General features: G+C 38.6%; 1 protein-coding gene and 1 non-coding gene across 2 annotated transcripts; both read right to left on the reverse strand.

The window, feature by feature from the left end:
* Window positions 1-1,068: 1,068 nt before the first annotated feature.
* Window positions 1,069-43,790, reverse strand: LOC128740653 (mucin-5AC-like). Its single transcript, XM_053836215.1, has 5 exons — window positions 43,775-43,790; window positions 35,389-35,462; window positions 4,718-5,187; window positions 1,723-4,423; window positions 1,069-1,659 (listed from the first exon to the last, which is right to left on the reverse strand). The coding sequence occupies exons 1-5, from the start codon at window positions 43,788-43,790 to the stop codon at window positions 1,069-1,071; spliced, it is 3,852 nt and encodes a 1,283-aa protein (XP_053692190.1).
* Trnaw-cca (transfer RNA tryptophan (anticodon CCA)) lies at window positions 24,304-24,375 on the reverse strand. Its single transcript has one exon. It is a non-coding gene; the product is annotated as a tRNA-Trp (tRNA).
* Window positions 43,791-72,089: the final 28,299 nt, after the last annotated feature.

The following is a 72,089-nucleotide window of genomic DNA, read 5'->3' on the forward strand; positions in this document are numbered from 1 at the left end:
TTTTGGCACAAAAGAATCAGCGCAGGGTAGATTGGCAAACGAGGGAGATGGGGAAAGAAAGGATCAAATGGGCAAAGGGGTGCGTTCCTCGTGCATTTAGAACGAAAGCATTTGTACAATAGGATTTATAGAAATTACCGGGAAGAAATCAGATTTAAAAGTGGCTGGGAGACAACATGCGGGGAACTGACAAAGGAATTTATTTCTTGCATTATGAGAATTTTCTCTACAATAACAGATGTACCAGTGACTGAGAGCCAAAGGGGCCCCGAGTAAGATCGGGCAATCAGCTAGTTATCTAATATGTTACTACTTACCTGCTTTTAAATCAGATAATTAATTAGCCTATTTTCAACTGAAGAAAAAAAAAAATACAAAAAGAAATCCAAAGATGGTGAATAAATCTTTTCTATAAGAAATCCACAAGTTAATAAATTATGTACAGATTTATTTCATTTTTAGTATCCTATCTCTAGTTAATTCGATCTCGACGATATCTGAATGTGTCGCTACGCATTATGTAGGTACAAATTCTATCAATTCGAAAAAAATCAAATTTACACTTCTACACTTCAGCAGCTCTGAAAGGCATCTGCTTCTCCTTACTCGATGTTCAGTGAGCCCCGTATCAGAACTGAACATGCAATTGGCTGAGAAAAAAAACTTTTTTTTTGCTTCGATACATTCACCCTTCACTAGCATGCATGCATCATCGTTCGACTTCTGGCTAAAAAAATTAGAAACGTTGAAATTGCCTAGCTAACCTAGTGAATTGTTTTGCTCCACAGGACAGACAGTAAATTGGTAATAAATTATTTTTAAAATAAAAGATTCTGATGCATAGAACATATGGAACTAAACGGTAGCCGTTCCGTATTTCAGCTTAAGTACTAGCCAGCTGTTGACACTCTAGATTGGACACAAGAGCTTGGGAATAAATTCTATCCTCGCATCCGTGGCACCAACCAATCAGTAGTGTCGATAATTGGCCGTTCGACGCAATCCGAATCAACTCAATCACACTCACGTCCATTCGTTTTACACGTTACTTCATCATTCAAGTACTTATCACGCACTCACTTTCTTAACTTGTGGGAAAAACGCCTCGATTGGCAGTATAGGATCTTCGGTGGCTAGGGTAAAATATCCGGGAACTCGCCTTGAAAGCAGTCCCTTGTTGACCGATTTGAAACCTTTCTCTTTGCTGGCTGACAGTGTAAGCTCAACGACGCGCTTGCTGTAATCGGACGAGGCACCGTTCAGATCCCAATCGCCCTCGGTGAAGGTGTTGGAGGAATCCTTCGGGGAGATTTTCATGATTGCCGTTTCCGGATGCCGGTAACCCTCGGTTGTGGTGGTTGTGCTGCTGGTGGTGGTACTGCTGCTGCTGCTGCTGCTGCTAGATGACGACGAGGACGGCGGAGAATTTTCCTCGAAACGGTTCTGCTGGACCACCGTGCCCAAGCTGCTCAGATCCTCGGTTTTGGTTTCATCGGAACTGACTAGCAGGCTGTTTCCGTCCTGGTCCACATCCTTAAGCACCGGTTCCGGTTCCTTCTTGCGGTTGAAATTCTGGATGCGCTGGCGAAGACTAATTTTGGCAGGCCGGCGGTTCGCAAGGGTGCTGGTGTTTAATGGGATCGAGGTTCGGTTGAGCGACTGAAAGGATTTATAAAACAAAAATAACGAATTAGGTATATTAAATAGTTCACGTAAACTTACCGATTGCGTCGTAGTGTCTTGCTGCCTTATCCGGCCCCGATTGACTATTCTGGGCGTTGAAGAAGATTGCGGTTGTTGCTGCTGCAGTTGTGGCGTTTCGGTGCTCGTCTTCTTCACCGTAAACCGGTTGAAGCTGGTTCTGGGTCCCGTCGGTCGGAACGATGTTCGCGTCGTCGTCATGGTAGTAGATTCGCTATTGTTGATTAGCGACTTTTCGGTCGTGCTAGAACTAGGCGAAAGAATTTCGTTAGAGTCGGCCGTTTTGTTCGGACGCGTGTTGAGCACGAAACGGTTCCTGGTGGGGAAGCGCAGCTTTGTAGCCGCTTGGGTCGTAAGTTCAATGTCGGACGAAATGGAAGAAGTTGCCACCGTTGAGGGAGCCGTTCGGTTCAGTTTGCTGCGATACTCTTTGATGCTGAACCGCGGACGATTGAGTTCCGTTCGAGTTCGGTTGACCTCGGCACTGCTTTCGTCCGAAGTGAAACTGGTGGAGGTCGACGAGATACCGGGACTGAATGAACCCGACGGTAGCCTTAGGCTGGGTTTGCTGTTCTGCAGCTTGAAATTGAGTCGAGTGTTCTCGATGTCACGCGTGATTTCATCCGACTTGAAGAAGTCATCGAGATCGTCACTGAATTTGCCTCTCGTTCGGGTGGGCTTTGGTTCCGCACTGGTGCCACCACCGGGTCTAAAGCGTGACCGAAAGCCATTACCACCGAATGAAAACTGATTGTTATCGTTGCTGAAGTTGAAGAATGAGCTCACCGCGGCGGTCGTCGTGATCGGCGGTACTTGCGTGGCCGAGACGTCCTGCTGCTGCAGTTGCTGGTCTCCAGACGGTCGATCTTGATCTTGCTCGTCACGGTTACCACCCGTGCTGAAACGATTCCGACTGAAGTTGGTTGGAAGTTTTTTTCGCTGCTTTCGTATGGAACTTTCTTCGGCGAGGAACGTTGTTGTGATGGGAGGCGATAGAGTTGTTTTGATTTCATTTTCCGACTCGGTGGTCGGTCTTAGTCGTAACCGGAAGCGGGTTTTGTTTGGATTTTCGGTAGAGTCCGAACTTTCGGCGGACACTTCAGTGCTTTGTTGCGGCTTTGGACGTCGCCGTCGACCTTTGCTTTTGAACATAGGAAACACGGTCGTGGTTCCCTGTTCTTGGGAATCCAAAAAGGATCCGATTGTGACGATTTCCGGTTGATGATCTTCCAAGCGGTTTTCCTCCGCTTCGGTGGTGTACTTGTATTTGTTGCGATTCCCCGGTGGGATGAGAGTCGGATCCGAGATGGCATCTTCGATGGTGAAGAAGCTGTGCGTAATTAGTGGTTCCTCGGTTGAAGCATCGGACACGGAACCAGGGGTGGTCGTGGAGACCCGTTTATTCGGAGGCAATCCCGTGTATCCCGGATGCATCAGTTTGTGCTGCTTGTATTCACTCTCCGGCGAGCGGAAAAGGTTTTTGAAAATATTCGGTTTTTCGGTAGTGATGAATTTGTCTCGGCCTATCCAGTTATCGCTATTCGGTGTCACCAGTACCGGTTGATTGTAGCCGTTGTGATCCCCTGCAAAGTTGATTGTGTGCGAATAGAAAGGTTGCCGCGGCGTGGTTGTTGATGGATAATGAGTAGTAGCCGGGGTGGTCGTTGGTACTGAACTGGGAGTCGATAATTGAGCATGGGATGATGAACTGGGCCTAGCATAAGATTCGTAACTGAATCGATTAGCATCCTGGAGAGGGGAATGTGGATTAATGTTATACTTGTTTAGTATTTCCATGGGGTCTTTGCTCGGATCAGCATGAGTCAGTACTGTTGGTAGGAAAGCCTGCTGGGTGCTAAGTGGTGGTGGAACTAAATTTTTAGTGTATTCATCGTGAATTTCGTTGAATACATTTTGATGCGGAATTTCTTTGAATTTTCCAATCTCGTGAGGTTGATGATCAATTGGAGGCTGCTGGTGACTCTGATAAGAGGTAAAACCGAACGAATCGCTTGCATGGTGGTCTTTATAAGAACCGAACTGAGTCGGATGAACTTGATGCGATTCGAACTGGAATTGAGACTGTTGGATTTTGTGTGGTTTCTCATAAACAATTGTCGGAGCAGGAGTTGCAGCTGGCGGAGCAGGATGCTGCGTTTTCAGACTGAACCCGTACTTATTCTGTTGCTGTTGTTGAACCTGCTGGAAGAACGGGGTAAGGACACTTGGCGGAATATGAGGAAATAGCGGGCTGGATGTGGTTGCCTGGATCTTGGGCAAATCTTTCTCCCCGGAAGAGACCAGCTTCTTCGGAAGATCGATGTCCAGGGGAATGTGATTGTAGAAGGGTTGAATTTTACTCTGCTGCTGCAGATAGTTCATCTTCTGAAGGTTTTTAATGTGCGAGAAAGTTTGCTGATAGCTACTTCCAACGCCAGCATGCAGTAAACCTTTGAGCTGAGCATCAAAGCTAGGATGGCTGGCGATTTGGCTAATAAATTTTGTCTTTGCTGTCTGCAGCGGGCTGGAAGCCTGTCCGAATTGGATGTACGTGCCGTACAGATTCGGAGAGACGTAATGTTCTAGACGATTCGAGGTGGCCGCTACCGGTTGCTTTTGCCGGTACGCAACTGCCATGTGCGTTTGCAGTTTGTTCATAACTGGATGTGGTTTTAGTGTGGATTTCTGAGGAGGTCCCGGAGGTGCGTTCAGGACAGGCTCTCTGAAATTAAACCGAATCACAATAATAAACATAATGATTATCAAAAAATCCACACAAAAAAACCCTAACACTCAACATTCCCTAATTAAAAAATTTTACTTTCGGCGCTTCCAAACGACTTGAAATTCCAAAGAGCATAACTCGTAGCTTGTTTAAAAATAACCTACATGGGCTATAAAATAAAACGGGAATGCTATAAAAGAAACCTCCCCTTCTGCTTGCCGCTGACAAACGAACGCGCCTTTGAACTGTACATATGTCGTACCCTGTCGTCTCCTTTGGTCACAGTTTTACCTGAATTGGGTATTGAATTTGCCCGATTTAACGCCAACCGGACCGAGATGAGACATCTGGGTGATGATCTTCGGCGTCGATTGATGCACGATGTTGAGTGTGGTGATTTGGTCCGATTTGCCGTACGGTTTGCCAGCATGGCGGGCCAATGTTTGTCCGGGCATTGCTGGGCTGACGTTCGTCAGCAGCAGCGGCGTGGTCATGTACTTGGGTCCCGGTGTATGACCGCCGTACGGTTTGTGCGGTGGCGGCTGAACATGCTGCTGCTGTTGCTGCTGCTGACTGCTGGCCGATGCAATCTGGAGCGTATTTTGATTCTGGTACTGAGTGATGGGCTGATTGAATTGCTTCAGGATTTGCGCATTATGCTGCGCGATATGAACTAGTTCGTCCTTGCTGGTAGTATCAAAACTCGCCACACTAATCAGCTGTTGCTGAGGCACGTGATATGGGATGGGTCTCCATGGAACCTATACGGAAGGAATGAAAAAAAAACGAAAATAGAATCAGAAAGGCACCCATCGTGACGTTAATTGGCGTTTTTTCTTCAACTCCACTCTACGCGATCGGACACAAATAAGATCATCCGCTGTGCTGCGGCAGTTAAATTCGATTGACCGTTAGGTCGGAAGAGATTGGCCTTGCAATGGAATTTTATGCGTTGCTTTTGGGTGTTATTGTCGGTAAATTGCTTTGTCGTTAGTCGATGCATGAATATGGCATTCAACGGGACATTGGCTGCGCCAAATTAGACCAGCAAATTGAAAGTAACACATCATAGCGGCCCGGCCGCACACTGCACAGTGGGGAATCGCTGGCCAGCAGCCAAAAAATGAAAGTTCATTTCGACTCTCCGTTGTATTTTTCCTGTGATTCTATACTATTGAAGTGTTCAAATCCAAAATTTTAGATCAATATGACAAACTTTGAATTTTCTATGAATCTTGAAAGTATGCTATCTCAGCATGTTTTAGCGTTTTTTTGAAAAATAACCCAATATTTCAAAACATGCTAGAGGTCTAATGGTAGCTCGGATTTCAACGGTGTCTAAGGAAAAGTTCTTCAAAAAATAGTGCTGAATAAAGCCCATTAATTGAGTATGCAGTAATTTTATCATAATACGCCACAATTTTAATTTTCATTAAAAAAGTGCCATATTTTCGCATAAAATACGCTTAAAAGTTTTGAAGCCAAGGTTCGCCACTATTGACACTACCGGTGAAAGTTAGCGTAAAATATGAGCTTTCAAATGGATATAGTCTCATTTAGCGCAGAGTAGCGCAGAGCACAGATGTTACGCTTGTAAGGCTACTATATCAGAATTCAACAATATAGTCAAAATGCAAACACTCAAAGTAATCGTAGGATATCTTAATTATGGGATATCTCCTTTACATGGTTGGATAAGCTGCTTCGAATGTATGGTCCATATTGCATATTGACTAGATTTTAGAGGTTGGAGGAAATCTGGAGGATACAGCGATAGTAAATAAGGAAATACAGCTCGAAGATCTTATGCCAATCTTGGTATTAGTTCTGAAATCACGGGTGTAGATATGAAATTAATTAAAAGGTTGAGAAATTTTCTTATGGCAAGTTCTTGAACACATTATTTCAGAAAAATTCGAAACTTATTGTTTGTATACCAAAAACCTTTATGTCAGGGTAAAGTCCTCATATAATACGTCCACTGCAATCCAAAGAATTTAAATTCGCGGTCATAAATGAATCTAGACAACTATATTGCTGATAGGACGAATGACAAAAGAAGCACAAAAATAAGTTTTTTTGTTTAATTATAGTCACTTTAACAACTCGGGTCATTCGTGACTTCTGCGGGATTGGGAATTGAACCCAGGTAACACCGGTATTGACCCTCACGAAAATAAGGTTATTGCCTTATGCTAAAAATAGTGATAAAAATACAAGACAATATTTTACATGCAAAAATGAGTGTGAAAATACAAATCGTGATAGAATTATTCGTCTTCTTATTTCTCCGGATAAAGCTTATAGCTTCTGCGAAACGGAAAAATGTAATTAGAAAAATCTTTCTGAGAACGCTATATTACTATTGAAGACGAAACGCGAAACGAATGATTCTGCAGAAGAAAAAGAAGAAGAAGAAGAAGAAAAAGATTAAGAAGAAGAAAAAGAAGATGGAGATTAAGAAGATTAAGAAAACTAATAAGGGGAAAAGTTTTGATTTTTGATTAATATTAACTTATATGGATTTTGTGATGATTATTAAAGCACATACTTGCTTTGTATTGTTTTATATAATTTTTTATCATATAAAAATTCATCTGCAATAGTTTTCAAAACGACGCTCATTTCTTATACGTCATTATACTTAAAAAATACTTGAAAAATAGTTGAAAATTCTCCCTAACACAAAAAATATACATTTTAATGCAAAATAAACCTGAAATTCGGGCTCAGCACCCCAAAATTACTTAAGAACCACATATTCTCCTTGATTTAAATAGATTTTTTTGTTTGGCCAGCATTTGTATGGAGTCGCCCCACTGTGCACTGTTCTCACATCCAGATGAGATGTGGTTTGATCCGATTATCCCGTTTGTAGGTTAAAACGCCTAAGGTAATCAGCTGGAACTAGGAAATGATCGTTGTGATCTTTACCGTGCAAGTAACTTATAGTCTTTTAACCCCTTTAGTGAATGAGAACATGTACCATAGCCACGATTGGGATAGATTTCCTTTGAAATGCTCGTTTGACATGATCGTTTTGCGCTGATGTGCCCAGACCTTTGTAGAAGCTGGTGCATCAAACCTTTGTAATACACATGTAAGACCCATTTTGCCTATTGTTTCGATCTTTCGAGTTTCAAAAAACTCATGAAAGTCTGTTGTTCAGCGAAGTCCGTTCATGAAAGTTACTCCATCTCAGAATAATTTTTTATAGACTTCAAATTAAGTACTTCCATTTAAAAAAAATATTATAAAAATATTTTTGATATCTTTATTTTAAACTTTCTGTTCACATTTCCAAAAATCTGGTTTATTTTTTCATGTTTAGACATCAATTTCCTACAACTCTTCCTCAGACATAATTTTTAAGCAATCGATAGTATTCGTGATACGATATCTCAAACAAAGTACTATGCCTTTTTTTCTTAAAATGAGTCTTGAATCAAAATGGTAGGGTTTATTTCTAATTCCCGTCGTAGTAAGTAAAGCCATTCTAATTTTCATTCTTTGTTGGATGGATTTAATGAATACTTCAAAAGTTCTTGTGCTGATTTGACTAAAACACACTTACCTTCCGATCCGTGAACTTTGAAATCACTGAAAAGCGATTATTAAAGCATATTATTAAAATTACGCAACTGATTTTATTTCTTAAACTCGTCGTACCGTTTTAAAATCCGTCCATCAAAATTTTTCATCGTTCGAACTAAAAATCGCAACAATGTTCACGAAGCTAACGCGCATGTATTTATGAAGGACGGCATGACAAATGTCAAAATTTCTGCAGGTCAGGCAAGTTTTCCTGGTTGTAGAATAACGACAATTCCTTGCATGAGGTATTTTCATTTATGAATGACGGAAATTAGATATTTTTGATCTTCATCAGGGGTTCTATAACGTGTATTTTTATTAGCTGTTGTTGTCTGAGTTATAATTTTTTTGTTACTTACAAAGTGTTGATCGTGAATTTTTCTTCCTGTTTTGGGCACGATACTTTTACAATTGACTTGATTTTAATTGTGCTGTTTTTCATTGGTCTGCATTCGTGATGTTAGCTTGTGATTGTGTCTGATCTTGTGTTTCTGTGTTAGTGTTTGCCTTTGTGGTTGTTTTTCTACTAGTTTGTTTTAGTGTGTTTAGTATTCCCGTGTAACATATGTTAATTCCGTCTGTGTCAGAGCGTTTGTTGATGTTGTTCGTAGTCATTATATGACATATGACAGTTTCATCCAATTCAGAAATGTTCGATGTTCGATGTACGATTTCACGTAGAATAGGACACCGCTTCTAGTTTTTGATAATAAAGAACAGAAGTTTGCGCTAGTGGTTCATTGTGCGGCATACGTGAGAGTATGCTTGAAACTATCAATGTTTCCCTGTTAAATACAACAGATGTCGTTACTTTGTAACGCATATTGTACATATTGGAAACAGTCCAATTTTGCGTGACAATAAATTTACTCAGCGCAGCAACAGTACTCTCTCATGCGTCTCAGTTTCTTTTGTGTTTATCGCTAATCGCAATATACCGTTTGACACCTGAGCCAATAAATAGTTGGTAATTGCGAAATTGATTTTTCCTTCGAATTGAAATGTAGCAAACATATGCAGCTCCCGGCTCTCGTACGGTATCAAAATCACTTTCCCGGGCTCAAGGAATAATGGTAGTATGATGCTATGGAGAGGTATAGAAGTCATGAGAATTAACTATAACAGAGTAACTGTACGAAAAATAAAATGTGACTTGTGATTGCTTTTTAGGTAGGTAAACATGGATAAGTGAGAAATTTTGATTATACTTCTAATAGAAAACCGCTATCTCTTGAAAAGCAATGGTTAATGTGGTGTCCTATTGCTCAGTAGAAAGACAGAATGGACCCACCTAGTAGGTATCTGTGAGACAAAAAGACGCCTTCACGTTTGTGGCTGTAACTAATTTAGCTTATGACCAAAACGACTAAAACTTTTTTTCAGACCACTAGAAGGATGTAGCTTTCAAATGGATTAAAGCGCTCGTTGATAACTATCACCGAAATTTTTTTAAATTTTTGGAAAAAAGTGTCTCACTGTCGACGTCTCTCCCCTATCCTAAGTTTTGTTGCATAATGAATTTAGGAATGCAATGAAATACATGAAAATGTATCACTTGCGTATAGGAAAGAGTGGCAACCGTCATTTATTTTCAATATCCATAAATAACCGTGCTACTCAACATGGTCTCGAACTATCGTAGTCAGGCACACATCTATGTTATAGTCAAGGGGGAGCCACAGGGGCCATAAACCCGTATCCCATTTACGGCTACCGTTCCACAGTGGGGCGACTCCATATAAATGCTGGCTAAGCAAAAGAATCTCTCTAAATTAACGACGAGCTATGGTTCTTAAGTAATTTTAGGGTACTGAGCCCGAATTTTACGTTATTTTTTCATTAGAACGTATATCTTTTGTGTTAGGGACTATTTTTTCAAGCATTTTTTGAGTGGAATTTTTCGAGCAGTCCAGTCGAGCAGTTTAATCAAGCAGTTAAGTCGAGCTGTCAAATCAAACAGTTAAGTCAAGCAGTTGCGTTGAACAATCAGGTTGAGTGGCTAAGTCGAGCAGTCTAGTAGAGCTGTTGAATCGAGCAATCGGGTTGAGCAGTTGAGTCGAGCAGTGGAATCAAGCAGTTGAATCGAGCAGTCGAGTAGAGCGTCGAATCGAAGTGGAGTCGAGCAGATGAATCGTGCTGTCCAGTCAAGCAGTCCAGTCGGGCAGTTCAATCGTGCAGTTAAGTCGATTAGTAAGTCAAGCAAATGTGTCAAGCAGTCGAATCGAGTAGTTAAGTCGAGTAGTCCACTCGAGCAGTTAAATCGAGCTATTCAGTCAAGTCGATCTCTCCAATCAAGCAGTTGAGTCGAGCAGTCGAATCGAACAGTTCAGTTGAGCAGTTCAGTTTAGCGGTCCAGTCGAGCAATCAAATCAAGCAGTCTAATCGACCAGTCCAGTCGAGCAGTCTAATCAACCAGTTGAGCAATCGAGCAGTCCAGTAGTCGACGAGGAAAACCAGGTCTCTGACAGGACGTCATAAGAGGCTTATCGGTAAATAAAAACAGGTCCCAGACAGGACGTCATGACTACTCGAAATAAGATTATCAATAATTTGTATTTTCACATTTTTGCATGTAATATGTTCTATTGTATTTTTCATCTCTTTATTACTTTTTTATTGTGCTTATTCTGTCATTATTTCTATCGGTTATATAGGGTACGGGAGGGTATTTTCAGCCCTTCAGCTCCAGCGATTGCTTCTATTTTTTAGCCTAGGCTCACTTCTAGTGGAAGAACAGTAAGTTTTGATATTCTTTTAACAAAAACAGTAGATTAGTTACATTTTTGAGAAAATAGTTGTAAAATGCTAAAGTTGTATATCGAAAAAGTATTTATTTAGCAAAAGAAAGAGAAAATTGGCTGAATTAAGAAGCAGGCCCAAAATTCCCTCCCGTAGCCAAGATGTATGAATTTTTGCATGAACATGAATTAAAATTCTGTGTATTGCACTTGACATATAGTGCCAGGAATACAGCCCGACGTAAAGTTTTGCAGTGTAGAAACAATAAGTTTTGAATTTTACTGAATTAAAGAGAAATGAGTCGTCATTGATTCTGTAATTTTCAAAAGTCAAAAGTTTGAAACAAAAATTCTGTTCATCAAAATATTTTTTTTGTTTAGATTATAGTCACTTTAACCAGATCTGGGTCATTCGTGACTTTCATCAAAATATATTCTTTTTGTTCAGACTAGCAGAAAGATTACAGTGAATACGTTTTTGAAAACGGAACCCTTGTTTTGGGCCCAATTGCTTCTTAAATTGGGCTTTCCAACGAAAAGTAAATGACTGCTCATTTCCCCTTAATGTGTTTTGAACAACAAATTCCTTTCAGAATATTTCTTAATCTGTACCCGTGAACTAATACTGACTATATTATCTGTTGCAAAAAATAACAAATTGAAAACGGACTATTGCCTGACGCAGTTGCACTTGAATAATAACTTTGTTTCGAGCCAGCGTTAAAGAGCCTAAAGATGAATAGTTGCTGAACATTTTTATTCGAGTGAAATGATTTTTTTTTTGTTATATTTCACGCAAAATAAGCGAACAGTAAATTTGTTGACATTTGGCAGTGTTTCAGACTAGTTGATGATAAAAATTTGAAGACATTTACCATTTTTTCTTGCTACTAGTTTTGCGACATGTTACTGGTATATAAGCACCAAAAAGAAATGTAAGAACAACGAAAACATCTTTTGTTCTACGTATCATATACTCTTCGGTACCGGGGAGAAAATGTCACCAGTCTTGGAGACACTTTTCTCTTCTGCTGTTGCGCACGTAAACTAAACATACAGCTTTCCCCCAAACATCACGATTTTAAATAAGAAGGTCCCTAATACACCTTATTCTCAATCAGTTCTCCATACTATTCCAACTACAACTGTAAGCAAAAGGCGGCAAATGCGTGTCATTTCTACACGGCATTTTGTATGAATGGTCAGCTGACGTACGAAAATGTTTGGTTATTACCATGTACGTATTCGGGCTAGTCTCGACACTTACAAGACTATGATAAAATTACTACACAGTTAATATAAAGGAGAGTGAAAATGAATTTACATTTTCTAGCTGATGGCCAGCGATGAGCTTTCGGTTGATCAATTGAAGGTTAAAATTTAATTTTTAGTAGAAGTCTTCTATATTTTCGATCGGAACATTACTGTATAATCATTAAATATATTTCTTGAACAAATGGTTTTCTGCATAATAGCTTGGTCTCCCTCCAGAGGTGAGTGAGCCTCTTTGGTTTAAAACTTCTCTAATAAAAAAATGGCTTGACACCACAACGCCCCCCAACCCCAAACAAAAACGATGGCTCTTCCCTGCTCTTTGGTTTAACTTGATATATGAGATATTAATAAAATTTGCTTTATATTCAAATATCCCAAATTAACTGATTGTAATAACATAACAGGTGACATAAAACTATTTATGGGAATGAAAACACCCTTATTGACATCTATTTGGAAAATCATTTAGTCATAGTTTCCAAGATCCCAACCATTTAGACAACGAATGAATTATACTAATTCTGGAATATTGCTGTATAGCACGAAACCCATATATTTATTGCCTTCCATGAAGAACACATTGAATCTGTCCAAAAATTATTAGATCGGTGTTAAGTTAGACCGAACCAAGTGATAAAACTCTGATTTCGAGAAAAAAGCATTCGAATTTTGCTGCTCTGTATGGTTTATACCAAAGTTTAAACCTATCAATCATTCGAAATCATCTTACAGCTCTGGCTGTTTGCATCATTTATGTAGTCTGATTAGTCTTTAACTCGTTTTTTTAAATTTTGCGTTTTGGTCCAGTATGATTTAACACCGACCATTTCTGCTGTGGGTGCCAAGAAAATTAATCTACATTTATACTTTAACCCCTATTGAGTATATCTAATTTGCTGCCAGCATTCCAGAAATATACAATATAAAACGTCGACTCCACTCAAGGGCGTAGAAGAGTGGTAATTAACCGTCAACTATAACATCTGAGGTTTTGTTGCATAAACATCGACACTAAAGAATGAGATCATCTCTATAAGTCTGGTTGCATAATACAATTTTATACTGAGAAAATGTACGGCAATAACATTCAAACAAATATTGTCTATTATTAAAGGTTGTAAAACATTTCGATCAAAGATTTAAAAATATTTCGTAAATATAGTCGAGTCTGGTGCACCAGTAATGCCCAAAAACCAGAACGATGATGGTCATCTAACTAACGCGCTGCGGTACCACACTATCCGTAAAAACATCTACAAACTATCATGGTCATTTTCGGTAGCGAACTTCTGCTCATAATAGTCCATTATGCAGATTGCAGGATTTTCACACGGAAACCACATTACCCGTGTCCAAGTAGCTTGATTGTTTTTATTTCGCATGACCAATGCCGGCCAACGTTCAACCAACCAGTCTCAATCTTCCCCCTGGCACATTATCATAGGCATTTTTCTAAGCGCCCCACCGCACGGAAAGTGAAATGATTTTCCTTCTCTAGTGTCTATCTTCTTTTCATCGCCTTTTTGTTTTGCTGCTTTTCTTCTGTTAGAGTTCACTTTCTTTCAAACTGCCCACCACACAATTATTGCTGCCGGGTAGACTCGTGAAACAACGTACACTACACGCCACTCCAGATCTCATGCAAAGTGTGCAATTTAAGAAAATTATTTTTATATTCCACGGTTGGCAGACTAGCAGCAGTTCGTGCGCCGCGCCGTCCAAAACTTAGTGCAGTCATTTGTAGGAAAATTTTCACCACCTTCTAAATTAGACCCACCCCTCTCGGTGGGGGTTTCTGTTGGGCACTTTTTATAGATGGTCGCCGAAACTTTTGTTATCACAAGGAAAAATGATTTCTGTTTATTGTGTTGAAATCTTGCCTTTGCTTTTGTTTTGAAACTGTACAGTGCTATTAAAACAATTGCTTAAATTATAAAATCTAGGGTTTATGAACGATGGAGCTATAAGCAAATTGATATAATTACCGGGCAGCATTGGTGTCATAGGATTGATTTTATGCCATAGCCCAATGTTGAATGCTTTCTTTAATCAAGCTTTTTATGAGAATGCTTTAATCAAGGTTTTTATGAGACAAGAAAAGGTGTATGAGATAATGGTTCATCGCCAAGTTGAAATTTTCATCTAATATGGTACGCTAGTACGATGACCTTGCTTTGGTGCGTAGTACGATCGAAAAATACTGCGCACTATTGCTTTTAAAATTTGGGGTGCACTTTTTGAGTGATCGTCCTGACGTTTCAGGATTTTTCATTTTCAAATCCTTCATAATATTCCCTTAACATTATTTTCATTTTGAAGAGGACTTTCATAAGGCCATTGCAAATTATTTTTGTAGTTTTTGTCAACCCCCCTTTTGGAAATTCTCTTGAAAAATCGGGGGGCAAAAAAATAATTTGTAGGATATACGCATGAAGAAGCTATCTTGTATGTTCGCCATTGCGTTTATGCTGTTAAGATCGACTGAGATACATATATTGTATTGCGGATTTTCGGCTTTCCAGTCAGTTTTATATTAAAAACGGCTTTTTTATACTGTCTGACGTTTCGGCCTTTGGTTTTGGCCTTTTTCAAAGGTAATATGGTTTGCCTACCTTATCTTAGCTATGAGAAAAAGAGAGGAAGATTGTGTCGCAATAAAATTATTGTAAATTGTTAGCGATCGTCAGTTGGTTTCATAGGGTAAAGAACCGGTTTTAAGCAGTCTAAGCGGGTCACTGATTGTTTTCGCTTATTACAAGCGATGGGTTGACTAAGTGGGGGATATCAGCATACCAATCTTCTTGCTATCTTTAGTTCTTCAAGCTGTTACCATTGGAAGACACTATTGTTCAGCTAAGCTTTTGATTTTTTGCTTTAAAAGTTGAAGCGGTGTAACTAATTTTGATCTGACCGAACATATTTTCATCCTCAAGGTGCTTTGTTAAGCAATCCTGAAATCTGAATTTTTTTACGTCCCCATAAAAAATCACTCGAACTATTCCCCCTTTTCAGTAAGTTCGCGTTCCTATCCGCGACCTACAAATCGGCATCTGATGCGTAATCGGCATAGCGTATCGGCATAGTTGCGTAAAATGCCATCTGTCTAAATTGTTTATCGGGGCATACACTCACCGCACCGTTCGGCAAACGTTATTCGTCGTCTGTTTTATTCTCTAGTGTTCTTATGGGAAACTGCGAGTTTGACGTCTCACTCGCTGTTCATAAGGATGGTGGGAGAACAAAAGAGGTAAACATAGCAGTACACACGGTCCGACTCAGAACAGTGTTGTCAAAGCAAATAACATTGAAACACATCGTTGCTTCAATAAATCACTGAGAAAATCTTCGAAAATTATTGAAACAGCTGTTTTTTCTGTTGTTTTTAATAAAGAAAAATTAATTATGAACATACATTTCACTTGAAAGTATTGAACCACGTTTTCACCATTGGAGGTTTCAGTTAATTTCAAACCAATAATTCTTATTTGCAGAACCGAAACAGTGTCTTGGCAACACGATAGTTCATCTGTTATGCTGCAGCTGCTGCTACTGGTGAACAGGTTCCGTCAATTCAGAATTTGTTTTCAGTTTTGTTATAAAATAATAAGACTTTCGCCTAGTGACAAAGCCTTAGATAATATAAAAAAAGATAGTGAATAATATGGTAAGAGACAATTGAGTGCTTGACTTTTAGAGTGGTTGTAATCAGTGCTGAAAAATGTGATGGGTTCGTTAGTAGCGAGCTGGCGATTGCCTTCAGCAGCTGAAAAATGTACGTTTTTGCACAATTTTTAATTCATCATATTTCTTATCGGAAACCCAGGAAATTGTGTTTGTGTGAATAAAATGTCTAGTTGAGTGAAGATGATCCTATCAAAAGATTTTGAAAATATGAATAAAAAAGTGCATTTTCGGCTCATTTATTCATAACTGATTAAAATAGGTGACACTGCTTAACTCGTTCCTTACCCTATTTCGAATTTGACATTTCATTCGAGTCAAAATGTGTTGCCATTCCCGTTCATGGGAAACTCGATAGCTGTTCCTTGTTCATCCTTTGTTAAAAGAATCCAATAGAATATACTGAGATCTCACTTATATTATTGATCAAAATCTGAATGAAACCTACCGTGAAACTTATTGCGGAAAACGGAGCCGAAAATGTATTGCAATTGCTACTAACAGAAACGAGACTGGCTTGGAGGGCCAACAAGTTATGAACGAAAGGTAAACGAGTTGTAAACAAACACTTTTCTGTTTTTTTGTGTGAGAAAAACGGATGAAATAATTTTTCTTTTGTTGACATTTCGAAATATGATTTCGTGTCAGTGAGAACAGGTTTTCAAATCTTTTTTGTCGTCGTCAGCAAATTAGCGATTAAAGATGTGCGATCATAACTGAAATATTTCAATTTAAAAAATCTTTCGAAAGGATTATTTTTTTAGCAATTTAAACAAGGAGGTTACAAGGAGTTACAATATACTAAAGTTCCTTTTGTATCCCAAAGTGATTTAGGTCACAAAGATAGTTCGAGACCATGTCGAGTAGCACCGCCATTTATGATTATTGAAAATAAATTACGGCTGCCACTCATTTGGACGCGCAGCGATAAATTTTCATATATTTTAGTGCATTCTCAAATTCATTATGCAACAAAACTTAGGATAAATATTAAAGCTGATATTTGCAACTATTCCACGGTATCCAGTGGAGCCGACATTCCTATACTATTGCAAGAATGCCGACAGCCACCTAGGTTTAGCAGAGGTGGAAATAATAATTTTTAGACCATTTACCATGCTTTTGCTACCCAGCAAACTGTAATATGACGTCTCGGAAAGAAAAGTTCACTTACATCAACTCTTGTAACTCAGTGATGCCAGATCTACGGATTTATCCGTAGTTCTACGGATTTAGGATTTTTCTACGGACCTACGGATCAAGTGCGCAAATCTACGGATTTCCTTAAACTTTGCGGAAAAGATTGAATGTATCATTTAGTGGCAAAAAGTACGAGTACGCTACATGCAATGAATAATATCCCGAAAAGCATAACTTTATTCTTTCTGAGAGAAAGAAGCGAATGGAGCACTTTTCTTTAATGAGAAGGGTAATAAAAATGAAAGATTTGCTATATTGCTGTAATGCTGTCAATAAAAACTAGCAGTTTTCGCTTTGACAACAGATATTTATAGTAATATTGATATTTTCCTGGTTGGAATACGGCAAAAAGGCTAAATATTTTCATTTCTATTTTTTCCCAGATTTTGGCAGTTCCGTAGTATGATTTCAGTAGTGTGATAGAACTTCAAAATCGAGCGAATAAGGTTGTTCTTTATAATCAAGTAGATGGAATCCTTTTTCTATATGCATTAATGTTCAATATGCTCTTTTTACGCGACTAATAAAACTCTTGGACATTTAATCCTTCAGAAAGCGATGAAAAGATAACAAATAAATAGAAAAGACAACGAAGAGATGACGCAAGATAGCAGAATGTTGACGAAAATGTGAATAGAAGTCAATTAAACTGTGATCAAGAGATGGCAAAAATACGAAAAAGGCAACAAAAAATGGGAAAGAGACATTTAAAAACTGTCAAACAGACGATAAAAAATGAAAAAAAGATGGCGAATATACATTATAAAAAAGACGCCAAAAGAACAACGAACAAACAAACAAAAAATACAAGACAATTTTGTTCCAATATATATATTGATTTTATGTGCAACGTAAGAACACTAAATAACGCGATTACTAGACACAACACTTATGGTTCTTACAAAAAACATAAATACCTTATCCGCTAACCGGTTTCGTGTATGATGCTACCCATCATCAGAGCGGTGGTCGACTGGATACAAAGTAGTAATCTGCTGTTTACAACAACAACAACAACAACAATTTTGTTGTTTTGGCAAAAAACAGGACGAATGATTTAAAGATGATAATGAAAACGAAGAAAAGGCGGCAAAATGTCATAAAACGAAACTACGATGGAAACCTTGCAAAAGAGCATGAAAAGACAATAAAAATATAACAAAGAAATGACAACGAGATGACGAATACGGCTAAAAGGCAGTACAGAGATTACAAAAAGACGACTAAATGTACGAGAAAGTACATATAATATGACTAACAGACAGAAAGATATGACGAAGAACTGAAGATAAATACGCGAAAAGTCGAAGGACGACAAAAATACGGTTAAAAGATGCCAAAGAACGTTACAAACAGCGACAAAAAAGCCATACAAAACGACGAAAAGACTGTAAACAGATGTAGCCCTTGGCTACAGGCATTGGAGATAGTTGTTGTTAAAAATAACGAAAAATGACCAACAAACGTTAAAAGACAACAAAAAAACGAAGGTTAGCATTCACATCTCTCACACCAAGGACTCGGGTTCAAATTCCAGTTCCACAGAAACCACGAATGACCCAAGCTGTTGAAGTGACTGTAATCACATTGAAACAAACAAACAAAAAACGACAGGAAGATGTCTGGAACGGCGGAAAATTTGACGGTGAAAAATTCAAGACAAAATACAAAACAACCAAACGACGAGAAATGGAAGAATTCAGAACAATAAAGGCAAAAGGCGAATGACGAAAGTCAAGATTATGCATTCTTGAATAATATAATAAATAATAATAAAGAATAATAAATTTGAAATGTATCATGAACTGATTCGATTCAAAAAAGCATTAATTTGTTTCAAGTGCAATCAAGAATACCTAAGCAATAAAAAATGTCACTTTTTAGCAAAACTGAGAAACACTTTACATGAAGAACAAATGAATCGTTTGTTTGAGAAACCCCACAAACGCCATTTTTACGAAAATTGACTTTTTAACAGTTTTTGATTCTTTGAGGATATCTACACCTTCCCTCAAAATTTCAGACAAAGTTAGTTCCACGAACCCCTTTTAATTGGGGTTGCAAATATCCGTTTGTTTGAGAAACCCCAAATATCCATGTTTCCGAAAATCACCTAGAGCGGCGCTGCGGAAGGTACAAAATTATCATTCAATATTTACGTGCAATGTTGTAAGCAGTATTCGCAACACAATTCAATAGTATAAAAATGTCTTCGGAATCGAAAAATTACGACTTGGACACAGTCAAAAAGAAGAAACCTAGTGTTCGGCGGATTACAGAATACAAGGCGAAAGTTATTAAAAGTAAAAGAACGGCGTATAACATCGAAAAGAAAAGGATGTTTTAGCTGAAAAAGTGTAGTGAGAGCTGATTGCAAATGTAGATAAGCTTGGATAAATAAAGCATTCTTGTAATCTAGATACAGTAAAAACTGTAGCAATCTCGTTCCGGAAATCGACAGACGAAACTATCCAAACGTTTCTCACAAAAGCAGTAATCCACCATTTACTATGCAATGTTAATAATAGCACAACATATCTTATTAATCTTCTATTTATCTTTTTTGTTAACTCGATGCTTTTCCTAATGTGAGTAATCCGTCAAGCACTCCTGAGTAACTGTAAAATCAATAGTTTATCCGTTCGAAATATTTAAGGTGTTGTTCACGTATCTTCATTTCTTTTTGGTATAACGTAATTTGAGAACAGACCCTTATTCTCAGGTTCTGCTCCATAATCATAGTACGGTTGTTATCCAAAATTTAAAATGTTTATTTTCTGGTTATAATATCTTTAATTACTAATAGCAAAGTATCGAGGTATTCTATTCGATGTGAATTCGTGTTACTCTGGTCCATTTATGCAATTCAAAAACCGCCGTTATTCCATTTACCTTTTATTTTTTAATAGGTAAATGCAAACTATGATAAAAATTTCGATTGAAAAAGTACAAAACTTTTTCTAAAACTTGTATTATTCTACTTCAAAATTTTAAATAAATAATGTTTAGCGCCCCTCCCCGATTTTTGTTCTTAGCGGTACGTACTAAATTAACATCCCCAGTGGTATATGGTAGCAAATAACATACTATGAACATGGATAGATCACAAGTTTGAATAAAAACGGTCTAAAACTACTTAAGTGTACCGTCAATTTCTCGTTTGTTTGAGAAACCCCAAATATCCATCAACTTTAAAGCCTTGTAACTTTCGCTAAAATCATTATTTTGATAAAAAGATAAGTCTACATAATGTATTTTAGATACTATCGTAGAATCACATACCAAAAACTATAAGGATTGGTTCAAAATTTTGAGAAAATCAGTTTTTTGTTGTTTTCCAACAATAGTGTCGAGTGGACTTGTGGGGTTTCTCAAACAAACGATTCAAATGTCGGTCAAACTTCCTTTTAAATCAAAAGTTCGATTTAAAATTTGATTAAGTTGAACCCTTTCCTCTGTGATTAAAACACAAATGGTAAAACTACGGATTTTTCTTCAGCGAAACCTGGCATCACTGTGTTGTAAACAGAGATGTCAATATTTTTTCTCAGAACTCAGGATACAAAGGAAATAAAAAACAGGATAATTCAGGATTTTTATTTCAATTTTTTTTAGGAAAGCAATATGTACAAATATTCATACTAAAAATTCTCTAACATTGCTGCTTATGCATTGACTATCTACCACAGTTCCAATTACACGAAATTTGGAATGAAAATGGACGTCCTTAACCTTTCGTTACTCGCGCCAACATCGCTTCATAGGTAAGGTAAAACAGAACGAAATTCACTCGAATACTAACGCCAAATTAGCATAAGCATAAAATACCGCCAGTGTTTTGCTACTCCGTTATTGACCAGGACCGATGAAAATTGCAAAATGATTGCTGGAAAAAGCATACTGATCAATACCGACGCCGGCCGCGTCCGAATGCGGGTCCAGGTGGGATGGGTAGGATTGTTAGTCCAATACTTGTTGCTACTAAAGACCAGGGAACCCTCTGCATCTTCACAAGCATTTCGGGAAAGGAATTGTTGTTAGTAGGGGAACTATATGGATAATGTAAGTATGTAAGCACGAGTTATATGAGATTAACCTGGATATTCGAAAAATTTCTTGTAAAGCCAGTAATTACGAAAATTAAGATATAAAAAATACCTTTTTGACACATTTAATATAATGTCAATGGTGCTTATATACAACCATAATTTAATTTATATCGAAAAATACTACCCAGCTAGAACCCACTCGTATAACAATGTACAAAAATTATCGTAAATAACTCCTAACAAATTCGAAATCGTAACTAAAGCTGGATAAAGTGGGACCAAGTTGATTTTCTATCGTATATAATCAAATCGTATAGTAGTACGGAACGACTCGCGCCTAATCGGATATTATCGTACATAAATACTTATATAGTCGTAACGCTCAAAATTATTCGTAATCACGTATCGCCTCCAAAATAGTTTATTAGCATGTATATCTGTACGTAATGCTGATTTTTATCTTTTTTATACATATGACAATTCTAGCTGGGTATGCACATGCGAGATTTATGACTCGAAACGTGATAACTTGAACTAACCTGAAAATAAAAATCAGGGATAATGAAACGAGCCAATATAGTCGGTATTAAATCAAACTGGACCAAGCCGTAAAAAAATAAGATAATGAAATGACAGCAAACGATTGAGAATTTCCTAAGCTAGATTTTACTCTAATCAGATTGTTGCAAATAGCCAGAGATATGAAATGATTTCGAACGGTTCCTAGCTATAAACTACACAGAGTATCAAACTTTGACTTCGTTTTTCTCGTAATCAGATTTTTGTGACTTGGTTCGGTCTGACTTAACACCGACCATACAGTCCCTAAGTTGATAAGCATTTCCTCTGACCAACGCTAATATGCAGAGATTATAGCGCCCTACACGCTTTCACTCGAATACTAACGCCAAATGGCGAAAAACTTATGAAACCTTGTCTACCGATTGAAAGATATTGGTCTGCAGATGAACCTGGCTGAAAACAGTGATTGAACTTTTTTTTCCGAAAACACTCTTTTTTGATATTTATTCATTTCAATATTTACTCTGGAAGTCGGTGAAAACATCACCAACGATGCGTTTAATTTTAAAGTTTCCGTGCGTTGATCATAGCCATGGTGTATCTAGATATCATGGATCATGGATCATAGCTATTGAAACATTTAGTCCACATTTTGGCTTACAGTTTCTTATCAAAACTATACATTTACCCCAGCCTTTTATGGTAACAGAAATTTTTCATTTTATCGTTAAAAATAGGTCTCTCTTATTTTTGGTGGCTCAGAAAATTAACTTAACTCCTTTGTTAGAATTAATCCGCAAAGCACACAGTATACGTAAATTTTAAACGCCGTTTGTATGCAAATGCTCACACGCCGATTCACAAACTCAGCATGAAATAGAAGCGTGAAATGTAGCAAAAGTGGCAGCTAATTTGCTTTTCTAGAGCAAACAATGACCAACCGGAACAAATAAAACAAACAAACAAACAGAGCACATTAACCACCATAAAACATCAAACGAGAATGAAAGTGTGACCGCACCCGGCCCGGCACCACCAGTCTGCCGCGTTCGTCGGCAATCAGCTTGCCTCCGGTTCATGGTAGGTACTGGCCGAAAATTGGACAATAATCACACCTTCCACCGTTCGTTCGTAGCATGGGTTATAATTTCGATATGGTAATAAGCATGAACCGAGATAATCAAATTTGACGCATCACCGACCGCACCGGTCTCTGAGTGAAATGTTGTATGTTCGCGCAGACAGGTAAACAAATAATAACCTGAAGACAGTGGAAATGGACTACGAGTACGCAAATGAAGTTTTCAACTCTTCAAGTGCTAATTTACTTAATTGCTAGTGCTGTATGCTATATGAACTTAATTTGCCTGATTTGTGAACACTGAATATTAATTTTTGAGATGCATACAGTTTGGTAAAAGCTAAATGCTTCGAACTACAAGTGTTGACAAGGGTTGCTGCTGTTAACTTTTCGGGAAAGCTATGCAAACAAACATGAATCAAAACGTTACATATTTTACGAGTTCAACTGTGCGTGAAACGTTAGCTGAGGTTTTCGCTTTCAGAAAATTCATTCGTTGCCGATGCAAAATATATGCAGTGGCGATATGCGATCGAGCATATTCAGCATACCCAGAGCTTATGAACATTTCGTTTGATTCGTACAAAATGGACAAATTTCTTCGCTCGTTTAACCAGCAGCAGCTACCTGTTACGAGCTACTTGAATGAGCTGTAATTGCTACTTTCTCCAAAGGGTACGAGATGCATCGTTTGCATCGGTCTGATGAAAGAGAAATTCTTGTACTTTACTGGTTGTTGTGTGTTAATCAGAGCGTGCACCGCCGCGGTGTCGTAAGATTGTGCAGTTGCAACGCTTTTCAAAGTTGTGAATGTAGGATAAAATAGAACAATGCATAAATAAAAAATCACCGACAAAGGCGTTTATGAATAAATTATATTTAATTCAATTTTGATCTCGTTTTAATTAAATACCAAGTGCCATTTTGAACCATGTTTATGCTCAGAAACTACATCAAAGATCCAATACACGTAAGCAAGAGAATTTCCCAAGTTTCATTTTTTGAATTTTGTTTGACTCGCTTTTCTATTAACGACTAAATTATGTCACGAATTAATTCTCAAGCATAAAATGAGCCATAATGTAGACAATATGGACGACCAATACAATCTAGTTTTAGTTTCGTATTGAAATCAATAAAATATATCGTCTCCTCTAATCTAACGTCGCAGACGAATTAATCGCTCTCTTTATCAAAGAAGCAAAACTCCACGCGTGCCGCTGCTGGAGACGGTGAGCACTTTGAATTAACTTTTCATGTGGTTATATTAATACGCTATTCTATTGTGTGATTCCCTCCTGCTGGCCGTGGTCTTAACAGACCACGTCCCACAAATGAAATTGATTGGATACTTTAAAAAGTAAACACAAAGCAGCCAACCAGTTTATTAGCCTAATGATTGTGGGTCTCTTAACGGCGAACGCATTCGCGCAAGCGTTGACCCCAGAAGGTACGATTCGAAGATCCGGAAATAATAAAACTGACTGTGGCACACCCGGCATCGATCGATAACGGAACGATAAGTCCAGCCAGACTGAACCTCTCACTGAATAAAATACCCCGCATTCAAGCGGAGTTGAAGCTTTTGCGACTGGGCGAGCCAGTGAATTGGGCGTGTGAAACGAAGTGCCAAAATAATTTATATCAACCACCCATCGTGAGTGGGGACTGGGGAAGCACACGAAAAAAGTTACGAGTTTTACGAGGTGAACACTCTAAAAAAAATGTCTCTCACATTGACCCCGACGTGATTTGAACACGCAACCTTCTGATCTGGAGTCAGACGCGCTACCGTTGCGCCACGGAGTCCGCTGTTGATGATTGGTCGTTAGACTGTAGCGACACGGCGGTTATCGTATACGGTTTAGTACTCTAACTTGCTGATAAATATAGCAACGGAAGCGTTCAGTTAGAAGCACATTGAATCGAAACAACTTTTCTCAATAAGTGAATGGCTTGCATCGTTGAGCATCGTAGTCGTTTGGGTGCTGCCGTTCTACCGGCATACAGTAATGGTAAGGCTCAAGTGTAAAATATTACGTACCGGTCTGTACCGGTGCGCACACTAAGGTTAACTATTTATTGATTCATAAGCACATTAGTTTTATATCTAAGCAAATGGAATTAATGGATTGAACTCAAAACACTGCCACTACAAATATTATGCTCAAACAAACTATTATTATTACTCATACCACAGTTCCATCTTTTGGTTTAGTTCAAATAGCAAACATCACAACAAGAGTACATATTGGCACTTTTGGTTGAACGAATTTTGAACAACTGTTGAGTACACTGAATATGAAACTTAAATTTGTATATGGGTCATTCTATCTCAAGTGACCCAGGAAATCGGAAAAATTGCAATCGATCATCAGTGATTTCAACCAAAGTTGGCATAATTGTTCATTCCGATCCCACAATCAATTTCCCAAAGTTTTTTGCCGATTGATCAATCCCCTGGCAGTGGCGCTAGACCCTTATTTACAAATTTAAAAAAGTCATTTTTCGGGTTCAAATATCTCGGAAACAGATATAAAAGGTAAAAACATGCCAATATACTTTTTCTATGGGTTTTTGGTCGCGCAATTGAATGTTGTTATCAGTTTTTAACTAATTTGTCAACATCATACATTTTTTTGCAATTTAAAACGAATAATGCGAATATCTCAAAACACCCGCAATTTTATTTTCAAATAAATATGCTTTAAATGTTTACCAGGAAACTCTACATAAGAATCTCTTAACTAGAAAAACAGTATTGGTAGTCTGGGAGATATATCATTTTGAATGCCTTGGGCATGCATAACTCTATCTGAATTGTTAGTGAAAGTATGTTCAAACACGTTTACTTAAAGCTTCCGGATATTTTCATGTCTAAAAGATGTATTTTAATGAAAAAGATGCATTTTTAACATAGAATCAACACAATCACAATCACAAAACAAAACTTGATCTTCTGAATAATTTTATTTTTTTAGCCCTCTAACGGGTAAGACCGTCTATAGACGGCCTTCGCTTTTGCAGCTCCAGAGTCACATACGAAATTTGGTTTGAATTGGCAATATGCAAAATGTGTTCAGAGCAGATTTCTTCACATTTTGATATCAATAACACAACATTTTGACTATGCATTCAAAAGTTATCCTCTTTCAAAAACAAAAATTCCGAAAAATTTCTAAAATAATTATTGCGTGAATGTTCCGTTTTTTACTTTTGAAGAAAAAACACAACTAGAACAAAATGATTGAACTTAAATTTTTTCTATGAGAAGATTTCATGCTTTATTTCAATTTTGTAATATATCTGCATTGAAAAAATATCTGGGTAGTGCGTTAGACATGAAAAACAGAAAAGAGAAATTGGACTTGTTCTAACCTGGCGCTGCTCCACATAATTATTTTTGCATGAATATCAGAACTTAAGGTTATTTTGAGTGTACTTTCATGATAAAACAGTCATTAATTTGATCGCATCATTTTTACGATGTTGCCTATTAGAGAGTAACAGTTTCGTACATTATTGTTTTATTATTTAATTTTGCTAGTTACAGATTTGTTTCATTAAATTGCATTGGTATATCGAGTAATATGGTATTTCATTCCCGAGATTATTTGAAACTTCGAAGTAATTTCGAAACTTGAAAATGGCTTTATTAACACTGCATTGCACTATGCGAAAAACTAGTTTAAAAACGGTCGAAATACGCGATTTACCCGAAAATTTTACATAAGATCACTTATATTTCATCAGCTGGAGATCAGTTTTTGAGCTAGTTTTTCCCATGAATGTACCCCATTAGGCATACGGACGTTAAGCATAATGGACGTTAGGCACAAATACGCTGGGCATTATGGACGTTAGGCATAATGGACGTTAGGCATAATGGACGATAGACATAACAGAAATTAGGCATAATGGACGCTAGGAAATGGATATGTGGAAAGCATAATGTATGGTAGGCATAACGGACGTTAGGCAATTTGACGTTAACTGAAGTTTTTGGAGCGTCTCAGTAGAATACGAAACCTGGAAATTAAATAAAAAGAAAACTTATCCACTAAAGTAGTACGAAAACAGACAAGTTTAAAGATGTATTGCACATAGGATGAGTCATGCTCGAAACATAACTAGATGAAATAAAAGTTTTTCATTGAAAGACATTATTTAGACATGAAGCTTTAAGCTTTAACAATTCAGATAGAATTACGCATGCCCCAGAAATTCAAAACGCCATATCTCCCAAGCTACCAATATTGCTAGTTTAGCGATTGTCATGTAAAATTTACTGGCAAACATTTAAAGCATATTTATTTGAAAACAAAATCGAAAATAAGTTAAATTTTTGTTTTAAATTGCAAAAAAATATATGATGTTCACAAACAAGATAAAAACTGATAACATCATTCGATTGCGCGGCTAAAAACCAATAGAAAAAGTATATTGCCATGTTTTTACATCTAACTGTTTCCGAGATATTTAAACTCAAAAAAACTTGTTTTTTTTAAATCTGTAAAAAAGGAAGTAGCACCACCGCACTATGGGCCAGAAAGCCAAATTAGGTGGAACAAATTGTTTACCCAGTAGTAGTTGATTTTAGACTATTAACGTGTTAGCAATAAAATCTTAATTTAGGATCCCGCTCTTTTGGCATGAGCTTTTTAGGGCGACCCTTAAATTAACTAAGATCTAGAAATTATCTTCAAAACGAAACAAGATGGAGGGATATTTACTTCAGCAATTTTATAGCTTAAAGTATTTTGAGTAATATTGTCGGAGTCGAAAGCTCTCTATTTCGAACCGTTTTTCCTAAATTAAGTTGGGATGACTCTGCTATTTTGCGATTTTTCTATGTAACTTTTTTATTTTGCATTTCTCGCAAAACACTTCTTTAGATGACTTTTGAGGCTCAATAAGACGCAACTTTTGGTGGAGAAAGAAACTGGATATCTACTTTACGTCTACGCTTATATCGAATTTTGTGTTAAAAATAACGTTTTAACCAACGTTTTCAAATGTTAGTATCTTGGAAAGATTCAAGCAGAATTAAAATCGGTTGATCACGTTTGAAAGAACCTAGTTTTCTGTGCCTAATATCAAAAAAATTGGAGAGGGGATTTTTGTCTATCTCAATTTAATCAACATTAAATATGTAAGGTTGTAATATATTTAGGTATACAAAAGCGAACGTGTTGCGCCATAACTCCGGAACGACTTGACTCATCAAACTTGGCGTACATGTTTCATGACATAAGTGAATCAGCACAAGGGGTTAACAAAAAGGGGATGGTCACTAAAATAAGCGGGAAGTCCAAATAAGTAAAAGCGGCTGCGATTACCTTGCATTTGGACGGTTAGCAGTTATACAAGTGGCTGGGTGATTAGAGGAAGAGGGTTGAAAAGATGAGACAGTCACAACTATGAAAAGATGAAACAGTGACAATATGAAGAATTAAGGCTTTGTTTCTGTTTCATTATAAGGATCTTCGGAAATAAATCAGACGTATAAGAGGCTTTGGACAAAAGGGGTGCTGACCGAGAAGAGCTAATCAGGAGGAGGGGTAGACCCGGTCAAATGAGGAAAAAAATTTTGTTTTTTGTATTATGAGAATTTCCAAACTAAAATGCAGTGTTGTGAAGACCGCATTCGTGTGGATTCGTAATGAACAAAAACTGCGACAAGTTTTTATGCATTTAGTTATCAAACGCTCCGCTCGTCATTGAACCCATTATTGCATGTGTAAGCGAGGGTGTAAGATGAAGAAGAAAAGAAGTAAAGCAAAATACATCATAGTGTGCCACTTGCGCTCAAGACCTGTTGACAGCTCATGAGCTTTGGCTTCGTGGGCAGGATGTGCAAAAAGATGCTATGAGGCTGTACACTCGCGAGTGTGTAAGTACCAGAATGTATGCACACAGTACCAGCAATTGTTTTACAAGTGAATGAAAGACAAAAGGATGGTAGCCTCTGATAAATGGGGAGGTCCGAATCGTAATAATCTCCGTCGCGGGCAGAAAACAAGTTAAACTTCTTTTTCGGTAGTTGACTACAATTGACGGGGACGAGACACAATACTCGGGTAATTTTTCAAATGGACCTAAGTGGCAATGAGAGATTCTCTTCGTATCTCCTCTCTTCCGCTTTTTACGGCGATACTAATGGTTTTTAATACATCAGCTTTGCATGAATCGGTTGCCAAAATTTTCCGTAAAAAGCGGAAGAGAGGAGCCGCGAAGAGAATCTCTCATTGTCACTTAGGTCTATTTGAAAAATTACCCGAGAATTAGCGTCTAAAAATAACGCAATTCCGCCATCGTGGCACACTAACCTGCTCCAACGCACGGATCCCTTGGCTTGGTAAAAGGAAATGAATTACAAACCTAGTAACTGTTGCTTCAATAACTTTGTATTTTTCCTTTAATGAGTGTTGGTTCAATGACTTTGTAATGTAATTTTCCGCTCTTTCCCCTTTACGTCTTATTCCCCTCTAGGGTACTATGAAACACATTTGATTTAATTACTTTCGTCTGCCTTTCTCTCCGTTTATTGGAAAGACTACCGTTTTAAAAAATTAATGCCTAACCTCATTATAAAGGTCAAGTCATCACGCTGTATTCGAAAGCACGTATTATTTGACTTTCATGCACCTCAGATTTTTCTTCACAGGATGTTAGTATTGGTCAAAACAATGAATTTAAAGAAGGTCTTAAAATATTCTATCTTGGGTTTTTTTTACAAAATTCAATGTTTAAGATAATTTAGGGGTCATCGCCTCTCAAATGATCTCAACCGCTGTAAATGAATAAGGTACCCCGGGGCAAGTGGGAATACGGGGTGAGTGGGAACAACGCTCATAACTCTCTTCAACCTCATTTTCTCCAACTGAACCTTGCTAGAAATAAAAGCTACAACTCCAAAGCATACGTTAAAATTATTGGTTAACTATATAATTGGCATTTACTGCTCGCCCAGAAGACGTCGAAGGAGATTGCAATGCGGTAGGATGTCATGTGTCATGTCATTTTATCGCATCAAAAAGTCTGTAAGCAGCGGAAGCTGGAGAAATGGAGGTCTGCGGTTTCCACGTGCGCCAGACGAGATCAAATCGGTTCGTGCAAGCACGGTGTTCAAAATACCGTTATTAAAATAAAATAGGCCATTTAAACGGAAAATGCCAATTGGTTTGTATTGCCCTCCTACACCTCTGAGCCAATTTTATAAAAATCGATCGACGAATTTTTGAGTTACGCCCTTTTGAAGTTTTAAAGGGCAGATTGCTCATATAAAGTAAATAAAAATCTTCAATGCCACTTCCAAAATGAATGTAAATTACAGCCGGTATTGATTTTTTATGCAACATATGCCCATTGCCGACCATTTTAGGAGTTTTACGCTGTATTGCGACTAACCGGAAATATTCCGGATTAAGTCATCGCTGTGGAAAATAGCCAGTATCGAACATGAACAAATACTTATCATGCGACTCCGCAAATTACGCCAGAATTTAAAAACAAGACTGTCACTGGCAGTCAGATCAACTACCTATCACCACGTTGGTTATATCTTGACAAGTTCCGGGGACTTCCGGGAACACCCGGACGAGTGACCAATTTCGTCCATAAACAAAAGCTTATCGGGCGGCACCTTAAATCACACTAGAATTAAATAACTAGATCAATGGAAGCCAAAACTGCTATCTAGGGTCAGGTTTGGTCATATCTGGACATATTTGGGGGACTCCGGAAACCCCTAGGAAATGACCAATTTCGAACATGAACAAAAACTCATCATACGACACCTTAAATCACACTAAAACTTTTAAAATAGATACAAGTAAGCCAAATTTAGTACTAAGAACTACAATGGCCAATTCCGAACACGTCTTTATTATCAAAAATGTACCACATTGTGTTATTGACTTCCCAGGGGCTCCCGGGGTCCCCCAAATATATCCAGACATGACCAAATCTGATCCTAGATAGCAGATTTGGCTTCCATTGATCTAGTTTTTGAATTCTAGTGTGATTTAAGGTATTGCACGATAAGTTTTTGATCATGAACGAAATTGGCCACTCGTCTGGGTGTTCCCGGAAGTCCCCGGAACTTGTCCAGATATATCCAACGTGGTGCTAGGTAGTTGATCTGACTGTCAGTGATCTTGTCGATCTTGATCGGAGTCGCATGATAAGTATTTGTTCATGTTCGTTACTGGCTATTTTCCACGGCAATAACTTAATCCAGAACATTTCCGGGTAGTCCCAATACAGCGGAGAACTCCTAAAATGGTCGGCAATGGGCATATGTTGCAGAAAAAATCAATACCGGATGTAATTTACGTTCATTTTGGAAGTGTCATTGAAGATTTTTATTTACTTTATATGAGCAATCTGCCCTTTAAAACTTCAAAAGGGCGTAACTCAAAAATTCGTCGATCGATTTTTTTAAAAATTGGCTCAGAGGTGTAGGATAGCAATACAAACCAATTAGCATTTTCCGTTTAAATAGCCTATTTTATTTTTTAATAACGGTATTTTGAACACCGTGGCAAGGATTGCTTGCATCCCGGTACGCACCATAGGGAAATTTTCCAAGAAAGCCGAAATTTCTGAAAACCCTTGCAAAGAATCATCAAAAAAGACTTGTACGCATCTTCCAGACCTAGAGTGAAAGGCCACTTGATTATGGAACAGGTAAAGAAACTACTAGCAATTCATTCGAAGAGAGTGCTTTTTTTGTTGAAGAAGGAAAAAATGATAATCCTGTTTTCCGACGAAAAGCTGTTCAGCATCAATGCTGTGTCCAACAGCCGCACAGACCGGTCCATTTCACCGAAGAAATTTAGGAATGATTCGGAGAAAATGAAATTTAAGTTCCAAATTTAGCCTCCGGCTGGTGTCGTGATGTTTGGCTTGGTGGTGTTTAACGGTTCGAACCTTAACTCTTTGGAATATTAAATTTGAGCGTATATTATAGAACAAGCCTGCAAAACATCTCACCCTGAAGACCCTGTCATTACGCGTACATGGCAGTCGATGTCGGAGGACTACGTTCGAAAGGCGTGTTCCAGTTTTCAGCGTAGTCTTGAGGCTGTCATTGATAAAAATGTAGGACACTTCGAGTAAATTTATTTAACAGGACCTAATAGAGATTTCTGAACTCGAAAATGATGATATTATTGCTTAAAGTAATTGAAAATGGGATTTGAAGGAAATACCATTGACTGTCCCCATTTTTCCTGTCGCAGTACGTATGGTAAGGTAGAGTACGGTTTTCCGGACAAACGTGATGACGCGGCTGATCAAAGCTACTCTGGAGCGAGTGATGTGCTACGTGAAAGGACTGGCGAAAGTTGTGAGACTACGGTAGGCCAGCCACGTCGCAAGGATGCCGGTGCTATGAAATCCGTTCTCTTCAAGAACCCCACCGGCACCAGCAATAGAGGGACCCAACGTGCTAGATGGCTCGACCAGGTTGATATTCTAACTTGCGTGTGTCGAAACTACGATAAGCCCAAGACCGAGTACAATAGAGAAGAACTCTTGATATGGCAAGAACCACCCCAACTCAGCTGGTAAAGTAAGTAAGTAAGTAAGTAAGTACATACGGTATTTTGGAGGGTAAAAATCGCAGATTTGTTTTCAGGCAACGCTTAAAGTTTACCAGGAATTTATTGGGGGCAAGGTATATTTTATCTTTAAATTGTTTTAATTTTGATTAAACCTTTTAATACTTGTCCTTTTCTTGAAAATTCTAAAAATTCTCCACGCAGTGCCTGTAATTGTTGATTAATACGCCTCCATCACTATCCGCTTTCAGTTTGTACTCCGTCAAATATCGTCTGCAGCACCTTCCGCTCAGAACTCGGCAAGGGCGCGCTTGTCCACCGTGAGCAGTGTCACAGCTTTGAGGTGAAATTAGTCGTCATCGATTCTGAAAATTTTAAAAACAGTTTTTTGTTGGAAACAAAAAAAAATTGTTCTTGAAAATATATTTGCTGTGTTCAGATTGACAAGAAGAATGCAGTGAATACATTTCTATAAACAGAAACCCGCTTTTGGGCCCAAAAACTGCCTCCAAAATCGCTTATTAGTGTATTCTATCACTAGACAAACATTAGAAAAAATCAATTTAATTTCTCAAAATATCATGAAGAACTACAAAATAAATAAATACGCATAAAAAATGTATTATTCAAATGAAAACATATACTAAAATTCAACTTGTTATCCGATTTTGATTGCAATGCAGACAACTAAATAATTAAAAGTAACATGCAAAATATCCTCACTCCGAAAACTGAGCCGACAGTCACACCAGCAGGTGAGCAGCTTCCATCGTAAACATTGCAAACCGCGAAAGAAGCAGAGATGATCGCTTCCGGCTCCATCTTCCCCGATGGCGGTGGTGCCACTGCCAAACTTCGACCCAACGCGATTTTGTTCGCTCATTAATTTCGACAAATTTATGGGTGTTACCATTAAGCGATAAAATACCTTTCGCGCGGCCACGCGGAAAAACAGCGCCAGGTCTGCGATATTTCGCACACAATCACACACGCCAGTCTGTGGTTTGCGGTTGCAGTAGGGTGCTTCATCGCTCGGAAACCATGGCGAATATTCATGGTTTTTACAATGCTCAAATACGTAATTAAATTTTCAGACTCGTCTAGAATTATAATGTTTCTGTTAAATTTTAACGTATGCTTTCCGACTGTAATATGCAATTTTCAGGTTCTGTTTTTCGGCTATGTAGTCTGTATTTAGCAGTCAAAACGATGTTTTGCTTCTATATCCGACGTTTCGGTGGTTTTATTCCACCTTTTTCAAGGAAACTAAAATATTATTACAAATAAATTCGTTTTTTTCCGTCTTAGAAGAAGGACTTATTTTTAACTTACAGAGGCTGTACGTTTTGTTGTCTGGTGTATGTGTGTATCTACTTTGTGATCGTCCATGTAATTTACAAATGGCGTCCTCTTTATATTGCTGTGTGAATACTGATAGTGATTGTTTGGTCTTCATTTTAACTGTTTTTTTACTTACTACATTTAATATAATAATTTGTTGTAATTGTGTCACTTTTTTCTATTTTTAGTAGTCCGGTAAAACGAGCTTTTGCGGTAAACGTCTGTTAGTGTCTCTAGCAACGGTTTGTGTGCCGTCTGTTTTTGCTGTTGGTCACTTTGATTGTACTGACTGTTTGAGATTTGACAATTGTGTGGTGACGGTATAGCGTCACTCTGATCTGTGATTGTTTACATTTTTTAGTGTGTGTAATACTCCTGCATATATAATACTTAACCCTTGTGTATCTGTGCGTTTGTTTATGCTGTTTTCATTTGATACTATGTGACACATTTCAAGATACGGAAGAGAGTGTTGTTTGTTATGTTTGTCTATGATTTTTGTGCTGTTAAAGTCGAATCTATGATTTAGTGTTATGGTGTGATCCATTAGTGCTGTCTTTTCCTTTAGTGCGGCTATTTGTGTTTCTACGGGTATGCATTCGGTGTTATCCTGTGGTGTTAACAGTTTTTCCAGTGCGTTATAGTGTGTTTTGTGTCCACTTAATCTTGTTTTTAATCTGTTGGTGGTTAATCCTATATAACAAGCATCACAATCTTTGCATGGTATGCTGTAACTTACGTTGCTATGGTTGCTATTCTTCTAAGACGGAAAAAAACGAATTTATTTGTAATAATATTTTAGTTTCCTTGAAAAAGGTGGAATAAAACCACCGAAACGTCGGATATAGAAGCAAAACATCGTTTTGACTGCTAAATACAGACTACATAGCCGAAAAACAGAACCTGAAAAAAAGTTTCTGTTAAATTCTAAAAGAATCAAATGCAATTCTGCGTGAAATGGTTGCGGCTCAAATTTGTAATCTGAACCAATCTACGGAACCACGGTGAGCGAATACCATTTAAGCGGCAATTCTCGACCCTACCGCCGCGGCGTCTGGCGAAAAAAAGGGAGCCGCAGGGACCGAGCTTACGTTAAGTGGTCCTCGGTGATGAGGATATCCGCTTCGTCTTCATTTATCATATTAATCCATTCATACCGGAGACTTTTAAAAACAGTTCACATAACAAAAAAAAATCTATCAATGCGAAAGGCATACCTACCTAAAGCGAAACTAAAATGGGGTGCAGGAAAGTATTTGGAAAACAGCTTCCCGGTGAACGTCTGCTGCATCCGAATGTCGCAAAAATCTCGCCTTAAACCAAAAAAAAAAAACTTTGACGAGCCGTAAAGCTGAAGGCATTATTTTATAGCTTAACAATCGGGTTTCGTTTTAGTTTTTTTTTTTTTTTAATTAAATTTCGCGACACCATTCCGTTCAAAGTTGTCGCCCAAAATAAGTGCCGTTGAATAAAATTTAAATAGTAACGTCCACCCGTTTCCGGCGTTTGAGTGCCACAGCAAAACGGAGCAATACAGGAAAAGTGTTTCGTTTAGAATAAGGTCGCTTCGTTCAAAGGAAATCAAATATGATTAAAATAAAATTGATGAGATGCCAGATATTGGCTGTAAACTAAGGTTGTTGCTGATTTTCAAGCGAGCGTCTTCAATTTAAAATGTTGATTGGGTGACTTTATACCGTTTGTTTAACACGAATCTTATTATTATTATAGTTACAGCCATTGAATTTAGGATAGTAATTAATTTTATTTCAACTCTAAAAGCGTATTTCTATGAATTACTATTTTTGTAATAAAAAATATTGTTGAACAAACTATAGTTTTTAAAGTTATTATAACAATTTTGATTAAGAGTTGATATTTTGGAACAAAGAAACTTAAAATTATATATACTTACTGATAATTCTAATGCTCTGGGTTCAGCATTTTCACTGTGACTGCTTTTGATACTGATTAACACTAGCCATATTCCTGTAGAGAGAGCAAGAAAAAACAACCGATTAATAAACGATAATGTCTTACAAATCATATAACGAATGTAAGCATAAGCGAAAAGAGATGGTCCGTAACCTAGTTTTTGTTTCGTTATGTCAAAAGTATCATTTTCATGTCAGACATGAATCGATCGTAAATTTCACACGCTCCACTGAGTGGCACTGTCACGGGAGGAGGACACCTGTCGAGACCTCCTTTTCGTGGGAAATACACCCCGGGTGGCCGCTTTGAAAATTGGCAAGGAAATTTCTTTCATTTCCTTCCCCACACTGATTATTATCACCCATCAGCATCATTTAATTAATCGATTGTTTCTAAGCGTTCGGCAGTAACTAACACATGTAGGTAGGTACCGATATATCATTAAGAGCAGCATCCGAAAAGAAAAGAAATAAAGAGTAGACACCAGCAAAGCCGCGTGCCGTGCGGTTCGCCTAGATTTTCAAACTCCAAATGAATTATTACTTTCGGTTACGGCGGAAATTCCCCACCACGAACTCTGCGGAGTGCTTGATGAAAACTAATGCGGACTTACAGACCATGTGCCAATTATTATCGATCATTGCAGATTATAATATGCAACGCGAACTGACACCCAATAAATCGCATTGGTTTCCATTATCTAGTTCAATTGCAATGTAACTGCAAATGTACCATCACAATTAATCAGCCGTCTGGTCGATTGGATCAGAAACAAAAATTGTTGTGTAAATTTAAGATTGTATCACGTTTTAGACATATATATTACTTTCAAATACAATATGCCATTAGACTACGATATAATGGCATTTTATGATATCAGTGCTTTTTTTATGTAAGATCTCGAATATCTCTTATCATAGAAAGTTTTATGATTTTTGCATTTTTATTTTTTTGTATGTATGGTATATTTGTACTGACACAATAGCACTAACCTTAATAAGTAGCACTACACACATATAAAATTTAAATCTCTACTGGTGGGAAACACATTAATTAAAATCAGACCAACAAGTGAAAATAACCATGTTCAGTGAAGTGCTAACAATCGTCTCTATGAGCAAAATTGTGACACAATTAACATGCCTTACAGATCATGGGAACACCAGTGCGTTAATACATTATCAATTACAGTACAATTAATTTAATGTAAATTTAGTAGAATTTTACTTTAATTTTACTTTTACTTGAGATTGCGATTGAGATCTTTTTTTATCTACACAGTTAAAAAACACCGCATTCGGTAAAATTTTGCCGAAATCTCAATAGCCGAACGTTCGGTAAAAATATCAATGGAGCATATCGATGTTTACGGATCTTTAGTAACGTTTGATAATATAAAAAAAATTATTAATATTTTTTGAAACGATGGTTCTACAATTGATGAAGGGACGGTAGGGGAAAGTAATGAACATTTTTTGGAAAATCGAGGGGAATACGTAGCTACGCTTAACAAGTCGTCGTTGTGACTCCTACCTTTTGTCCAATGCTGGAACGTGCATGGGTCGAACCAAGCTATAATCAGAGATTATAACCGGAATCGAACCCACAACACCCGCCAGGGCGTGCCCAAGTAACCAGAAGTTCGAATATTACTTGACACGTGAACTCGAAAGTTCACAATTAGTTCAAATTCAGTTCCGTGGAAGTTTCTTGCTGATTAGTAGTGTATATCAACTATACGTGGAACTAAATGCTTCAAGAAGTGCTGTGAGTACTTCATAGATACTTCAAAGCTATTAGGATGCTACATGAAGTTCTGAAGTAACTTTAGTTGTTAACAAGTTCTGTAGTGCATGCTTCTGGCCACGAAATGTTTTTTTTTGTTTAAATTTCTGATGATCAAACCAGCAGAACCTAAAACTGTTTGAGATTAATTATTTTTATTTCACTCGAATAAATTTAATCATCGCACATTTCTAATTACAAATATAAATTAGAATGCAATGCTCTTCATTATTGTGTTGTGGTTGTGTAGCATATGCTGTCGGTATCTCACTACTAGTTAATTGCCTGGCTCCAAACTTTGTGTTCTATAATTAACTCGCGCTGCATGAAGCTGCTGCAAGTTCTAAAACGAACTTCTACTTAAGAACAACTCATTGGCAAAATTCGCATCGCTTGTATACGACAAAGGTGACGTAGTGGATCGGGATAGGTTTACAACGCAGAACATCCGGGTTCAAACCCAACATCAGGCAAATGCAACGAATATAGAAGTTATAGGTAGAAGTATAATAATAGAACATAGAAGTGCTGCTAAATTTTAGTTTTTTCTTAGTTGTTGATAGTTTATTTCGAAGCTGCTTAGCGTTCTATGCAGCGAACTCAAGACAGCTTGAAAGTTCTGTTAATTACTTAAAAGTGAAGCTGCTTAGCAAGTTATAGATTAGTACACATAAAGCTGTTTAACCCTCGTTAGACACCATTATTCGAACTCTTGGTTACTTGGAATGTGGCTCGCTGGTACTTGTACCTTTGAACCATAGAGGCGCTGGACCAGACGGCGTGTTTTTAGTCTTTGACCCTGAAATGCGGTCAGACATTAATATTAATATTTTTTGAAACGATGGTTTTTACAATTGATGGAGGGACGGTAGGGATATTAATGAAGATTTTGGGAAAGGACGGGGGGGGGGGGTTAATAGGTAGCTACGCTTAACAAGTAGTCATTGCTATTCCTATCTTTTGTCCAATGCTGGAAGGTGCATGGGTCGAACCAAGCTATAATCTAAGATGGATTTAAACCCACAACACCCGCCAAGGTATGTGGCTCGTTGGTACACATATACGTTTGAAACGCAGAGGCGCTGGACAAAAGGAGACTGCGCAACCCTCTTGCTAAGGTAGCGACGTATGTGGTTAGGTTATTATTTTTAGACATAAATTGTGCCTGTGGACAAAAGGCCAGCTTCAGAAGCTATAACTTTTTTGTTTTTCAATTAATTCATTCTACTTCTTTGTAATTAATCTACGCGCATATTTTGCAGAAGGAACCATCACACTAGGTGGTAACGATTTCGTAATATAAACGTCACAAATCTGAAAAAATTCGATTTTTCCGACTTTTGTTTACTAACAACCCTTCTTGTAAAAGGTACGCCCTGCCAAGTCAACATTCATAATTTTATCATTTAGTTCATTGAATTACTTTTCTGAAACAACTAAAAATTCGGAAATCCGTCTATTTTTCACTGAGATATAGCAGTTTGAATTTTGGGGTCAAATTGACCCCAATGTACAGACAACGTAAGTATTTTTTTTGTACAGACAGAATGTTAATCGAACACCACTGACACGAATAGTTGAATTAATCGATTAGTGCAGATAATGCCCACCGATTAATCGGTAATCGAATAATTAAAAATGTCGGACGTCACTAGTTGGCAGACACAGTGGGCCGACCACATCACAAGGATGCTGGGCGACTATCCAGTTAGATCTGTTCTCTTCAAGAACCCCACCGCCATCAGGAATAGAACAGCACGGCTTAACGTGCTAGATGGTTCGACCAGGTTGAAGCCGACTTGCGTGTGTCGAGACGCTTAACGAATTGGCGACGAGTAGCTCAGGGATATGGTAAAAGCCATCCCGGCTCTTTCGGTAGGTAGGTTTTACTCACTAAACTACTGCCTCCCGTTATATTATGCAGTCTACTACCTAGTTTAGTTTTATACTACAGTAGACTACATAATATAACAGGCGGCAGTAGTTTAGTAAGTAAAACATTTGGGTATTAACCGAAAGAGCGTGAGTTCGAGCTCCACCTGCCATTGGACAACCCAATATAATGTTGGTCTATATCGAAATTTTTTGGATCATTTAAGCAATCATTCTTCGAATCTGACACTTCCTGAGGGGTTTCCTTATTTCTTCTCTTGCGCCGATAAGGCTAAACAATTCTTTCGGCTTGCCTACCCCGGTTTCGATTTTTTTATACGGAGACGAATAAGTCGGTACGTGTATTTGAAAAATTATCAGATTGTTCTTTTTTGTCAATTACTCGACAAGAGTAATCGAGACACTGAGTGCGGAAACAATCAGTCATAACGGGATAACCAACTTGAAGTACTTTCGCTGTATGACTACAAAACATTGAATAAATCATAATCGGACGATCTAACAAATACAGAAAGTGAGATATCTGGAAAAATCGTGCCTGAATAAAACAACTAATTATATCTCAATAACCTATAATCACAGACAAACAGACGAGACACTCGCGTTAATTCCATCGTCCAATAAAAACCACTCATTTTTCAAAAAAGCATGTTTCGCAACATGGCCACAGCGCGGCGCGCGAGGGTTATTTCGAGTTTTCAGTATAAAACCATACAAATGTAATAGCTCTACAGCATAAAACCCTGCAAATGCAGGCTACTGCAGGGTGCTAGTGTGCAACCAAAATGTGTAGGACGATGGTTTTTAAAGGATTTTCTTCTATGTGTCATGTCAGTTCGTCAGTGCTATAATGTTAGTGTCTACAGTAACCTTACATATCCAAATCAGATAAATAACGTTAAAATAACGTTAATATTTAAAAAGTTAGATGCCAACGCCACGATTACTATTTAAATTACAGCTGCTTCAAATATACTAGAAAAAGTGATATTTTATTACAAACAATATTGCTGAAAACAGTAAAAGCACTCGAGAAGTTATAAGGGTTTTTCCGAGCACCGAGTCGATCTGCCCTACTGTGCCTCCCGTTTTAGTCAAATTCTCTTATTTTCTTTTGCTTATACCTCTGTGAATACTAAGTTTAAAAACAAAATACAGTCCCCAATATTATGGGCCACCCAGTATTATGGGCCAGTCTATACTTTACGTTAGTTTCATACGTAACAAATTAATATTTAACTATCGAGTATGAGTTCAATAGATAGAAGCAACATTCCGCTGCATGCTTGAGAACAATACACTTAGTTCCAATGCGTTAATTTTCTTAATTTTCCGATAGTTGTCAGTTGGCTCCAATCGGCTGTCGATTTGTTGCTATTTTTGCGGTTGTTATAAAAAGTCGGTTGTGAATCATAAGCTGAATAGCGGCGTAAATTTGTGTGTCTGAGTAAAAAATGAACGGAAATCGAGGGAATAGGTATGTATTCATTGAATTACGGTGAAACCACCTAGAAAAATTCATTTTCCGCTTTAATATACGAAATTAAACAATGGCCCATAATACTGGGAGCAAAATTAACTTTTCCCAGTATTATGCGTCAAGCAATTTGTTTTCAATAAAACGAAAAAATGTGCACAGAAAATCAATATACAGAAATCGAAGCTCTATGATCCTGATATATTGCATCACGCTCTTGATCTAGCAAGACAAACCGAAAAAGTTCGGGAAGTTGCAAGGGATCACAGTCTACCGTACAGTACAGTTCCTCGTTATTTTTGGAAACCACCCAAAACTAATAAGCCAGGATAAAATACTTTTCTTCTTCCTGAACTTACTTACTTTACTTAGTTGGCTTGCTGTCCCAAGATAAAGCCTGATGAACAAAGTTTCTCCACTGCACTCGGTTGTGGGACAACGCTCTCCAATTTCTCAGAGTCTCTCGACCTAATCTAACCATCTTACTCGCTGCGCCCCTGGTCGTCTTATTCTTAATCTCAACTCTTGCAGACAATTTCTGAGTACAGTACAAAATACAACAAGATCCCTAAATCGCGAGAACCACACACACACACACACACACACACACACACACACACACACACACACACACACACACACACACACACACACACACACACACACACACACACACACACACACACACACACACACACACACACACACACACACACACACACACACACACACACACACACACACACACACACACACACACACACACACACACACACACACACACACACACACACACACACGCGCGCGCACACACACACACACACACACACACACACACACACACACGTTTTTCTCGAAATAAAACCAATATTATTTTACTGACCCATAATACTGGGAACATTGAACCATAATTCTGACCACAGCGGGGTGCTATCCCTATCTTAACGAACGGTGTTTGACAGTCGACTTAACGAAGGGCGCTATTGCAAGAAATAGCGCCCGCCTGACAGGTAGATTTGCTGCCAACCTTGTCGAGATGTGCTCTGTGCTGAGATGGTGGCAACAAAAACATGGCACCCATCGCAAGCCCCTGTCTGACCAGGTTTAAAAGTGGCCCATAATACTTGAAGTGGAATATGTTTACATTTTGTTGTTCTGCAAAAAAGTGTGTGATTTTTGAACAAGATTGCCTGCAGAACATCAAATTATGGTATATTTACAATCAATTAAGTTATAAATAATCTGAAAATTATTTAAATCTGTGTTTCTACCGATAATTTTGTAGCAGCATCATGCTTAACTGGCCCATAATACTGAGATGACTGTATTTTCACATTTTCAAAGAAAATTGCCCAAAAAATCAGAAAAATTTTAAATTTCAGCGTCAGTGTTGCCAAACATTTATTAATTTGATTTGAAAACTAAATTTGCATTTTTCTCTCAATGAATGCAGTTTTATCCCGAAAATTCCAACCCCATCGTGTTTCTCATATTTTTTACATGAGAATAGCTCATCACCACGAGATGTTCTGCTTCGATCTGGAGATACAGAGTTTTGAAGCAGGCAACCTCCGATTTCCCATGAATAATCCAGAGTAAAATTACATTTTCTTCAAGCAGGTAAAACTTAATAATACTTCGCGTTATCGTGGAACATGTATTCTGCATATAATAAAGCTTACTAATGTTTTTCCGGATTCCTTAGGCAATATTCTTTGAAAATGAGGATACATTTTCGCTCTACCTTAAATTTCCAGACATATAAGCGAAAGAAATTAAGAGCATTTGACAAAAATGGGGATTTCCTCAAAAAAAGGTGGTACTCGTATCATTCGTGGGGAGGTCCAACTGGCAGCAAACTTAGGCTTTTTACTTGCTGACCTTAGACAACCAATCTGACATAATTTGATTCAATTCCTAGAAGTTCGCAGCATTTTGGAAATTTGTAAAAAGTTTGTTGCTTTGACTCTATCAGGAAAAGGATTGAATAGCAATCTGTGGACCGTTTGCTAGTTATGTTAATTAAACTAAACATGCCAGATTCAAAACCTCACTGGCAGATAGGATTATTTATGACAAAGTCATCAATATAATAATATTTTAATATCTTGCTTGCTAGGTATGCATGTGATCCCATATGTTTTGTAGGTTGCAATAATTGGAGTAGTCATATTTGAATTTAAAGCCCAAAAATTTTTAAATTAAAAACAGATTAGATTTCGCTATAAGTGACTACTTTCAACAAAATGTCATATGAAAATAATGAACCACAAATTTATAGTTGCCATAAATACAAGACAATATAATTAACGCCGATTGTTCTTCTCTAAATTAATGACGGGCATCCAAGCCTTGTTCGATATTATCTTTTTACGTAACTGCCCAACTTTTCCTGCAACCGACCTGCAACTTTTCGCCTCATTTGTACTTTTCTCGATCTGTTTCTTTCTCTTACCGCACTCATTTCGATCGTTCCATTCACAAAAAAAAAGATTATCACTGATTCGATGGGGCCACTGTACGCTTACATTGATGCAGCATCAACAGCGCAGCGCTCGAGATATAGCGAGCAAATGCAACCGTCCGAGATTTGTTCGTGAAATTTACATAAGTGGCCGCCACGCCGCGGCCCGATACAGCCGGCCTACACACCCGGCCGAGTTCGTGGCGTCGTCGTGTGTTATATGGTGGCTCTCTTTTATCGTCGACCAGCTTTCCGATAGTTATCAACACACTTTCGAGTTTCCCCCTATCGAAAATTCGATGGACTAATGAAGTTGGTTTCGCTGTGATTACAATGATAAGTACTCCTTGATGACTTTTTGGAAACAGAAGTTCACGTTTGAAGAATATACGAAATCGCATTGACGAAAATGACTCCATGGCCTGGACAATTGCTTGGATCAGTTGTAAGTATTGAAGTTGTTAATGCATGTATCACACCTTAACTCAAAGTGACATCAAAGTGAAAAAATTAGATTAACGGTCTGTCAAAAGTTTCTTTTCACCTACCAGTGGCTTAAATAAAATGTTTAGAATGCTCGATGGATTTCTTTAACCACACACTGACCCTTTATTGGGCGGCTTCCTGTCCTTCTCGAGGCGCCCAAGGCAATTTACGATTCCCTCATTCGACTCGCTAACCACAGTGGAGTCTCATTACAATAAATCGAACAGTTATACCGTCTCAATCTACTTGTTGGCAGCTCACCCGCCGGGAATGTCATCTTGTTTGTTCCGTTTCGCTGAACTGGCCCGATTTAACCTCGACCCATCGCATCAGTCCCATCTCGGAAGAAGCGGGACGATACAGTTAGAGCGAGCGTAGCGACACGATCGGCTCCAAACAACCCATTTTCCGTATATATAGTAAACGAGCCACAATGACTGGGACAAATGATAGTGAATCGCATTGGATGCGCCTCCCCGTCCTCCTCATCATCCTCCTCCTTCCAGATTTCTCAGACATCTTGCCAATCCTACTCTCTGTAGGGCACACCGACACGAAGTAAGTCAATTCAATTCATAGTAGGTGCACAATCAGCATGAGAGCAAAGTGGAGTGCAGAAAAAAATCAAAAGCATGTGAGAAACAGCCTTTCCGACCACTTTTGTATGCAGGTTGGTAGGTATATAACTGTAGTTCAAGTTTTTACGATACGTTCCAACTATTATTGCTACAGTTTGTCCTCCTCCCACCAGCCGGCTGCAGCCTATACGCGTGCGAAGAGGAAAAGCGAAGGAAAAACCCTCAGTTACTTGACCTTGGCCAACATACATTCCAGTTTTCATGTATTTTCTTTTGGTCGTGAGTCGATTAGGCCGGGTATGTGTGTTTAAAATAGAGAGATAAAGAGATAAAATTAATGGTGTGAAGAAAGTCACGAAAGTGGCATTGCAGCGGTCGCATGAAAGGCAATTTTGGGGTTAGCTGTGCCATGGGGCTTTCATGTTTACTACGAAGAAGCGTAATGTTCATCCGGCCCATTAGAGCTAGTAGAGAGAAGAATTTTAAAAGGGCAATTACGAATGGGAAAGATGGGTAAACCTAGCGGCACTTGACATAATCGGCGATGTTCACGGGAATTATTCTAGCCGCCAGCAGCAGTTAACCCTAGATAAACAATGCAGTTTCTTGTGTAAAGAACCCGTTACCGGAGATGCGATTAAAATGCAATTCGCAGATGCTGTAATTGGTGTGAGCAAGTTATAGGGACATAAAAGTTATTATGTCATTAATGTTAAGTGTGATCTTCTGGAAGCGATGGAACTTTGCTTTACGGTCTGACGTATTTATCGCAGGCTTTCTGTATAACTTATGCTGGCGTTCAGTTGGGCTGGAATAATGATCAAAGCTGCACAAAAGATTTATTAACTGCAAAGACCGTTTACCTGTCAGCAGTAAATAACCGTAGATTTGAATAAAATTACCTATCATAATTTCTCTTTGTTTCAGAACAGCTTATGGTGATTGAAAAACAAGTTGCGATGGTTTATCGTTTAAAATTGTTCACACAGAAAATATTTAAATGGTGTATATTTCCGAGTTTGATGTTATCTTAGCCCTGCCTGCAACCTACTAAACTGCCGTCAATCGCATAACGGTCCCATTTATATAGGAAGCTCTATAGAAAATAGGACTATTATGCGTTTCACGGCAGTATACTGCCGCTGGAAGCATATCTGTCCTATGCTACAAAACACATAAATGAGAAAATCAAGTTGAAAAACTGATTTTTCTAAAATTATTTAGTTTTGATGTTTTTATTTATTCCCTTTTGAGAAAATGTTGGAAAACTTCAATCAGTTTGGTATACAACTTGAAATCAATTTGGTATACAACTTGAAACCAATTTATATGAAATGAAACATGCAGTGCGACAATTTTGCGTCCAATTTTTCAGTGGGACAAATTGTCTTCAATTTTTTTTCGAATTTTTCTAGTATAAACACCTGGTAAACGGCTGGGTAATGCGTACCATTGGTGCCTTGCGCACTGGACATAAAATAGGCTCCACAGTGATCCACAGCCGCTTACCCAGCAACTTCTACCCCTACCTCCTCGTGGTACCTGCCGGAATACGAGCAACCTCGGTGGAGATCGGGTAACCAACCCCGGTGGTAGCCAAGGTCGTATGCTGACAGGGGAGGAGGGCTCCTTCGAGCTACGTTGGCCCTCCGGCGATAATGTGGGGCCGGTTGTGGGCTTTGCAAGCCTGAACCACTAAAAAATCAAAGCAATGGATTCCGTAAGTAACAATAACTTCAATCGGAACAATCGGCAAAGACCCAGGTGACGAAAACGGATTAACGATTGGAAATTAGGAATATGGAACTGTCGGTCTCTAAATTTCCTCGGAAGTACCCACGTGCTTTCTAAAGAAGTGAAGAGCCGCAAGTTCGACACCGTAGCGCTGCAGGATGTATGCTGGAAAGAAACGATGGTCCGTACGTATAAAGATTGTCATACCATCTACCAGAGGTACGGCAATACACACGAGCTGGGCACAGCTTTTATAGTGCAGATTAAGAATTAAGGGACAATTCTTTAATATTAGCATAATTAACGTGCACAGCCCTCATCTAGGAAGTACCGTCAAACGGGGTAACTTGCAACAGTTCTTAACTATGAGTGCAAGTGAAAACTTATCTGTAGTACATTTGAGGACATTTAATTAATACAAAGGTCTAGCATACAACAATTTTGCATATTGAGAACAAATGTGCGATCAATATTGGCTGTTGTAGAATTTTTTTTACTAATTTGTTACTGGTAACCCCTTAAACGGGGTAACTTGCAACAACCAATATTTTTTGGAAATTGAACGAATTTAAAAATTTGTATGAGTTTCTTTTGACTTGAATATGCAAATCATAATCCGATTTGCGATTTTTAATGCTTTTGCTATGAATATATGCATAAATGTCCTATGTCACCGCCCAGTTAGCTTCGAGGTACGATGCTGGTCTAACAAGCTAGTCGTCGTATGTTCGAATCTCGGCTAGGCGGTGCTTGCTAGATAGAGTCAGCAGGATTATTACACTGGCCCCGTAATTTTCCTGTACTCTAACAGCCGGCTGCGAAGTCTGTCGATAAAGAAGGGTAATGTCTAATGACGGTTTAAGCCCACGGCTTTGCTTTGCAAATGTCCTATGTCACGTTGGTGAAAAAAATTATGAGCCCCGTAACGGAAATTACAGAAATAACTTTTTATATTATTCATGCAGTTGATATTCCTTGTCTGGATCCTTTAGAGTTGCCTTCTGTAAGGACCATTCACATATTACGTAACGCACTTAGGGAAGTGGGAGTTGTGTAATAACGCATTGTACGTCGTATATCTACTATACAAAATCGCGTCATGAAGTGGAGCGGGAGAGTTAAAAATCATCGATATCTTGGTTACGTAATATATGAATGTTCATTACGTTACGAGTGATCGTAATTAGACACTGTCATATTGCTAGTCGATTCTCTCAGTGAGGTTATTTTCTTTTTGGCCTCTTCTATGGCCATTTTCAGTATATCCAGAGAAAAACTGGCATATTTCCAACTTACCGAAAGTATCTTACACTCTTCAGGTGTGCTTTGGTATTGTTTGATGCAAAATTAAATGCTAACTTGCCTCTTGAAGCTAACGGAACACAGCTTTTTATATCTACCAGCTGTTGCAAGTTACCCCGTTTAAGTACATGTTTTACGAATAATGTGGTAACAAGTAAGATAAACAAAACTAATCATCATAAATCGATTATTTTATTTCCTTATTGTTCATTTTACTATAAAAAATGTATGTTAGACTTCTTTTATTTGAAGTGCCTATGGGCGACACAAACGTTTTACTGACAAAAACTTGACGATGAATTTGACACCGTCTTGTGGAATTCTTTTAAAATCTCCAGAACAGCAGAAAATCAACATAACAGTATCTATGGCTTCTTTGAACTGTTAACAACAAGATTCCGTGACTGATATAGATTAAAAATTGAAGTAACAGATCAAAAAGTACAGTAAATTGGATCGATATGTTATGTTGTTGCATGTTACCCCGCTGTTGCAAGTTACCCCGTTTGACGGTACCGAAGATGACAAAGACGAATTTTACGCGCAGTTGGAGCGTGAATACGACCGCTGCCCAAGATATGATGTCAAAATAGTCATCAAGGACTGCAATGTTCAGGTTGGTCAGGAGGAGGAATTCAAACCGGTGATTGGACGGTTCAGCGCACACCCGCAAACGAACGAAAACGGCCTAAGATTTGTCGACTTCGCCGCCTCCAAGAACATGGCCATACGTAGTACCTTCTTCCAGCATAATCTCTACCATCGGTACATCTGGAGATCACCCAACCAGACAGAATCACAAATCGACCACGTTCTTATAGATGTTCGGCACTTTTCAGACATTATCGACGTCAGAACCTACCCGGTCGCTAACATCGATTGGGATCACTCCCTAGTGATGGTCAGGGTACGTCAAAAACTATCTGTTGTGAGCAACTTACGATACCGACGCCCGCCACGAAATAATCTAGCGCGACTGATGCAACCGGATGTCGCCGAAAACTACGCGTTATCTCTTGAAACCGCGCTGGCGCAAGAGGGTGAGCTAGATGAGGCCCCTCTTGAGGACTGTTGGAATGCCGTGAAAACAGCCATTAACAGGGTAGCGGAGAACGCCCTAGGCCGTGTGGCACTGAATCGACGTAACGAATGGAATGCCAGCAGATATTGGCTGAGAAGAACGTAGCCGGGTACAAAGGCTGCGTAGAGCCACCCGTCAGAATGTGGAGCGATACAAACAGAAGCGGAGACAGCAAACTGGACTCTTCAAGGAGAAGAAGTTTCTCATCAGAAAACACGAACTGCTGACCAGCGTGCCGCGAAAGTATCAGTTTTGCTCTGCCCAGCCTCTTCTTCGTAGTAGATTCCGTTACCCGTTGTACGGCTTGCATCCCAGGTCCTTCGCCATGATGGTGTGGGCAGTCCCAATCGATAAATCCAGGTCAACAGCGGACTTCCGGATCGAGCGGTTCATTTTTCGACGAACCCGCTCCCTCACCACCTTGATGGCTGCTGGCGTCCTCGCTAAACGCGGCCGCCCGGATCTAGCACTGTCCTTGGCCGAGCCCAACTCCCGGTACCGACGGATGGCGATATAGATGAAATTCCGCTTCACCCCGTGGGATTTAAACCGCCGAAATATATCGCCGGGTCGCTCACCTCTCGCAAACAACTTTACTACGACGTTGTGGTACTCCTTCACAAATAACCATAGTCCAGTCCAGCGCCTCTATGGTTCAAAGGTACAAGTACCAGCGAACCACATGCCCTGGCGGGTGTTGTGGGTTCGAATCCGGTTATAATCTCAGATTATAACTTGTCTCAGATACTCAGATTATAACTGAGTAAAAATGACTACTTGTCAAGCATAGCTACCAATACCCCCCCTCCCCTCTTCCTTTCCGCTCTTCCCCTCCTTCACCAAAAATTTTCATTTCTTTCCCCTACCGTCCCTTCATCAATTGTAGAACCATCGTTTCAAAAAATATTAACAAAATAGGGTAAAGAACCGGTTTTAAGCAGTTTTAAGCGGTCCGACTCAGAACAGTGTTGTCAAAGCAAATAACATTGAAACACATCGTTGCTTCATTAAATCACTGAGAAAATCTTCGAAAATTATTGAAAAAGCTGTCTTTTCTGTTGTTTTTAATAAAGAAAAATTAATTATGAACATATATTTCTCTTGAAAGTATTGAACCACGTTTTCACCATTGGAGGTTTCAGTTAATTTCAAACCTATAATTCTTATTTCCAGAACCGAAACAGTGTCTTGGCAACACGATAGTTTATCAGTTTGGCTGCAGCTGCTGCTACTGGTGAACAGGTTCCGTCAATTCAGAATTTGTTTTCAGTTTTGTTATAAAATAATAAAACTTTCGGCTAGAGACAAAGCCTTAGATAATAGAAAAAAGAGAGTGAATAATACGGTATGTGACAATTGAGTGCTTGACTTTTAGAGTGGTTGTAATCAGTGCTGAAAAATGTGATGGATTCGTTAGTAGCGAGGTGGCGATTGCCTTCAGCAGCTGAAAAATGTACGTTTTTGGACAACAATTTTTAATTCATCAAATTTCTTGTCGGAAACCCACTAAATTGTGTTTGTGTGAATTAAATGTATGGTTAAGTGATTTGTGAAGATGATCCTATCAAAAGATTTTGAAAATAAGGATTAAAAAATGCATTTTCGGCTCATTTATTTTCAACTGATTAAAATAGGTAACACTGCTTAACTCGTTCCTTACCCTATTTAATAACAAATAACATCAAGTCGCGACCTTGCCTGTCGGTTAGCCTATATATAAGGCTAAAGCTGACACCAATACCAATACACAGAATGCACATGATACGCACTTACACATGAAAAGTTGTATTCGAACTTATTGAATACCCTGTAGATAAACATGGTGGATGTGGAGATAATCAGAAACGGTTTAGGACCAAGAAATTGCTGGACCGCTACTTGCTTTGCTAGGTTGTCAGCAAATTCATTGTTCTTGATTCCGTAGTGACCTAGGCACCCGGAAATAATGAAATTTTATTCTGGTGTGAAAGTTCCCTTAAAGCTGTGATGCACTGCCAAACTAATTTGGACATGCATTTAGTGGACAGACGTGCACAGTGCACGTGAACAGTAGTGCAGCTTGGCTCACCGTAAACATATTGATTTTAGTATGCTTCTACTTTCGTTTCAAGCACATTTTAGCACAGCACATACCTACTTCTGTTTGAAAAACGACAAGTCATCATGTTCCCAATGTGAAAATTTCCCTGATAACGGGTCCGTAGATTCCGGAGCCTGTGCAAGCACTATTTTCAACCATCTACAAAAAAGATACAGCAGTTCCTCGAATGCTGCATGCCCACGTCGATAGCTTAGTTTCCCATTAACCAATATAGTTGATATCTGTTGTAACCTAGTCAACTTTAAAAAATCAACTTTATTAGTTAATGAGTGATAGATCGTCCATTTTAGGCCTTGTTTCAGAGTCAGAAACTGAAGTTAATACTAAGGGTGTCAGATTGAACTCCCACAGTATGCGAAAATAACGAATTGAGTCACCCTCGAGTATAGATTTATTCCTTTGCAAACTTAGTGCTCCGAGTTCTGCTTCCATCTTCAAATAAAAAGTCAGCAAGCATAGCATTGCCTCCATGGCTGCAACAGGTATTGTATGTATGACTCTCTGGTAACTGAAATACAGACCAGGTGTAGAACCTTATTTAGTTTAGCCTGGCCTGGCCGCCTCGTTCACCTTTGGCTACCGTACGAGAGCGACTTAGGGTTAATGCAGTCCACAAGTGTTGCCAAACAATAAGCAGCATGTTCAGATGGCCGAGGTTGCTTTCTTAACTGCTATATCAAGGTGGGCAGGCCAGTTCAGTTTTTATCTAGAATTATTCCGAGGTGTTTCATACATGCTTTTATGTTGTTCGAGAATGTACCGTGACCAGCAATATTGCTTTGAAATAGCATTTTTTGCTGTGGCTCATAGTACAAGGAAAACATTGATGTCAGCTAAGAAAATTTTTCTGAATTTCACTGAAAAATGGTAAGAATCGCCTGCAGTTAAAGTCAACTCGATTTCTTCATCTGTTGTTATGAAGAGTTTAATTGTTGAAAAAATCATAGGATAGGTTTGATTCGAAATAGCGAAAAAATAGATTTAAAAAAAACATTTTTTTTGCGGAAAGTTACATACATCATACATGAAATACCTAGGTGAAAAATTTAAGCATTATTAATGTTATTTATCTTCATAAAGGTTGTCTTCAAAACAATATATATATACCCGATACCCCCAAGGCACCAATTGACATATAGCGATAAAACAAAACAGTTATAATCATTTCAGTGAATTTCTCAGCGCCAAAATTGATGTAGTCCTTAGAGAAGTAAAACTTCACAATCCTGCAGGATTGTCGCAATCAATCAAATATACTTTCCCGACATCTGCTCAACGTCATTCTATTTTGTTTGACTAGTTAATTTTATTGGCCAAACACAGATAGATACTCACGGATAATATAACTTAAGTCGACACGGCGCCTCATCTTGTCCACTCTAATCACTCATTTATGGTAGTTCGCTCGGAAAAGTAAACGATGTGTAAGAACACCGATCTTGTGTATTTTTTCGTCTCTTTGGACAGCAAAACTGACAGCCACTTGATGGATATCTCCCGTTGCGTTATGACGAACAGCTGCTTTCGCGCTGACCCGCAATGGTTGGCTGCTAGCACCAATTGTTGCAATAATTAATTTAAAGCTGAATTTTTATCCGCCTTCTCCGCAACTATCGTTTAACGTTGTTTTGGCACTTTTAGTGTGCTTTTAGCACATCGCACTTATAGGTTAACCTCTTAATTGGTCATACCATTGTCTTGTCACTATGATTAAAATTCACTTTGTAACACACTTTTCAGAACTCTAAAGAATCGAAAACTTTAAAAGGCATAATAATAAACTCATGCATTTACACTGTAAATGAGACGAAAACAAACTATCATTGCATTCAACGGTTACGGTTAATCATTGATGGTCCTTCTCGGCTGCATAACTTTTTGGGCAGTCTTGTTCGTGGTGTGGCCAGGTGTCAAATAGGGAACATATGGCGATATGAACACGAAGTAATCAATTTTCCAAGCGGTTAAGTACCGCTGTCCGTTTTTTTATTCACTTGGTGTTTGGATCGGTGTGAAGTGTTTATCACACATTAACAACAGTTTATTTAAAACACGCGCAAGCCACATTTGTCTTCATCTTCTTCTGGACCATCAAAGGAAAAATAAACGGCACCTGCTCACAGCATACAATTGGTTGAAAAATTCATTTATTCGCCCCCGGGAACCGAACCAATGACGAACACGCCACTTAAAACGTTGATAATGACCGAAAATTGAAAATTCCAACGCCGCCGTGCGCCACAATCGGTACTGAATCTTGTCGAACGCGGAAAAAGCTGTATGAACTAATTAAATCACTGGAGCAGCAGAAAAGAAATCCAGTTTGATTGAAAACAAGAAAAAAGAGATTTCCAAAGTAGTAACACACTGACTGACATTCACAAGCGCACACACTTTCTGTTGGTGCAAGACGTTTTGCTAGGGAAAATCGCGTACTGTTCAAGAAAGTAAGAAAAAAAAACACACATGAGTCTCAGGCTCAGCGCGCCACAATCCGGTAAAACTAGTCGTTGCACCGAAATCGGGAGCTGGTTGTACCTGCTTTCTTCGAGACCGCTTAATAACTTATAAAAACTGAATCGAAACTCAAGAGTATGTAGAGTAGTGTTTGGTAAAACTATGCTTCGCTATTTGTTCCACCTCCTTTCGATGAGAGCGGACAGGTGAGCATAAGTATCCATTAAACAAACACCCTGTCTCTTTGCATTTTCACTATTGGCCACCCAACCGTCGTCGATCGGAGTGGAACAAGTGCACGCACCCCACGCGACAACACTTTAATGAGATATGCGCGTCGAGTCGAGTGTCTCGGTCTCGGGCGGCAAACGATTGTTCCTCTGCAGCCCGCTTCGAATCGTGACTTGTGCCCCCTAGAAGACCCACTCGAGACGCGCGACTATCCTCATCGATCGATCGAATGGACTTTATTTACCGCACTAACAACACCATCAACCGTACGCTTTCGAAGTTCAAGTTTAACTGATGATGATTCGCACAGATTGGCTTGGTGGCTGGTGCTTTCATCTGGTCTCCGTGGTCTCGCGCACGCGATGCTGCCGCGCCGGTGCGGTGCAGTGCGGTGGCTCTTTCTTTCGGCTCATTATGCGACTCACGGTGTGAAGGAGAGAAAACTGTTCGCAAAAAAAACGACGATGCTCTGCTCACGACCATTATTTGCCATTGGGCGCCCATGGGGCCAGCTCTCAAGGGTTGTTCGGTGATGTTTTTTTGTAAAATTTATACTACACAATGAATCTGTAGTGTGGATGGTATTGTAACTACTGCACTACTAATCAACGATTGAAACAGTAAACAATTTCTAACAAAGAACATGCTCTGAATGGAAGATCCGTGATTACACGCAGTAATGAAGAACTACGTTTAAGTTTTCCTTTCAAATAAAATTCAGAGAATATAAGACTATATTGTGAAAATTAATTTACTGCCTGTGAGGTTGGTAACAATATTGAATGAGCAAAGTAGAAAAAAATTGGTCTGCTCGTAAAACAAACGAGGAAATTAATGATTATAATTATTTTTCAATTTCCGACACGTGATTATGATGATAATTATGACGATAAAAATTCTTATTAAAATTACTGAGGAATAATGGAACAAGCACTGTGAGGTGTCACTTGCTTTTAGTGAAAGTGTAAAGTGGTAATTGTGTATTTGAGGTTGCATTAAATACTGTGAAGATCTTTATCTCTTTAGGAAAGGCAAAACCTTTTTCTGTTTAAATTATACCAGTTATGTGATTATTTTGATAGACAAAGTGCATTTAAAAACAAAGAAACAATGCAAAATTTTGCGGGTAAATTCTTTTAGTTATTTTATTATAGTGGTAACCCGATTTAGGCACAACACGGTTATGTCTGCTTCGATTTTAGCTCGTTTTTTTTTTCAATTTTGCCACCTTCACTACCCGATTTAGATTTATCGACATGAATTACTTTTCTGATCGAATTCCATATGCCGGACGTGAACGTGTTGTTTTGTGCAGTGACGCAACATAAATGAACTCACAGGAAGGGGGCGGGGCTATCTTTTGAGCATTTTTAGCATTATCTTATCATTCAGGCTTGAGCCGAAGAGTCCCAGAGTTTCATGAAACTTTGTCTTACGTGTGGTAAAAGTGCTTATGAACAAAAATGGAAATTTTCTTAGCAACTAGGAATAAACATCATTTGGAAATTTTTCACAAAATTTTCTACAACAGTGGAAAACTATTCTTGTCAGAATAACTGTGTTTTAAACCATGGATTTTTAGTTTTTAATTATAAAAATTTTACAACCTTTATATATAAAAGTGAAAGTGAGTTTGTATGTATGTTCCGGCATAACTCCAGAACGCCTTGACTGTTCTCCACCAAATTTGGCACACATGTTCCTTGATATAAGAAAATCGGCATTAGTGGTTAACAAAAAGAGGGGAGGGGGGGGGGGGTCCCTAACAAGGGGCGAAGTCCAAATAAGTAAAAGGGGCTAAGTTTCGCGATTACTAGACACAACACTTATGGTTCTTAGCTTAGCTTAGCTTAGACTGATTGCACATATCAATGGTTGCACTCAGTGATTGACCCGAACCAGTGAAATTGCCCAATGATTCAAGTGAATGAGGTTGGGAGTGACCGATCATCCTCACTGTGCAAAATTCAGTGACTCGATATATAAAGGGTCAATAACTGCGCCGGCCACGTCCTTGCAATCAGATGGGATTGGGGAAGGAGTGTTAGTGTAATCTTTGCTGTTTTTGGGACCGTGTTAACCTCTGCATCCCTGCAAAGACTACAGGAAGGAGTTGCGACTTGTTAGTAAGGCAGGTTTCGTTGGATCGGGATTCACCTTGATAAGTGATGTGATCGGTATTCTTTAAATTTATTTAGTTTTTAAAACGATTAGTAGAATTATTACATATTTAAATATTTTTAAGTCGACAGTCAAGATAAGCCTGTTTAAGATATTTTAGTTTTGCGAACAGATTTATACCAGAAAATTTTTTTTAGCTTTGCTTGAAAATAGTGTAAACAACAGGCAGAGAATTGTTGGATCAAGGTACCGAGTAAAATATGTTATCATTATTGGTAGCGAAATAAGTTCCAAACCGCTGGTCGTATGGAGTTTTGCTATAGGTATCCGCGATTATGATTTGTTTCTGTAAATAGAAGTTTTTTGAGGACATCGCGCGTATGAGTTATGGTGTATACATTAATCGTTTCGTTTACTACAGAGAATGAGCATGATGTACTGATATTGGATCCGCGTGTTTTAATAGTATATAGTCAATATGTATGAAAAAGATTGACTATCGGGTATCTTAAACTTCAACCAGCACAAAAGGAAAAGAATGTTGGTTATCGATTACTTTGTTAATCAGTTCACTCCAAAGACTCTGCGAATAAATTAGTATACTCAATGACTTGACCACCTATCAATTGATCTACTTGAAAATTGAGCATCACTATGTCCAGCCCAACCGCTGCTTATTTCGAAGACTGAGTTCTGGAGTCTTCGCTTATATCAATGTATCGCAATCATACTCCTAAACCATTAAACAATGAATATGTTGGATGATTATAATCCCTTCTGTGGATCAAGCATTAATGCGTATGAAAACAAAAGATTCTTCACTTGAAAAAATCGAAATGGAGTATTCCGATGCAATCCGAAATGCTTCAGACTAGTCTCACATCCCCACAATCAAAAATATCTATCTTCATAAACCAAAAACCACCGTAATTTTGAACAAATAGGTACCATTGTCAACACGTAACACAACACTTATGGTTCTTACAAAAAAACATAAATACCTTATCCGCTAACCGGTTTCGGGTATGATGCTACCCATCATCAGAGCGGTGGTCGACTGGATACAAAGTAGTAATCTGCTGTTTACTACAGTTTCAACTTCGTCAGTTGAAAGAGCGGTGAGGTGATGAGAGCGTCATCCTCATTCATCAGGGGACGGTCCTCCGTACAGATGTACATCGACTCCCACGCAGTCAAATGAGAAGACTTTCTCACGTTTTTGAGCAGCTTTGCGTTTCCCCAATTGATATTGTGTTTGGAGCAGATTGAGTGCATGGCTACACTGGAGTCGTTGGGCCGTTCATTCTCCACTGCCTTTCTATGTTCTTTTAGGCGAATTTTGAATTTCCTCCGTGTTTGCCCGATGTACACCGTTGGGCAATCCTGGCACGGAATTTCATAAATTCCTGAGCGTTCGTCGGGCGGAACCTTGTCCTTTTGATTATTCAAAAGTTCCTGTAAGGCATTGCCGCTTTTGTGGACCACACACACACGGGCTAAGTTTCTCATGTATTTATACCGATTGCAATCGCACAAGGGGCTACGAAACTAGAATGCGGGGGAGGTTATTAAGCAGGGTTCACCGTGATGGAATATATGGAAAAAGCGTTGTATCGCTTGCGTTATAGCGATTTTCAGATAGTAAACAAATGCATAATTGGCTACGTGACAGAAAAGAGAGCTGACTGGGAAGGAGTCAACAGGAACGTGCCAGAGCATCTGGACGCTTCTTCATCAAACCAGACAAATATATTTTTTTACATAAAAGAATTTGCGCAGGGGGGTTGACAAGAGGGGTAGACGGTTTTTTACAAGGAGGAAGGAAGGTTCAAATGGGTAAAGAGGTGTGTTTCTCTTGCATTTGAAATGATAGCAGTTATAGAAGTGGCTGGGCGAGTACAGCTGAAAAAGTGACTGGTTCGAATCCGGTTGTAATGGTCCTATTACAGCTTGGATCGATCCATGGATTCCCCAGCTTGGACGAAAACGAGCGGTAAGTTCTTTTTCCGTCTCCTCAAATATATTAGGAAGAGCAATGGCTGGTAGGTCTCGCACCCACGCTCTTTCGGTTGGTACCCGAATGTTTTACTCACTAAACTACTGCTACCCGTTATATCAGATAGCCCAATACCTAACTTTGTTTTATTATCCCATTTCTATCATTCCCTTATACGCACCACACACTTCAATATGACGACATTATTTTTGTAAGACTGCTCTTTGTTTCTACGCGGTTAGTGTGATAGAAACAAGCAGTGCGTTGGCGACAGTCGCTTCGGCAAGATTAGTTTTTAAGTTATGCAAAACTGTCTGGATTATTTATTAGCTTTAACAATAGCATATGAGGTTGCACACATCGTAGATGGCTATACAATCGCATTATATACCTGGCTACAACCGAACAACCGCGGGAGAAGTGGGCAGGAATATTAATGTAGCATCTACTTTTAAAAGTGCAGGAAACCCATACTACTTTCATAGATGTTACAGAAAAACAGAGTGTTAGTGGGGCAAGGCAAACAATAAGGATCATAGGAAAGCAATATTCAACAATAAAGTATATGTATATGGGCAAAAGTAGAACAATCGCACCATAAATCCTCCGAATTAAATACGACGCAATTTGAGTTTCCATCAGAGCGTCTAATATCATATAATTAATTTAATTTTTCCTTCCGACATCCATGTGCATTACTTAAACTTGTTACGGCCAAAGTTTTCATTGTACAGTAGGAGGTGCTTGATGAGCTAAAATGAAACAACTAATCGATATAACATATTAGGTTTACCAGCAACCAAGGCCGTATGGCTAATCCGTGTGGCCAAAATCTCAGTTTCGAGATCAGGCATCCGGGAACCACGCAGCATCGCACCTCCTAGCTTAGCTACTCAATAGAGCATTACCGGGCATGGCCGCGTGGAGGCGCTAGGCGCCATTTGCTGATTAGTTCTTGAGTTATACAAAATTTTGATTTTCTTTTGTATGGGAGCCATCCCTCTTACGAGGGGAGGGGACTCTAGCCAACAGAAGAACCTTCCCCGGCCCCAAAAACCCCAGTATACAAATTTTCACTCCGATCAGTTCAGTACTTTTCGAGTCTACACGAGGCCACATGCAGACAGACAGAAATTCATTTTTATATATATAGATTTGTGCCATATTTCCGTGTCCGTTTAATACTTACGCAATTTGTGACACTTTTGCGAGTTTTATTTTTATTACTGAGTAAATTTAAATTTTTTTTTTTAAATAAAAGTAATTTGCAAGCTTGTAAAATTTATCCTGAGATGGAGCAACTTTCATGGACGAACTTCGTAGAACAACGACTTTCATGATTTTTTTCCAACTTGGGATTTTTCAAGTAATATATGAATTTGTAATACAAATAACAATTCTTTATGTCATTTACAACAACATTGGTCATAGTAATTATTTTTCTAAATGTAGCCGTTTTAGAGATATTCGGAGAAAAAGTTAGATTTATTTTAATTTTTTATGTTAAACACGTCTTTTTCATATGTTACTCCAGTTGCTCCACTGTTTCCACTACAATTTATCCGAATTCACCTATTGATTCAACCTTTCGCTTTTGAGTTGTGGGTCCCAAGTATTTTCCTCCAATTCCTCCAGCATATTTCCTTCAATCCCAAGTTTGAAAAAAAAACATGAAAGTCGTTGTTCTGCAAAGTCCGTCCATGAAAGTTGCTCCATCTCAGGACACCTTTTAAATGCTTGCAAATTGCTTCTATTTTTCCAAAAACAAATAAAAAATTTTCAAAAATGTGTCAAAAGAATCTTAAAAGAAGTGAAAAAGGAATCCGAAAGAATACGTTTGAAAAAAGTCGAAAAAAAAGTTTAAAACAAGCTTAGAAAAAATCCAATAGAAGTCTGAAAGAAGTATAAAAGATATCCGAAAGAAATCTTAAGGAACTCTTGAAGAAGTCTTCAAAAGAATTTCAAAAAAACTTTATGAGTACTCTGAACGAGAAATGAGCAGTCATTTATTTTGCATCAGAAAGTACAATTTCGGAAGCAGATTTTTGGGCCCAAATAGGGGCTCAATGTATTCACTGCATTCTGCAAAAAAAACTGTTTTTGACATTAACAAAATCAATGACGACTCATTTCACCTTAGAGAAGTCTAAAACAGTTCTAAATGAAGTATAAAAGCAGTCTACATAAATCTAAAAGAAGTCTAAATGAATTCTAAAGAACTCTATAGACGTCTGGCAGAAATCTTAAGAAATGTAAACTCAGTTCTAAATGAAGAAGAAAAAAATTTAAAAGCATTTCAGAAGAAGTCCAAAAATCTAAAAGAAATCTCAAAGGAGTCTAAAAGAAGTACAAAGGAAATCAAAAAGACGTCTAAATGAACTCCAAAAATAGTTTTAAATAAGTCTTACTAGAATCTTAAAGACTTCTAAATTGAATCTGAAATCTGAAAAAGTCTATAATAATTCTAAAAGACCAAGGTTAATAAAGAAAGGTTTTCCTATTTTTAAATTTGTTATCAATCCATGCTAAGCCCTTGGTTGCTAACCATTCGCGTGTTTCTTAACATAATATCGAAATATCAAAAATTCTGAAAGATATATCGGTCGGTTCAGTAGTTTTCGATTCTATAAGGAACATAGGGACAGACAGACAGACAGAAATCCATTTTTATAGGTATAAATAAATAAAATTTTGATAATGCAATGAAGACGCATGGTATATTGCTCTCAATCGTCAGATAAAGAATATTTCTGGATCGAGTCGCACAATATTGCAGCTGGTAAATTGGTACTAATCTAAAGAAAGCGAAATGCGAAATGCGAAATGTATGTCACTGCACAGGTACTATAGTAAATGCTGGATACAATATTATTTTGTAGTTATGCGCCAGTGGGCAAATTTCCATTATTTTCCTAGCTGGATTTGAGCTTTTCTCATCAATGAAGTTGAGAAAGTCCATGAACTTGTGAAATTGAAAAATAACAAACTATCATACCGCGTAATCTTTATAGCTTTACTCTCAACTACTTAAATTTAATGCCACAAAGCAAAGTTATTGACGGTTATTTTTAACGAAAATTGTTTTACGGCAAGCAACATTGACTCACTTGGGGTGATTTAATGATGTTTTATAAACTCTTTAGGCCATCCTCTACGACCATGAAACTACTAATATTACTAAACGCGTTTCGTTTCTATCCGTTTAGGGGGATAGCTTTTGAAAATGAGCCAATGAGTACAACTGCATTCGATGTTCACTTTCTTTGAAGTCGTTTTTTATGCCAAATGTTCACTTTCTTTTAAACTAAGTACATAGGCTGCCTAAGCATGCGATTTTAAACTGACTGACCATTGGCGAAGCGCATCTACATCCACATCCACATAAAACATATCGTTAAAAGTTGGTCCTCTGAGCATTTTATTGCTGTTAGTTTAGCCTAGCATTTATGTTGCCAGTTTTCGTGCTTGCGCACTCATTTAATATCATAAATATTTGCAGTCGGTAGCTCAACAAGAAGCAGAAGAACCATTAGGCGGAGGGAAAATTGCGCACTTTTCTTTCGAAGATGGTGGCTATCTTCTAGCGAGCGGCGCGGCTGGTTGCTGATCGACCATCCCAAGTATATGATGAAACAGAGAGTAGCATAACTAATGCGAGACACGCTACGGTAAACGGGTTATCTTCAAGCAATGGGTATGCACTAGAAAGTGAAATTGCAAAGCCCGAAACCGATGGGGCAGAATAGAGTGGGTGAATGTTTTACTTACCGAATAAATGATGCGTTGAGTAGTTAAACCGCCCGCCAGCGCCGGCTGAAATCTGACTGCATGAGAGAATAACACCATCATGGTTCGTAAAATCTGCTAACTAATTTTGAATCGAAGTTTTACGACCTTTGATAATAACCTAATAACAGTTTATGATAACCATTTTAAAAATTATATTAAACATACATTATATGACCCTCATCAGGGATGATGCGTAGTGCGCTTTCATCATTTACTGGGAGGAGATGTGTATTGATTACTCTCACCCAAGCTGAAGGCGATTTTCTGTCATTTGTCGGCCGATTACTAAGCGCAAAGATACGATTTATTGGTGTCGATGAAACGAAATGAACCGTGAAATTTTATAATTGTGAAATTACCTTTGCGCGTTTTGATAACATGAGCCGGGAGGGAAAAATGGACAAAACCGCACATAAAAACGAGCCCGAGAGCATACGCTGGCTTTGCAACTGGCTCATAAAACGCAAACGAAATGACTATTGGCGTGGAGCCGTCGGTGCGCTTAGGCCGCAAACGCAGGCCTGACGGATCGATGTGCGTCCACACCAGATGGAAATAGAAAATTGGCGCGCAACTTTTTTCCCGGGGGCGCTTCTGGCGAACGAATGCGTGAATGTTTTACACCTCATCGAAATTCAGTGCACATTATCACTTTTTCTTTTCATTTATTTATATGCACTTCTTGGCGGGCCAAGCAGTGAAACAATATACAACATCACCACCACAAATCAATATTCGATAGACAACTGGTCGGGTAGCACTTTTACTTTTCATTAATGCGCTCGTTGTTTGATGACAAAATACCTATCGCTATAACAGTTGCATTGTTGAAATAGAAACTCCACGGATTGCCGGAAGCGCTCGGCAGCCTACCAGCTTACGCCACATTGACGCATCACGTGGTGGACAGATGACGCTTGTCTGGGTGCAACGAAAAAGCATGCAATACCGGTTCAAAAGAATCAACCGACGTAAGCAGGTTTCTTTGAGGTTCCGTAAGCGTTGTAGTCCCCCAATGGATTGTTGAAAGAAAATGTATCTATTGATATGGTTGGTTTGGACAAAAAAATCTATCAAGTAATTTTAACAATACTACATTCGATGGAACGATCACCATAAACCTAGAGGTTATTCATCCTTAAGAGCCAAGATAATCTACAGTTTTGTTACTCATGTTACTTTGCATACTTTGCTATTATCAACTTCAGGATATTTTACTTTCTATCTTAATTCCTTCTTCCTAATTTATCCTAAGTTGCTTTTCGGTTTTCTGATTTTTCCTTTTTCTTTTTTCTTTTCCTAATTTTATAATAGTAGTAATAATATTAAGAAATCTAGAGACAATGACTTAAGTAAGTAATAATCTACGACGAAATCTACATGCTCCCCAATTATCACTAATAATATTATTATACATTACTTACAATCAAACAAATCGTACCGAACGACGACGGGTGTTAGTAATTGGAAATGTAAGCCTAACTCAGCCTGTGCAAACATATCTGCCGGCTCAATTCGTATGCTTTCTGCAACTTATTTAAGACCTACAAGACGTACTCAAAAAAAGAGACTCTATTCGCCTGCAACACCGACGCGTTCGCCAGCCAATCGACCTGCTTTCAGAACAGCATTTCTCTCGATCCATCTCCAGGCAGCTTTTCGATGGAGCCTGTAATTATCGGCAAATAACACACAAAGCTTCAACCGCCAACCGCGAAGGTTAGTATTTCAATACATACAGCTAGCAATGTGTGCAATTGTTTTTGGGCAATAATAACTTCATCTTTTAATTTCCGAAGGTGCACGCGTTGCGCCACGTTTCACCTTCTGTGGATCACCTCAAGCCAACCTCATCGCCGACAGTAGCGCGAATTTCAGCAGTAGCAAGCAGTGCCCATGCCCACTAAAAGGCACGCGTTAGTGTAATTTACGCTGTTTTTACTATTCACTGCAGTGGGTTTTCCATTTTAAGACCATCAACAGTTCCATTCATCTGCGTAGTTTAGAGAGTAAAAAATAACTGGAAGCGTGCTAAGTGTCTATTATGCTCTTTCTTGCACTGAACTGCATCAAATCCAATAGAGATGTTCAATAAGCAGATCAGTTAGAAATTGAGTGAAAAATACTGTCACTGACTTCAGGAAAGCGTATAATTATTTTAGCATACCGATTGGTGAAAGTACTCTAACTCCGCCTTTCGACTGGCTAATCAAACATCAGCCATAAACATTAAATTAACTAGCGATTCTGCTCTCCCAATAATGGTAGCTTAACATTTTTCAATAAAATTCACTCGGAACATTAACTGTTTTATTGGTATTTTATTGAATAACTAGATGGTTACGTGAATGAATTAACTGATTGCGAAACACCAAATACAAATTACAAGGACCTTTCTCTTTCGAATCTCGCAACACACTACTGACTTCCTTTGTTTATAAATACTAATTTGTTCGATCATAATTAGCTAGGCGGAAATCGAGGTTCTGCCCGTATATGAACGAGTTCAGCTGAAATTGAGCAAAGAGCCGTCTTAACGATGTAACAATATACATTTTCAAAATGTTTACTTATAATTAGACATTTGCTTTTTGAATGTGAGTATTCAAAGTAAATGACGCTGGAATAACTAAAAACGCTATCGTGAAATTTTCGAATTGTTGAATTGGCGAATAAGAACAAACTTTTTTTTTATTTGGCTTTGCGGCTCTTTTTTAGTTCTCCATAATCGTTGAAAATTCAGTAAATTTTTTTTTTTTCAATTCTGAGATAATTTCCTTACGTCTTCCTAAAACACTTTGTGTTCCACAATTTACAATTTTACAGCCTTGGTTTGGTCAGTTTGGTTGGAAAACCATGTTCATGCATAACTGTGTTTAACTGAATCGTACACCGCCTTGAAGTTTATAAACAGATGGTGTGGCTGCAAATTGAATTCTCGGAATTTTTCGCAAGAAGAACCTTTGTTCCGTCATGCAGCGCCCTTCTCGAAAACTGCACTGGTATTCGCCATCCTCCATCCTTGTAGGTTTCCTACAACAGCCTCACTCTATGAAACACGGTGCGGAAGTAAATTTTGTATGCAGAATTGGAGAGAGTAATGCTCCGACGTTTGCTGCTTTCGAGCTGATGGCTCTACTTGTAAACAGGGCGTGTGAAACCATCCAACCAGTCCGTAGGTAGTCCATTCCTTTAGTGTAACCTGATGGATTGCACCATTATTATTATTATTATTGGTCTTTATTATTCGTAACTTAAGACAGTGTCTTGTAATGTCACATCGTGTAAAAGGTAGAATGAGTGTCACGTAAACCATTAAAAAAAATCTGCTGTACGTTTTTTAACATTAATCATAAAGCTCATTGATTGAAGTGCTCAATACATTTCCTCTTAAATGCGGTATGAGATATTTCCAAAGTTAAGTCATCTCATACGCCCATAGTTTTCGAAAGGACATGCAATTAACAGTTTATGTAAGTGGGACACACTGGAGAGTCGACTGAGGCCAAAAACAAAACGAGCGCACATATTTAAAGCTACTCTCAATTTGGATAAAATTGACGCAGATGCCTCCGAGAGTAGAAAGTCACAAACAACAAAGTACGGAAGGATTAAGCTTTTAAAAAGTTTCAATTTTATAATGGAGCTGCAATTCATAGCGGTTTTATGCAGGGATCGTAAAGCAGCATGTATTTTGCCACATTGTTTAAATAGGTATTTATCCCATTCCAAATTACTCTGGATGGTAAATCCAAGACTATTAGCACTATCGACAAAATTAATTTTTACATCGTTAAGTTTCAATATAGGTTTTTTACTAATATGACACGTATTTCTAGTAATGAATAAAGCGTTAGTTTTGGATATATTCAGAGATAGTCTGTTGGTAGCGCACCACTCTTTGACCCTGGTAAGGTCGAAGTTTACTTTAGCCGCCACGTCGCAAGAGGACATGCACTCACAACTGAAGTATAGCTGCACATCATCAGCAAAAAGGTGTACTGTGCAGAACGTTAGTGTATCAGGAAGGTCATTAATGTACATTGAAATTAATAGTGGTCCTAATATAGATCCTTGAGGCACAGATATCTCTAGAATACGAACCGTCGTTAAAAACCTTTTGACTTCTTCCGGTAAGGTGTGAATGAATAAGACTTGATGCATGGTTTGAGAAATTGAAATTAGCTTGGAGATTCGTGCATAAAATATTGTGAGAGATCGTGTCAAAAGCCTTGGAAAAATCTAGCAAAATCAATACAACTGGCCTGCCGCCATCAATAGCAATAGCAACATCATCTAGGACCTTAAGCATAACAGTCTTTGTACTGTGTTTGGCCCGATAACCTTATTGGAATTGAGATAGGAAATTGTAACGGCTGACGTGGTCGCTGATTTGAATCTTCAAGATCTTTTCAAGAATTTTTGATAGTGCACACAGAATGCTGATTGGTCGGAGATCTAGTAGGGAACTCGAGTTAGTTTTCTTTTTAATGGGAATTACTTTAGAATTTTTCCACTGGTGTGGGAAATTCCCTGTGTTGATGATGCTATTAAAAATGTGTGTAATAGGCTTAGTTACCAAGGAGCAAATGGATTTTAAGAATTTGGAAGGCAATTCATCGGGGCCGACAGCATTGGATTTCATATGGTACATTGCACTCAACACATCTATTTCACTGATACGCTGAAAATTAAATGAATTCTGAGATGTTTCAGTTGGGCAGTAAATATCAGACGAATTGGAAAAATGACTACCAAAGCTGTCATTAATTTCATCAGCGGAAAATGGAATGGTAGTATGCGCTTACAGCCGTTCGCCCCCGACTTTCAAAAGTTCGGTTGGGATACCAGCTGCTTTGCTGTTTTTCTGCTCTCTACCAGCTTTTTTGCTCGTGTTCAATGCGGTCAGGCATTAATATTAATATATTTTGAAACGGTGGTTCTACAATTGATGGAGGGACGGTAGGGGAAAATAATGAAAATTTGTTGGACCTGAAAAAATGAAAATGGACCTTGGAAAAAAATATTAATATTAATGCCTGACCGCATTTCAAGGTCAAAGACTAAAAACACGTGTTTGATCTATTTCATACGAATGGAGCCTTTCTCCGGAAACCCGCGCTGAGAATCGCGGCTAACACGCTGACAGACGAACAGCGTCACGCGCAGTAAGTCGCAAGGGCCTGCATAGTGTCGTCGTCCTGCCAGTAAAAACAAGTTAGATTAAAAACTTCTCGGTCGGTGGTTTCTACAGTAGACGGAGGAAGAGGCACAATTTGTCTCTAAAAATAACCCAACCACATACGTCGCTACCTTAACAAGGGGGTTGCGCAGTCTCCTTTTGTCCAGCGCGTCTGCGGTTCAAAGGCACACGGGTACCAACGTGCCACATGCCCTAGCGGGTGTTGTGGGTTCAAATCCGGTTATAATCTCTGATTATAGCTTGGTTCGACACATGCACCTTCCAGCATTGGACAAAAGGTAGGAGTCACAACGACTACTTGTTAAGCGTGGCTACCAATTGCCCTCCCCCTAACCTTCCCGCTCTTTCCCATCCATTCCAAAAAATTTCCATTACTTTCCCCAACAGTCCCTTCATCAATTGTAGAACCACCGTTTCAAAAAAAAATATTAATAAACTGACAGATTAATTAAGACGAGTAAAGCAAAGAAAAACATTGCTGCGTCCAGATATGTTGAATAACTCTCGTTGACTATAATTGAAACTAGCTGATTGTCCGATCTTACTCGGTACTCTTACTTGTACATCTGTACATCTGCTGTTGTATTGTGACGAAAATTCTTATAATACAAGAAACAAAACCCTTTTATTCATTTAAATGTGTGTACTCCCTTCGTCAGTTCCCCTCAAATTGTCCTTCAGCCACTTGTAAATCTATCTTCTTCTCAGTAATATCAGCACAAAACCTTTTTTACGTTTTTTAACCTCCCTCTTGTTAATGGCCGCCCTATTCCCCTTTTCAGAAATCCAGTAACTTGTACAACAAACGCAAGAGAAATGCACCCCTTTACCCATTCGAACCTTTCTCTCCCCTTATAAGAGACCATCAAACCCCTGCGCTGATTCTATTGCCAAAAAACATGTGTTTGACAAACGACGTTTGATAAGGAACAGTCCAGAAGTTTCGGAACTATGGCGAAACATACATTCATACACACGTTCTGTCCCGTAGCTAATTATGCATTGGTTTACTCTATGAAAATCCCTATAATGGAAACGAAACAAAGGCTTTTTACTATATATTCCTCCTTTGTGGAATCTCCCTCTTTTCTCAAAGTCACTTGCATAACTGCAATCGGCTTGAATGTAAGAAAAACGCAACCCCTTTTGTCAACCTCCCAGTTAATATTTTTTTGAAACGATGATTCTACAATTGATGAAGGGACGGTAAGGGAAAGTAATGAAGAAGGGTTTTTTCCGGGAATGAAGGGGAAGGGTGGAAAGGAAGGGGAGGGGGGGTAATAGGTAGCTATGCGTAACAAGTTGTCGTGTGCAGACTTCTTTTGTCCAGCGCCTCTGAGGTTCAAAGGTACAAAACCGGGTTCAAATCCGGTTATAATCTCTGATTACAGCTTGGTTCGACCCGTGCACCTTCCAGCATTGGACAAAAGATAGGAGTCACAACGACAACTTGTTAAGCATAGCTACCTATTACCCCCCCCCCTTCCTTTCCACCCTTCCCCTTCATTCCCGGAAAAAACCCTTCTTCATTACTTTCCCTTACCGTCCCTTCATCAATTGTAGAATCATCGTTTAAAAAAAATATTAATATATGCCTGACCGCATTTCAAGGTCATGACTAAAGTCACGAGTTTGGTCAACCTCCCAGTGTTGATTCCTTCATGTAAAAGAACATGTGGGCCAAGTTTGGTGGAGAACGGACAAAGCGTTCTAGAGTTATGGTGGAACATACAAACATCCTTTTGCTCACTTTTATATATATACTAGCTGACCCGACAAACTTCGTATTGCCACAAATTAAACTGTATTGTACATAAATCCTGAATCTCGGATGACCTTTATCACAATCTCGAGTTTTGCAAGTTTCTGAGGAGTTCATGGGCGTTTTAATATACAAGTTTTCCTCACAGTAAAATAGAAAACAACTCCCCCCATAGCTTAGCCTAATAAAATAAAGCGGATAGCATTTAAATATTAGCCATCATTACAAACCATTTTGCCGAATACCATTTTGCGGAACACCAATTCTCGGTTGACCATAACGCGGAATATAGAGTTTCGCAGAATACCATTTCCCGAAATACCTTACGCGGGATGTACCATTTCACGGAAAATCATTTTGTAGAAAGTGCCATTTCGCAAGGGTGACTCAACTGAAGGAAATTAATAGAGGCCAGTAGATCTAGGAAAATAAATAAACCTAGATAGAGGTGATCTCTACGGAGGGCTGCCCCCCGCAGTGGCCGGCGCTTTCGACGGTAGGTCGTTGGCAACTCTCTCGGCCTGTGTCCTTCTCGCCCTGAATCATCTAATGTTCTATTGATAGTTTCTGGTAGTCTTGTTATTGACCAATGTTTTATGAAAGAGTTTAAAATTTCTTAAGTTCGAATAGTTTTTGAGTTATGCAAAAAATTTTGTTTTATTTGTATGAGAGTCCTTATGCCCCTACCACAGTGGCGAGGGGTCTCAAACCATTATAAAAAATCCTGCCTCCAAAACCCCCCCACATACCAAATTTGGTTCCATTTGCTTGATTAGTTCTCTAGTTATGAGGATATTTTTATTTCATTTGAATAGGAGACCTCCCCCCCCCCCGAACTATTAAAGTGGGGAGGGGTCATAATTCCCCTTCTAAAGAGGGGAGGGGTCTCAATTCACCATAGAAGAAATTCTTGTCTCTAAAACACTCACATGTCAAATTTTGTTCCATTTGCTTGATTAGTTCTTGAGTTATGCAGAAATTTGTATTTCATTTGTATGGGACCCCCCCCTCCTAAAAAGGTAAGGGGTTGTAATTCATCATAGAAAAAATTCTTGCTTCAAAAAACACCTACATGCCAATTTTGGTTCCATTTACTTGATTAGTTCTCGAGTTATGAGGAAAATTGTATTTCATTTGTATGGAAGACCCCCCCCCCCCCCCGCCGCTTAAAAGGGAAAGGAGTCATAATTCCCTTTCTAAAGAGGAGAGGGGTCTTAATTTACCATAGAAAAAATTCTTGTCACCAAAACTGATCTCTAACCATCAAAAAACCCTGGCCCCAAAAACCTCTACAAGCAAATTTTCACGCCGATTGGCTCAGTAGTTTTCGATTCTGTAAGGAACATCCCGACAGACAGACAGACAGAAATCCATTTTTATATATAAGATATACAATAACATCAAACACGTGCCGTCTACCAATCTACCTCTCTTTAGGTGCGTTTAGACTGGGCAATTTTTTGGCAACATGTGGAATGCGACATGCGGAATACGACATCTTGTAGCTCAATGTTGGTTCTGCAGCCACCTGAACATTTGTGATACGTTGCCATAGTTGCATGTAAACCTCGGGTAACAGTTTGGAACAAGTCGCTTGCCACGTGTTGCCAATCTAAACGCACCTTGTATATACCAGAACATCAATCGATGAAAAGGTTTGGCTATGCAAGTAATGAAATAGCACAACTTGAAAAATGGGACGGACTTAAATTGTACCTGAAATGTGTTGGAATAAAACAAGGGATACCGCTGTGAGCTGTTGCGAAACAAGTGAAGCGAACGCAAACCATCGGAATAGCACCGAAAGCGTTCGTATTTTTTTTCAGGGAAAAAACAGAAGAAGAAAGCACGCCGAATGGAAAATCACGCGGCGCTGAAGCGAATCCACCTGGATACCCGGTGCCTTGATTTGTGTAACTGGTTTTCCCAAGATGAAGATCAAAACAAGTTTAATAACCCTTATAGGTAGATAAAATTGCAGATTATGAAATACTGATGGCGCAATCAAATCAGTATCCCAGTCTTTTTGCTGTACTATTCAGGTGCCGTGCGTCTCCATTGACCAACATTTTCATACAGATTTTAAGTTAAGGTTTCTCAAAAAAGTTCCTCAGGATACACCTATATGAACGATGCATTAAAGTTGTGGATCGATAAGACTACAGTCTGGTGAATGTGGTTAACTCAAAGCCTGTGACCGACGACATTTCCTTGCATGCTGAGACAGGCGAGTATAGTCTTGGCACTCCAGTGTGAATTTGCGTCTTCGTCACTTTTATCGTCTACCGACTCACAATGAGTCGATGTACTTGTAGATGCCTCCTTAAATTTTACCTGCGTCTGAAAGATTGTTTAGGTTTAAATTTAGGTTGATCCATAGAAATCCCCTAAGTTGATCGGTATATAGAGGTTCACTGTATCAGTGACCCATTTATACATAAGGGCAGGATATTGCGGAGGGCGCCCTAAACCTACGACTTTGTCGAAGACAATAATTCGAATAGCTTAACCATTTGATCTGCATCGGAGTGGTACATTCTCCATATAATTAGAAAGATTTTAACCTTGCCATTATTAGGATGTGTTTGGATTAAGATTGTTGGAATTGTTAGTTTCTTCAATTTCGATTTTGCATATTCTAACAAAGCGCTATTCAAATTGATTACTTAACAGTTGTCCAAAGCGATTCGCAGATTTGCGTGGAATTTCTCTCTGAAATTTGATCTTTATACCAACAATTCATTTATTTGCTTATTCGCCATCAACTCTACATTTCAACTCCACATTCTTGCTTACTATGAACCGTGTGGATAGAAGAATTTTACTCACGCAAGATGCCATCACATCGCAACAGGTGAAAGGCAAATTACATCCGCATGACAAAACGGTAATCGATTACATCACGCAAGCTACATATATGTGCTTCTTACGCTCCTAATTTTCTACCCGATGCTCTAACAGGTAAGTACCGCATAGAAAGCGACGAAGAAAGTGAAAATATCGTCATTCATACACATGCCTAACATAAGCATAATTTCTAAAAACAATTTAAAATTGATCGTTGACTGCACTGCCGTACCGAGTCTCATGGTGTAATCCGTGAGCCAGGAACAATCAGTAGTGGCCAACGACATTTATCGTCGGCCGCGGCAAACCAGGCAGGTAGCCTAATCAATATGCTGCGAAGGCGCGCAGTAGGTACGTGTGCCTTCTATTGTCCGGCTCTTGTACACTCGCATAATAAACATTGATTCAATCCGATCAACAATCAGTACCGACATGTTGCTTACTGGCCGCAGCCCATATTACTCAAATTTGAATCCCGCATATGTTACCTTATGTGTTGGGTTTGTTTAATTTACAATTGTAATTTTCTCATAATATTATACCTTTTAATTTTCCAATTATTTTCTTAGTTTTCTAGTTTCATAGTTTTGTTAACTGATTTTTATTGCTTCAAAACATCGATCATTCACCTGCAGTAGGCCCTACTCTGAAAGTGACGGATGGTGACAGGCGGCGCTGTGTAATTACAATTTCACACGCGTACGGTGAAGCAAAAGGCAACGAAAGTCATAGTGCAATTCCGGCACGCATCGGGACACAATCGACAATCCTTTAGTCCACAATAGCTTATTAGATGTCTACTGGAACTAATAGTTTTAGATTGCATCATGAGCACAATTTTTGCTTTCATCATCACAAGGCACGAACAAGAGACCCAAAATTGCAATTATGAAATGTAAATCGTCGATTGCTCAATGCATCGATGATCATAATAATCTAATAATATATATGGCACAGATTTAAAATGTTATGCAAATTTGCAACAACACCTAGTTGAATGGTGATGCATTTTCCATTCTCTTGCATCCGGAAGGCCACTGTACTCTTGTCCATGTTGGCAACGGACACAGTGCAACCGTTCAACCCATACCATTCAACCAAAACTGTGAACATTATGCGAATAAGAGACCAATTTCTCCTTGATCGTCGGACTGCAAGCCCCATTTGTCATGTACTGCACTGTCGGTTGCCACTTGTTCGAGACCCCACTGCCTCTCGGTTGGTTGGTTAGAGCACAGATAAGTTTGCTGCAAACAGCTAAGGATTTTATTTTCAAAAAAGCACGCGTAGTATTTGATGGCAACGGAACCAAACCGATCGGCGGGGGTACTGACGATGGATAATTTGTATTGCACAACAGTAAGATCAGCCGCA

Source organism: Sabethes cyaneus, chromosome 3, assembly GCF_943734655.1.
Source record: "Sabethes cyaneus chromosome 3, idSabCyanKW18_F2, whole genome shotgun sequence".
Classification (NCBI taxonomy): domain Eukaryota; kingdom Metazoa; phylum Arthropoda; class Insecta; order Diptera; family Culicidae; genus Sabethes; species Sabethes cyaneus.

What these genes read in the sequence shown, in the direction of transcription:
- LOC128740653 (XM_053836215.1), bottom strand. An exon ending in CCAGAGCATTAGAATTATCA is followed by an intron (nt 5,188 to 35,388) that starts GTAAGTATATAT and finishes CCTTCCGTATAG; the next exon opens with GTTCCATGGAGACCCATCCC. An exon ending in AAGACACTACGACGCAATCG is followed by an intron (nt 1,660 to 1,722) that starts GTAAGTTTACGT and finishes AAATCCTTTCAG; the next exon opens with TCGCTCAACCGAACCTCGAT.